Source organism: Salmo trutta, chromosome 34 (genome assembly GCF_901001165.1).
Source record: "Salmo trutta chromosome 34, fSalTru1.1, whole genome shotgun sequence".
In the NCBI taxonomy this organism is placed as follows: Eukaryota; Metazoa; Chordata; class Actinopteri; order Salmoniformes; family Salmonidae; genus Salmo; species Salmo trutta.
This window is the reverse complement of record NC_042990.1, coordinates 22,980,752-23,046,026: the sequence shown is the minus strand read 5'-3', so window position 1 is coordinate 23,046,026 and position 65,275 is coordinate 22,980,752. Positions and strand designations below refer to the sequence as shown.

The window sequence follows — 65,275 nt, the reverse complement described above, 5'->3', positions numbered from 1 at the left end:
TGACAAGGTACAGTATAGGGGATGTGGGTTTGGAAGGATACTGACAAGGTACAATATAGGGGATGTGGGTTTGGAGGGATACTGACAAGGTACAGTATAGGGGATGTGGGTTTGGAGGAAGAGGGAGACTGACAAGGTACAGTATGGGGGATGTTAGCTTGGAGGGATACTGACAAGGTGCAGTATAGGGGATGTGGGCTTGGAGGAATACTGACAAGGTACAGTATAGGGGATGTGGGTTTGGAAGGATACTGACAAGGTACAATATAAGGGATGTGGGCTTGGAGGGATACTGACAAGGTACAGTATAGGGGATGTGGGTTTGGAAGGATACTGACAAGGTACAATATAGGGGATGTGGGTTTGGAGGGATACTGACAAGGTACAGTATAGGGGATGTGGGTTTGGAGGAAGAGGGATACTGACAAGGTACAGTATAGGGGATGTGGGCTTGGAAGGATACTGACAAGGTACAGTATAGGGGATGTGGGCTTGGAGGGATACTGACAAGGTACAGTATAGGGGATGTGGGCTTGGAGGAAGAGGGAGACTGACATGGTGCAGTATGGGGGATGTGAGCTTGGAGGTAGACTGAAAAGGTGCAGTATGGGGGATGTGGGTTTGGAGGAAGAGGGAGACTGAAGACCAACTGCAGGTCTATGTCCCAAATGGCACCATATTACCAATTTAGTTTAATACCACTACTTTTAACCAAACCCCAATGGGCCTTGGTCAAAAGTAGTGCACTGGGAAATCCGGTGTCATCTGTTACGTTGACTAGTTGTCATGGATGTGTGGTGTTTTGAGAGTATTTAACAGACAGAGGGAGGAACTTGTCTGTGTACCTTACTCTGCTCTGTCAGTGAGTGATGCCCAGTGCCTTTTAGCTGCAGCTCTCTGTGCCAGCTCACTAATACCATAATAACATGTTCCCTGTAGGAACACATCATTCACTCTCTACGCCTTCTACCTCGCTCTCTACTGTAACTTCATTCCTGCTTTCTCTCCCTCTGCTCTCTAACCTCCATCCACTATTCTCCCCCCTACCTTCCTCTCTTTCTCCTCACACCTTTTGTTTATCCATTTCTACTTTCTCCCTATTTTCTCTTCTAATCTCTTGCTCTCTCCTGTGACTGAGCTTTTAAAGCATGCCTCTGCTTCAAGCTCTGGACCCTAAATGTTCCAGACAGGCACTTTAATCAAATGGTCTCTCGGGACCAAGACAATCCACCATGTTTGCTATTCTAAACACCCAAAACCTTCTCAGTTACTGTAAATACATCTGAGACAAGTGTACTTTGTCTTACGTTAGCCATTTCAATGGCATTTGAAATGGCTATATCAAAACCCTATTATCTATCTAGTGCACTTCCTTCCATTGTTTGATCCGTCACTTGTTTTCATTAGGCTGAACCGTCAACCCAGAATCAAGCAAGCGAACAGAATCTCCTCATATCACCCCTTCTCCTCTTTGCCTACCCAACCACCTTCCCCTGTTTCCACTTCCCTCCTCTCCTTTCACCGCCTCTTCTTTCCTCATCCACTCTCCTCATCCACTCTCCTCCTCTTCTCCAATCTGCTGCTGTTGCATGCTTCATCCTCTCGGACTGCAAGCCTCGGCTCGTGGATATGAATATATGTCTCGGATTATATAATTGATGCCCTTACGCAACTCACAGATTCACATGGAGTGGAGGCATTTGGGGATAGAGCTTGTGTTTCATGTTTGGATTAAGTCAAATCCCACTCAGCCTCCACCACACACACACACACACACACACACACACGTGTGGCTACAGGCTAACACAGACATTTCAAAATGCTAAATACTTTTAGTCCACACGCTTCCACTTAAATTCACCCATACAGACCTTAAACACACACACACAGATTTCCATGGATTTATGTGTCATTTGTAATGCAGCTTTAGCTCTGACTCATCTTCTGCGAAAAGACAGGATTTGTGGTTTAAACCCCCAAAATACATTTCTCTACATTTGTCTACAGAGACTATAGTGACCATATGCCCAAGAACAGAACACTTTAATATAATTGAGCTACACTGAACAGAAATCTAAACGCCACATGTAAAGTGTTGGTCCCATGTTCCATGAGCTGAAATAAAAGATCCCAGACATGTTCCATCTGCACAAAAAGCTGATTTCTCTCAATTTTTTTTGCACAGATTTGTTTACATCCCTGTTTGTGAGCATTTTCCTTTGCCAAGTTAATCAATCCACCTGACCGGTGTGGCATATCAAGAAGCTGATTAAACAGCATGATCATTACATAGGTGCACCTTGTGCTATGGATAATAAAAGGCCCTTCTGAAATGTACATTGGCATTGCGTTGTGTGACAAACACAATGGCAGAAGTGTTTCAAGTCTTTAGGGAGTGTCCAATTGGCCAGCTGACTGCAGGACTATCCATCAGAGCTGTTGCCAGAGAATTGAATTTTCATTTGTCTAACAAGCCACCTCCGTCATTTTAGAGAATTTGGCAGTACATCCAATTGGCCTCAACCGCAAACCACGTGTATGGCGTTGTGTGGGCGAGTGGTTTGCTGATGTCAACGTTGTGAACAGAGTCCCCCCATGGTGGCGGTGGGGTTATTTTATGGGCAGGCATAAGCTACGGACAATGAACACAATTGCATCTTATCGATGGCAATTTCAATGCACAGAGAGAGTGATGAGACCCTGAGGCTCATCCACAACCATCACCTCATGTTTCAGCATGGTAATGCACAGCCCCATGTTGCAAGCATCTGTACACAATTCCTGGAAGCTGAAAATGTCCTAGTTCCTCCATGGCATGCATAATCACCAGATATGTCACCTATTGAGCATGTTTGGGATGTTCTGGATCGATGTACACGTTCCCGCCAATATCCAGCAACTTCACACAGCCATTGAAGAGGAGTGGGACAACATTCCACGTGCCACAATAAACAGCATGATCAACACTATACGAAGGAGATGTCATGCTGCATGAGGCAAATGGTCACACCAGATACTGACTGGATTTCTGATCCACTCCCCTGCCTTTTTTAAATATATCTGTGACCCAACAGATGCATATCTGTATCCCCAGTCATGTGAAATCCATAGATTCGGGCCTAATGAATTCCTTTCAATTGACTGATTTTCTTATATGAACTGTAACTCAGTAAAGTCTTTGAAATTGTTGCATTTATATTTTAGTTCAGTATAAATGTTCTAGAATGTCATTGGGAAAGTCACAGACCATTGTTAACAATATCTGGTTCCTGTTGCTGACTAGTCTCCAAGGTGATGGGGTTTATTTCCTGTAGAGATTCAGCTAGCAGGGTCCACAGGGTTTACCTCCTTACTCTTCTCTCTACTGTCGTTTTCCCTCTATCTAATAGTCGTTCTTCAGAAATCACGGTCAGAGAGAAAAGAAGCTGTCAAGGAAAATGTGTTCTGCATTCATGGTAGAACATGACAAAGACAAACACAAACTGCCAAGGTAGCTCTGAAGGTTCAAGGCCTTGCTGTGGATATCCTCTGCTTTTTGCTCAGGGACAATTTGAAGCTGAGGAGGGGCGAGAAAAGGATGGAGGGAAGGGGCGAGGGAGAATAAGATGGGGTTAGAGATTATGGTGGTGAGAGAGGGATGAATACTGGGAGCGAGAGAGGCGGTGAGGGAGAGAGATGAAGGATGGAGATAGAAAAGGGGGTTGAAGAGGGAGGGGGTGAGTGGCTGGTGCAAGGCTTTATTTAGCTCATGCCTGCAGGTGTTGCCTAGTAACAGAGACAAAACAGAATGGAGGAAGAGAGACGGAGTGTGCATATCACCTTTTTCTCTTTCACTGTATTTCCTCCCTCACTCCGTCTCTCTCTGTTTCTGCTGTTTCTTCCCCCCTTGCCTTTCCCTATGTGTCACTCAGGTAAACACACAGCGATGACTCTGTGGCACTGCTGTTTTTCATTCGCAGTGAGAGCAGGCTGCAATTATCTGGACAGGAGGAAGAGAGGATGAGGAGAAGAGTATAGAAGAATGGGAATGAATTCCTCTGTTTTAAAATAACAGCCCCAGTTGGTTGCCATGGTTTTAGCGCTGTCTCGTTGCATGCCGTTTATTTGCAGTTGTAGCAGTGTGCTGCCATCTTGCCTCTAGCTAACAGCTGTTAGATTGAAAGCAAGGTCATATCAAGGTAGAAGAAGGTTAGAGGTCCAGAAATGATCATCCAGGCCTATGTGTTTGTGCGTGCATTCTGGACACTGACCCGATTACCTGCAGGCCTGTTTAAAAATGCAGGAGTTAACACAGAGAGAGACAGACACAGAGACCAACACAGACACAGAGAGAGAGCGAAGCAAGAGAGCAGAGAGAGACCTGGATTGCAGTTGAGATTAGACTAAAAGTACATAGTGCAAGTGATCAATGCCGTTCGAGTTTCTGCAGCGATTATTACAGCAATTGTAAATCTCCACAGACCCGCAATGACCTAAGCAGGCTATCTTGAACATGCACGCATTATATAAGAAAAAATGTATAGTGACAGTAACCTACAAAATGTTGACATGGATGTGTTACTCATTTTAAGGTTGAACATTACATTAGTTTGTAAGATAGCCTTAACTTTAGGCTATTTACTGTATTTCAAAAGTAATATTGAATTGTGTTTGGTTGACAACGCAACCAAATATCAACATTTAAAGGAAATGTAAATACTGCTTGGATAGTTCCATCTGAGCCATTAGCTTATTCCCATTCTTTAAATTTTATTTTTGGTTGAGTTTGTTAGCAGTTGATGTTACTCTTCAATAACACAGACCAAGGCAAATCAGAGGGAGAAAAATAGGTTTATTCAAAGAGGACAAATCATAGATGTTGGGAGGTAGATGTTCATTCTCCCCTGTCCTCAGTGATTCTCTCCACAGAACAAAGAGACAGGATGTAGTTTATAACCCAACCCTAGCCTGTGGTTGTTCCTCCCATGTCTCTGACCCATTGATCATTAATTCCCTATTACCGAAAAACACTTTCCATTGATTGTTAATTCCCTCTTGACCTTTAGTACACTAATGACTTTTAGTCCTCTTGACCTTTAGTCCTCTAGTCCTCTGCGTTGTGTATTTATCTTCTAAATATTCTTACACTCCTCCCTAGACCATTTAAAAATAAATATACTTAAAATGTATTTTTAGAAAACATGAAATAATACAGTATAAAAAGACATTAGCAGTAAGCATAAATCATTCACATTAAACACCTTGCATTTCTATCAAACACAAAGGGCGTATTTTACTTGCTGTTACAATAAGAAATAGATTTCAAAGAAAGTTACAGAAAATAAGTATTAACCGGTGTAATGATGATGTCCCTTATGATTCCTACCTCATCCTGTATTAGGAGGAAACTCACCAAAAATTATTGTCTGCAAGACAATAATATTCAATTGTCCTATTGGTATCAGTCCCACATAGACAACTATTAGAGATTATGTTCTGACAGTCTGCCGGTAGTGAGGAATTCTTCTTCCGTTCCACTGGTTGATAAGGACGTCTCTAATGAACACTTTACCGGTGATCTTGTATCGTTTCAGGTACAGTCCTTCGGTCAAGGCATATTGCTTCACTTTCAGACGATAGCTTATCATAACCTGTAACGAAGGAAACAAAAAAGTGAAAGTAACATGTCCTGGTTTCAAGAGAATTTGATATTTCACATAGATTTCCACAAGTAAGCATGTCCCAATTTTCAGGAAGACGTTGGACATTTCACCTAGATATCCCTAATATGACGACTGCGGTGTACAACATAGAAGCTTATCAGGTTCTGATCATCTTACCATGCTTCTTCACCTGAGATTGGCCCCCGATTGCTAATCAATCAGTTCTTTATTCTCCAGGATCCGCTTTGTCATCGAAATGGACAACCTTGTGACATGTATCCATCGTGATTTTCCCTGGACTTTTACTGCTGACCTCGTTATGAGCAAAACTTGATAAGGACCTTCCCACTTGGTCCTAATGTCTCTGTTATATATATTTTTTTTACCATCACCCACTGTCCTGGTACTATGTCCTGTCCCCCCTCAGGAGTTATTTCCCACGCCTTTTTTACTTGTCTGTCTGCTTCCCCTAACGCATTAGAGAGTTGTATGCAATAGTTAAGCATTGTGTCACTCAAAAAGTGAACGTCTGCTTTTCTCAAATCTAACATGCCTGGTAGTGGCATTGGTCGACCTGTGACGACCTGAAAAGGACTAAACCCTGTGGTTTTGTTATGTGTTGCCCGTATAATACATAATACCTTAGGCAATGCATCCGTCCATGCTATCCCTTCTTTAATGCATCTTTGAAATTCTCTCTTTCAAAACTTGTTTTGTGCTTTCTACCTGCCCACTCGATCGAGGATGGTAAGGGCAGTGTAGTTGCCAGTCTACGTCCTGACACACTTTTTCTGTGAAATGAGTGCCTTTGGTTGAAATCTAATTGTTCCTGAAATCCCCATCGGGAAATTATTTCTCAAATCAGTATTTTAGCTGTGTGTTGTGCGGTTCCTTTCTTAGTAGTGTAGGCTTCAACCCATCGCGAGAAACGATCAACAACGATCAGCAAATCTTCCTGTCTCTTACATTTGGGCAGCGTGATGTAATCAAGCTGTAGATGTCTGAAGGGTCCTGGTGGGGCAGGCGCTCGTCGTGTCTGTACTTTCACTCGTCCCTTGGTGTTGTTTTCCATACAAATGTTGCAATTCGCCACAACAGCCTCAGCCTCTTTCTGCACACCAGGATTCCACCATTTCCCCACAAAACGATAAACTATCTTGTCCACACCAATGTGTCCCAAAGAGTGGATCTGTGTCACCAAGTAGGGTAAGAGTGCATTTGGCGCTACACATCTCAGGTTGTATTTCCACACACCTTCTTGATTGAGTTTGCATCCTGCAGCCATTCATTCCCACACTTCATCTTTTGGTGCACTGCTTTGCATGTCTCTAATGTGTTGCAATGTATCCAAGGTGTATTTCCTAATCAGCTTAGGTGACAGAGGCAGCCGCCTTGGCAGCTCTGTCAGCCAGATCATTACCTTCACTCTCCTCTGTAAAGATTTTTCCATGTGCTTTCATTTTCAAAATCGCAACTTGTCCAGGTAACTGGAGAGTGTTCAGTAGAGCCATGACCTCTGGTCCATTCTTCACAGGAGCTCCCAGTGATGTATCCTCTGTTTTTCCATATTTTTTCCAAAATAATGGGTAACGCCGAAAGCATACCTTGAGTCTGTGTAGATATTAGCTGTTTTTCCTTCAGCCTGTTTACATGCTTCTGTCAAAGCCACCAATTCCGCCACCTGTGCTGATATTCCTGCCGGTAACGTGCCTGTCACTATCACATTGTCCATTGTAGTAACTGCCCAGCCTGCCTTCCTCACACCCCCCTCCACAATGCTTAAACCGTCTGTGTATAAGATAAACTCAGGGTTTTCCAATGGATGACTCTTAGTAAACCCATCAGTGAGCTGATCCAAAACCAACCCACAACAGTTGTTCAAGTAATGTGGTATCTGGAGGAAGCATCAGAGTAGCTGGATTACATGGTGTGCCACGTTGTATGATGATGTTAGCAGCCTCCAACATCATTGACCATTTGTTCCAACGAGCAGCTGTGACCTGTGCAGCTCGATTCATTGTCAAAAGAATATGAACAGCATGTGGACACTTGATGGTAAGATGTTGGTCGAGAACAAGCGATGCCACCATCAACACAGCGACGTAAGTAGCCTGCATACCTCTGAGACAGGGTCCCCATCCCAACGTCATATCATCCAGTTTCTTCGAATAGTAGCCTACAGGTTTCTGACAATCACCATGGTCTTGTGTCAGTACTGAGGACATGTAGCCATCTTTTTCAGCCACAAAGATGGTGAACGGTTGGTTGCCCTGAGTCCGGAATGCCCAAAGCCGGCACTGATGACAGAGCTAGTTTGAGCTTGCCAAAAACCTCTTTCTGTTCTTCCGTGAAGGCTACAGAGTCTTTTGAATCAGGGTTTCCCTTGAGGAGGTCGTTAAGGGGTTGTGCAATTTCGGTGAAGGAGTCCACCCAGCATCTGTTGTAGTTGCACAACAGGGGGGGACCAAGTTAAACTAACAACAAATGAATATATCTTAATCAGTTAAATATAAATCATAAAGGTACGTACCTAATATTTCATCATATACATTCATATTCAATATATTACACAAACGTACATGGAGCTCTGTATGTTCTGTCTTTTATACAAATATGTCCAAATCAGCTCTGACACATGCAATCACAGGTTTTCTTAGGGCTAGCTTTATGGCCTTTGCCATGCAAGTGGTCTAACAGTGATTTTAGATCCTTAGCATGTGTTTCCTCATCTTCTGATGCCAACAATATATCATCAACATATTGTATGACAACAGATGACATCGGAGGAAGATCTTGGAGATGTCTCTGCAATGCCTGATGGTAAATGGAAGGACTATTATGAAGGCCCATCGTATTCCTAGTCCACTGATACTGTTGACCATCCACAGAAAAAACAAGCCATGGATGGACCTCTGGATGTAAGGGTACCGACCAGAACCCATTAGCCATATCAATGACTGAGAACACAGAGTGAGCAGGTGACAATGAGGAGAAAATGGTTGAAGTGTCAGCCACCAGTGGAGTGAGCTTGGAGATGGCTTCATTTGCATTGCTGTAGTCCAGTGTCACTCGCCAGTCACCACTTGATTTTTTTCACTGGCCCTACTATTCGAGGCAGAATGTGTCTTTTCAACTGTACCCATGTCCCATAGATCTTTAATCACTACTTTAGTAGCGGCCATAGCTTCCTTGCTAATGGGATATTGTTTTGTGCAAGGTAGAGCAACATCTGTCAAGCACACTGGTTCCATATCCAAAGTTCCACACTCATTTTTCTTCGTAGTCCAAATAGGATGGTTCTGAACTGTAGATCCCTGCAGTTGTCTAATTTTCCACATCAACTTCCCTTCAGATATGTTCAGTGTAGAGTCAAGTTGCATTATAACATCAGGGCCTAAAATAGGTTGTTCAAAGGAGCCTATCCACACCCCTGCATCAATCTTCATTGGACCAATAGAAACTGATAATGGTTTGGTCTGTTTCATATCTGTTTCCCCTCCCCCACTCCTGTTGCTCTCATCTTCTTGCCCGTGTACTGAGGACGTATATGTTTTGCATACGATATGGGCAATGCAGTGACTTCAGCACCCGTATCTACTAAAAAATATACTGCAACGTTAAACATCATGTTCACATATATTCCATCCGATTTCATATGTACACCAGCTGAGATGTGAAAGAGGGAGTCTATTAGTTTACCTCCACGGCATCCAGCAAACTCTGCTGCTGAGCCGGAGAGAGCTTCTTACATTTCTGCATCAGCCTTATGTTGTTGGGGCTGTTGTCCTGCTTCCATTTTCACTTAGACGGAACCTACTTCTCCTGGCCATTCCTCATAAGGACACGTTTTCTTTTACAACAGTCTCGTTGCCAGTGACCAGAAATCCCTCAATAATGACATACACCAGGTTTCTCTGCTGCTGAACGAATAATGTTGTTGGTTTCACTTGGAACCTGCACAACTCTGATAACAGCTGGTTTATTATGTTGATTGATGTCTCTGTCCAGTCGTGACATTCTGTCAACGATGTCACCGTAGTTTTGTCTCTCCCAGTCATTATTTGTGGAAACAAAAGTTTTCCGCAAACCATCATGTGTGGATTGCATCAGCTGATGGGTGATTACACTCAATTCCTCCAAAAATGGGGCATCTTCATCTTCCATGTCGGGTAACACACTGTGTCTAACCACCTCTGCTCTAAATCTTTCTTTAAATTCAACAAACGGTTCTTTTGGTTTTTGGACACATTTGGTTCTCTCCGCAAATGGTGGTTGCATTGGTCAGACCCTTAAGGTAAACATGTGTGGCTCTCCATCCATCGGCCACATCTTGCTCTTCACCACCCACAGCTCTATAAACCTTTTCTTCAAGTACACCATGTTCACGGCTGTTCAAAACAAAGGCTAGTAACTGTAACCCATCATAAGGATGTAGATTGTAGAGTTTCTTATAGCGCTTCAAATGGTCCCGTGTCTTCATACCCATGTCTCGTGGATGCTTCAACATTTTTGACCATTCATCCAACTGTTTTGGAGATGTTTATTTATGTGTGATTACTGTCACTGGAGGTTTGTCTTTACTTCATTTTACCTCCTGTGTTCTGGTTGGCCTAAGTTCGTCACTGCTGTCAGAATATGTTGACTCAAAGCCAGGTATTGCTCACCAGATGCTTGAAACCTGAGACTGGCCAATGAAAAGATTAAGATGGGCAAAAGAACACAGACACTGGACAGAGGAACTCTGCCTAGAAGGCCAGCATCCCGGAGTCGCCTTTTCACTGTTGACGTTGAGACTGGTGTTTTACGGGTACGATTTAATGAAGCTGCCAGTTGAGGACTTGTGAGGCATCTGTTTCTCAAACTAGACACTCTAATGTACTTGTCTTCTTGCTCAGTTGCTGCACCAGGGCCTCCCTCTCCTCTTTCTATTCTGGTTAGAGCCAGTTTGCTCTGTTCTGTGAAGGGAGTAGTACACAGTGTTGTACGAGATCTTCAGTTTCTTGGCAATTTCACACATGGAATATCCTTCATTTCTCAGAACAACAATAGACTGATGAGTTTCAGAAGAAAGTTCTTTGTTTCTGGCCATTTTGAGCCTGTAATCAAACCCACAAATGCTGATGCTCCAGATACTCAACTAGTCTAAAGAAGGCCAGTTTTATTGCTTCTTTAATCAGGACAACAGTTTTCAGCTGTGCTAACATAATTGCAAAAGGGTTTTCTAATGATCAATTTGCCTTTTAAAATGACAAACTTGGATTAGCTAACACAACGTGCCATTGGAACACAGGAGTGATAGTTGCTGATAATGGGCCTCTGTACGTCTATGTAGATATTCCATAAAAAATCTGCCGTTTCCAGCTACAATAGTCATTTACAACATTAACAAAGTCTACACTGAATTTCTGATCAAGTTGATGTTATTTTAATGGACAACAAAATGTGCTTTTGTTTAAAAAACAGGGCATTTATAAGTGACCCCAAACTTTTGAACGGTAGTGTATACAAACTCAGCAAAAAAAGAAACGTCCCTTTTTCAGGACCCTGTCTTTCAAAGATAATTCGTAAAAATCCAAATAACTTCACAGCTCTTCATTGTAAAGGGTATAAACACTGTTTCTCATGCTTGTTTAAGAACCATAAAAATTAATGAACATGCACCTGTGTAATGGTCGTTAAGACACTAACAGCTTACAGACAGTAGGCAATTAAGGTCACAGTTGTGAAACTTGGGACACTAAAGAGGCCTTTCTACTGACTCTGAAAAACACCAAAAGAAAGATAACCATTGTCCCTGCTCATCTGCATGAACGTGCCTTAGGCATTCTGCAAGGAGGCATGAGGACTGCAGATGTGGCCAGGGCAATAAATTGCAATGTCCGTACTGTGAGATGCCTAAGACAGCGCTACAGGGAGACAGGATGGACAGCTGATCGTCCTCGCAGTGGCAGACCACGTGTAACAACACCTGCACAGGATCGTTACATCTGAACATCACACCTGCAGGACAGGTACAGGATGGCAACAACAACTGCCCGAGTTACACCAGGAACGCACAATCTCTCCATCAGTGCTCAGACTGTCCGCAATAGGCTGAGAGAGGCTGGACTGAGGGCTTGTAGGCCTGTTGTAAGGCAGGTCCTCATCAGACATCACCGGCAACAATGTCGCCTATGGGCACAAACCCACCGTCGCTGGACCAGACAGGACTGGCAAAAAGTGCTCTTCACTGACGAGTCACGGTTTTGTCTCACCCGGAGTGATGGTCGGAATCGCGTTTCTCGTCGATGGAATGAGTGTTACACCGAGGCCTGTACTCTGGAGCGGGATCGATTTGGAGGTGGAGGGTCCAATGATGCTGTGCCACTGACTTAGTCTGGCTTTAATTCCAGTTTGTATAAAAATATATAATTGATGTTGGATTCATGTCATTTCACCCATAAACCAAAGTTAAAGGACTAAATTAAACTTTAAATGCGCTTCAAATAAAGGTTGCTTTGGTCTCCCAAGTGGTGCAGCGGTCTAAGGCACTGCATCGCAGTGTTTGAGGCGTCACTACAGACCCGGGTTTGATCCCAGGCTGTGTCACAACCGGCCGTGACTGGGAGTCCCATAGGGTGGTGCACAATTGGCCCAGCGTCGTCCGGGTTAGTGGAGGTTTTGGCCGGGGGGGGGGGGGGGGCTTTACTTGGCTCATCGCGCTTTAGTGACTCCTTGTGGTGGGCCGGGCACCTGCAGGCTGACTTCGGTCGTTAGTTGAACAGTGTTTCCTCCGACACATTGGTGCGGCTGGCTTCCGGGTTAAGCAGACGGGTGTTAAGAAGCGTAGTTTGGCAGGTCATGTTTCGGAGGATGCATGACTCTCCAGAGCTTTTTGGGGCGTTGCAGCAATGAGACAAGATCGCAATTGGATATTACAAGAAAAGGGGTATAAAATAAAGGTTGATTTGACCCTATTCTTTAACTTTGCAATATTGATGATATGAGTGATAAAGTATGGCCAAGTTTGATTTGCTCTGTTAAACCTAGACTTAGGAATAACTTTGATTGCCACTTAACTTAATTGATTAACTGTTGCTATCTCAACTATTCTCATGGTAGCACATTGGTAATAATCAGTGACAAATATCATACCTAAGCAGGGCTGGGCTTGGTTAAAACCCTGGATGGGAGACCAGGGTAGCTGTAGATCAGTGGTCACCAACCTTTGAGTCGAGATTACTTTATGAGTCAAATTACAAGCCGAGATCTACCATTGATGTTTTTTTTTAACATGATTTAAAAAATGTATGCCTATGCAACATTAACCTATTAAAAACAGTACTGTAGTAATGAGGTTTGTGCAGTAAGTTATAGGCCCAAAACACCACAGCATATTGGCTGAATTGCCCTGCCAATGCATTCTTGTTTATCTCAGATCATTTAAAAAAAAGTATATTTCAACAATTGAAGTAGGCTATATGATCACACCGGTAATAGACCAGTTGTTCTATTACTTGTGAGGCACAGCTGAGGTAACAAATAAAAATTGGCTTTTATTTTAGGGGGCTGATTGAGCCTGCATCTGATGGTCAGTCTCAGTGGAGGGAAAGGGCAGCAGACCGGGTGCGCTCCTCATCATCCCTTTCCTCCGCTGACTCTGACAAAGTCCTACTTAAGTAGTTTTTGGGGGAATCTGTACTTTTACTTCACTACATTCCTAAAGAAAATAATGTACTTTTTACTCCATACGTTTTCCCTGACACCCAAAAGTACTCATTACATTTTGAATGCTAATAGGGCAGGAAAATGTGGTTTAAATCACATACTTATCAAGAGAACATCCCTGGTCATCCCTCCTGCCTCTGATCTGGCGGACTCACTAAACACATGCTACGTTTGTAAATGATGTCTGAGTGCGCCCCTGGTTATCTGTAAATAAAATAAACGCAAATGTGGCTGTCTGCTTTGCTTAAGACAAAGAATTTGAAATGATTTACACTTGTACTTTTGATACTTAAGTATATTTTAGCGATTACATTTACTTTTGACACTTAAGTATATTTAAAACCCAATACTTTTAGACTTTTACTCAAGTAGTATTTTACTGGTTTACTTTCACTTTTACGCAAGTATGACTATTGGGTACTTTACACCACTGCGCCTATGTCCAGAGAAAGTGAAATATTCCTTGATATTAAAAAGACCCAAGCCGCTAATAATAAGCCTATCGATACATTTTCCTAATCAGTCATTGCAGCTGCAGTGCTGGTTGTAGCACAAGTGCATTTTATAACTTATGTAAGTGTTGAATAGAAAGTGTTGACAGTGCCGAGTAAACTTAAGAGCTCAAAAACAGCAGCTCTGTTGTATTTGTTGACAGTCTAGTCATAGATTTTATACTTTTTAAACTGTCTCAACTTTGCAGTAGCTTTGTTTTACGTCTGCTACATTACTGTAGACAGTAATCTGAGCCATCCGATTGGCCAGTGGTAGGCCTATAGTGCACTTGATTTGCTCCCCCAGGAGCACTGTGTGCCGGGTAGGCGCGCAGTGCAGCTGAATCTGGTGCACCTACCCCCAACATTACAAGATGAAGGAAAAAAAAAATTGGAACGCAAGGCTAATCTCTTGTTTTTTTACAGAAATGTTTGGCATCGACTAGGAATGCGATTACCATGACAATCTTGTGGTTGAAATATCACCTTCAAAACAGTTGATAACTTTTTTCAAATGCAATGTATTTTTCACAGATTCCACATCACAATATTGATTCAACCAGTTTTTGCACAGCGGGACTCTGGGTCTGCCCTCAATGTGTCCCGTTAAGATGATCTGTTTGAGCCGCTCACATGCAATTTAGGAGTCCCACCTCAGGCAAACAGGGTATTATAAATCAAGCCATTCTTCAGGGATAGAGAGTCTAGAGAGAAGATCACCTTGAGGATCCCCAGTGCAGTCTGCATACACACATATGCAATGGAACACCCCCCCAATCCACACACACACACACACACTACGATCCATGCATCTGAGAGCGTTCAGAAAAGTGTCTAAAAATATATTTTTTCCCACATGCACTGTGCCATATAAAATATTTATAGTGACTCCCAGTCCTTTAGCTCTGGCATTGATGCAGCAAGACTCAGAGGGGGTGCATGTGTGTGTGCATGAGTCAAGTTCAGGTTCTAGATCCCAGGCCACCACACAGACAAGGTTTAAGGAAGTTTGTTTACTTCAAAATAATAATTTTGGTTACACCATTGCACACAAATACTGAGTCCCAAAGATAATGTACATGCTTCTACTCATGGTGGTGCTTCTACTCAAACACTCATCCAGTATTTGCCCGTCGGTAGTCGGTTGCCAGTCGTTCCTCATCGTCCATTTTCAAGTGTCTATGGGGGGGGGGGGGGATGGTAAAACATGCATGAGCAGGGAGACATTCTGAACAGAAGGAGAGTGTGGTCGACTCTGGTAGGAGAGTGTGGTCGACTCAGGTCCCCATCTGGCTGCAAGGTCATTGGTGGCTGGGGTGACGGCGGCAGCAGCAGTTTGGCACTAGTCTTACACCTACAGCAGCAGTCCGGAAATGAGTTAGAAGCTCTATTATAACCAAGCAGGTTCTTGTTAGGTCAATGAGGCCCAGGTTGGCAGACCGAGGCCAATTCCCGTCTCAAAGGAGAACAGCTGTTCTGTTTGAAAAGAAGCAAACAAACACTTGTTCTCAGTTGAGGCTGACGTTTATCTAAACGAGTAGCATCTCACATACAACAGAAATAGAACAACTAAATCACCTAACGACTTCCGATAACAGATAACAGACTGTGCAATCGATAATGCCAATCATGGATGCTATACTAATCAATCAGTGATAAACACAACAGAACACCAGCCAAAGGGGAGGTGTCTACATTAAATCAAATAAGAAAACTAGTAAGAGCAACACAGCAAACCAAGGTAAATCATGCAAAGTGAAATGGCAGACGTTTTGGAAATGAAAAGTCACTGCAAACTCGAAATACATATTAAATACACACAAAGAAGGCGTGTCTATAATTAGGGAAAATCTAGGGAGGGCAGCATGTGTCAAGTGTGTACCAGATTAAAAGAAAGGAGACAAGGATACAGCAGTTTGTTTATATTTTTGATGGAAGTCATATAAAAAGTATGGCTCATTTCTTTAATGAGTCTGACGCAAATGATATAATGTTGCTCCCGGACAAGGGCCAAATCCCTGTCATTTGCATCAAGGAAAGAAGGAAATACAGGGGGCGCAGATCAGGGTGCCTTGTGAGAATTTGTTCGCGAGTGGGTAACCCGCCTCTACTATCCGTTCTATTAGCCAACATGCAATCACTGGAGAATAAACTGGATGAGCTCGGGTTCGAGACTATCCTACCAACAAGACATTAAAAACTGTAATATCTTATGTTTCACCGAGTGGTGGCTGAACGACGACACGGAAAATATACAGTTGGCTGGGTTTTCCGTGCATCGGCAGGACAGAACAGCTATATCCGGTAATCCGAGGGGTGGGGGTGAGTGTCTATTTGTCGATAACAGCTGGTGCGCGATGTCTAATAATAAGGTAGTCTCGAGGTATTGCTCGCCTGAGGTAGAGTACCTCATGATAAGCTATAGACCACATTATCTGCCAAGAGAGTTTTCAGCTATATTTTCATAGCTATCTATTTACCACCACAAACCGACGCTGGCACTAAGACCGCACTCAATGAGCTGTATAAGGCCATAAGCAAATAAGAAAATACTCATCCAGAAGTGGCGCTCCTAGTGGCCATGGACTTTCATGCGGGCGAACTTAAATCCGTTTTACTTCATTTCTACCAGCATGTCACATGTGCAACCAGAGGGAAAAAAACTCTAGACCACCTTTACTCCACATACAGAGACGCGTACAAACCTGTCCAACGCCCTCCAATTTGGAAAATCGGACAAAAATTATATCCTGATTCCTGCTTACAAGCAAAAACTAAAGCAGGTAGTACCAGTGACTCGCTCAATACGAAGTGGCAAGATGACGCGGATGCTACACTACAGGACTGTTTTGCTAGCACAGACTGGAATATGTTCTGGGATTCATCCAATAGCATTGAGGAGTATACCACCTCAGTCACCGGCATCATCAGTAAATGCATCGACAATGTCGTCCCCACAGTGACCGTACATGCATATCCCAACCAGAAACCATGCATTACAATTAACATCCACACTGAGCTGCCGCTTTCAAGTAGCGGGACACTAATCCAGAAGCTTATAAGAAATCCCGCTATAACCTCAGACGAACCATCAAACAGGCAAAGCGTCGATACAGGACTAAGATTGAATCCTACTACACCAGCTCAGTCGCTTATCGGATGTGGCAGGGCTTGCAAACTATTACGGACTACAAAGGGAAATCCAGCCGCGAGCTGCCCAATGACGCAATCCTACCAGACGGGCTAAATGCCTGTTATGCTCGCTTCGAGGCAAGCAACACTGAAGTATGCATGAGATCACCAGCTGTTCTGGACGACTAAATGATCCCGCTCTCTGTAGTTGATGTGAGCATGACCTTTAAACAGGTCAACATTCACAGGGCCGTGGGGCCAAATAGATTGCCAGGACGTGTACTGAGAGCATGCGTGGACCAACTGATGTCACTTCACTGACATTTTCAACCTCTCCCTAACCGAGCCTGCAATACCTACATGTTTCAAGCAGACCACCATAGTCCCTGTGCCCAAGAAAGCGAAGGTAACCTGCCTAAATGACTACTGCCCAGTAGCACTCACATCGGTAGCCATGAAGTGCTTCGAAAGGGTGGTCAATGCTCACATCAACACCATCATCCCGGAAACCCTAGACTCACTCCAATTCACATACTTTCTCAACAGATCCACAGATGACGCAATCTCAATCGCACTCCACACTGCCCTTTATCACCTGGACAAAAGGAACACCTACAGTGGCAAGAAAAAGTATGTTTACCCTTTGGAATTACCTGGACTTCTGCATAAATTGGTAAAAAAATGTGATCTGATCTTCATCTAAGTCACAAAAATAGACAAACACAGTCTGCTTAAACTAACAACACACAAACAATTATACGTTTTCATGTCTTTATTATACACGCCGTGTAAACTTTCACAATGCAGGGTGGGAAAAGTATGTGAACCCTTGGATTTAACAACTGGTTGAACCTTCTTTGGCAGCAATAACCTCAACCAAACGTTTTCTGTAGTTGTGGATCAGACCTGCACAACGGTCAGGAGGAATTTTGGATCATTCCTCTTTACAAAACTGCTTCAGTTCAGCAATATTCTGGTGATGTCAGGTGTGAACCGCTCTCTTGAGGTCATGCCACAGCATCTCAATCGGGTTGAGGTCAGGACTCTGACTGGGCCATTCCAGAAGGCATATTTTCTTCTGTTGAAGCCATTCTGTTGTTGATTTACTTCTGTGTTTCGGGTCGTTGTCCTGTTGCATCACCCAACTTCTGTTGAGCTTCAATTGGCGGACAGATAGCATTACATTCTCCTGCAAAATGTCTTGATAAACTTGGGAATTACTTTTTCCGTCGATGATAGCAAGTTGTCCGATGTTGGTGTGCTGTGCCTTTTTTTCCCCACACAGTGTTGTGTGTTCCTTCCAAACAACTCAACTTTACTTTCATCTGTCCACAGAATATTTTGCCAGTTGCACTGGGGAACATCCAGATGCTCTTTTGTGAACTTCAGACGTGCACAATGTTTTTTTGTGGCCAGCAGTGGCTTCTTCCGTGGTGTCCTACCATGAACACCATTCTTGTTTAGTGTTTTATTTATCGTAGACTCGTCAACAGAGATGTTAGCATGTTCCAGAGATTTCTGTAAGTCTTTAGCTGACACTAGGATTCTTCTTAAAACCTCATTGAGTATTCTGCGCTGTGCTCTTGCAGTGGTCTTTGCAGGACGGCCATTCCTAGGGAGAGTAGCAACAGTCCTGAACTTTCTCCATTTATTGACATTTTGTCTTACTGTGGACTGATGAACATCAAGGCTTTTAGAGATACATTTGTAACCCTTTCCAGCTTTATGCAAGTCAACAATTCTTAATCTTGGGTCTTCTGAGATCTCTTTTGTTCGAGGCATGGTTCACATCAGGCAATGCTTCTTGTGAATAGCAAACTCACATTTTGTGAGGGGTTTTTATAGGGCAGGGCAGCTCCAACCAACATCCTCAATCTCGTCTCAATGATTGTTGTCCAGGTTAGCTGACTCCTGACTCCAATTAGCTTTTGGAGAAGCCGTTAGCCTAGGGGTTCACATACTTTTTTCAACCTACACTGTGAATGTTTAAATTATGTATTCAATATAGACAAGAAAAATACAATTTGTGTGTTATTAGTTTAAGCAGACTGTGTTTGTCTGTTGTTGTGACTTACAGTAGATGAAGATCAGATCAAATGTGATGACCAATTTATGCAGAAATCTAGATAATTCCAAAGGGTTCACATACTTTCCACTGTATGTGAGAATACTGTTCATTGACTACAGCTCAGTGTTCAACACCACAGTGCCCACAAGGTTCCTATGGCTTTCACTAGATGTGAACAGTCTATGGAGTGGACTCCCTGTTCACCCACAACTGCGTGGCCAAGCACAACTCCAACACCATCATTAAGTTTGCTGATGACACAACGCTGGTAGGCCTGATCACCTACAACGATGAGACAGCCTATAGGGAGGAGGTTAGTGACCTGGCAGTGTGGTGCCAGAACAACAACCTCTCCCTCAACGTGAGCAAGACTAAGGAGATGATTGTGGACTACAGGAAAAGGAGGGCCAAACACGCCATTCACATCGATGGGGCTGTAGTGGAGTGGGTCAAGAGTTTCAAGTTCCTTGGTGACCACATCACCAACAAACTATCATGGTCCAAACACACCACGAAAGTTGTGAAGAGGACACCACAATGCCTTTTCCCCAGATCCTCAAAAAGTTCTACAGCTGCACCATCGAGAGCATCCTGACTGGTTGCATCACCGCCTGTCATGGCTACAGAGGGTAGCGCCTTACTGGGGCCAAGCTTTCTGCCATCCAGAACCTACAGTTGAAGTCGGAAGTTTACATACACCTTACCAAATATATTTAATCTCAGTATTTCACAATTCCTGACATTTAATCCTAGTAAGAAATCCCTGTTTTATGTCAGTTAGGATCACCACTTCATTTTAAGAATGTGAAATGTCAGAATAATAGTAGAGAGAATTATTTATTTCAGCTTTTATTTCTTTCATCACATTCCCAGTGGGTCAGAAGTTTACATACGCTCAATTATTATTTGGTAGCATAGCCTTTAAATTGTTTAACTTGGGTCAAATGTTTCGGGTAGTCTTCCACAAGCTTCCCACAATAAGTTGGGTGAATTTTGGCCCATTCCTTCTGACAGAGCTGGTGTAACTGAGTCAGATTTGTAGGCCTCCTTGCTCGCACACGCTTTTTCAGTTCTGCCCACAAATGTTTTCTAGGATTTGAGGTCAGGGCTTTGTGATGGCCACTCCAATACCTTGACTTTGTTGTCCTTAAGCCATTTTGCCACAACTTTGGAAGTATGCTTGGGGTCATTGTCCATTTGGAAGACCCATTTGCGACCAAGCTTTAACTTCCTGACTGATGTCTTGAGATGTTGCTTCAATATAGCTACAACATTTTCCTTCCTCAAGATGCCATCTATTTTGAGAAGTGCATCAGTCCCTCCTGCAGCAAAGCACCCCCACAATATGATGCTGCCACCCCTGTGCTTCACGGTTGGGATGGTGTTCTTCTGCTTGCAAGCCTCCCCCTTTTTCCTCCACATAACGATGGTCATTATGGCAAACAGTTCTATTTTTGTTTCATCAGACCAGAAGACATTTCTCCAAAAAGTACGATCTTTGTCCCCATGTGCAGTTGCAAACCGTAGTCTGGCTTTTTCATGGCTGTTTTGGAGCAGTGGCTTCTTCCTTGCTGAACGGCCTTTCCGGTTATGTCGATATAGGACTTGTTTTACTGTGGATATAGATACTTTTGTACCTGTTTCCTCCAGCATCTTCACAAGGTCCTTTGCTGTTGTTCTGGGATTGATTTGCACTTTTCGCACCAAAGTACATTCATCTCTAGGAGACAGAACACGTCTCCTTCCTGAGTGTTATGACGGCTGAATGGTCCCATGGTGTTTATACTTGTGTACTATTGTTTGTACAGATGAATGTGGTAACTTCAGGCATTTGGAAATTGCTCCCAAGGATGAACCAGACTTGTGGAGGTCTACCATTATTTTTCTGAGGTCTTGGCTGATTTCTTTTGATTTTCCCATGATGTCAAGCAAAGAGGCACTGAGTTTGAAGTTAGGCCTTAAAATACATCCACAGGTACACCTCCAATTGACTCAAATTATGTCAATTAGCCTATCAGAAGCTTTTAAAGCCATGACATCATTTTCTGGAATTTTCCAAACTGTTTAAAGGCACAGTCAACTTAGTGTACGTAAACTTCTGACCCACTGGAATTGTGATACAGTGAATTATAAGTTAAATAATCTGTCTGTGAACAATTGTTGGAAAAATGTCTTGTGTCATGCACAAAGTAGATGTCCTAACCGACTTGCCAAAACTATAGTTGTTAACAAGAAATTTGTGGAGTGGTTGAAAAACAAGTTTTAATGACTTCAACCTAAGTGTATGTAAACTTCCGACATCAACTGCCCAAAAAATTGTCAAAGACTCCAGTCACCCAAGTCATAGACTGTTTTCTCTGCTACCGCACGGCAAGCGGTACCGGAGCGCCAAGTCCAGGTCCAAAAGGCTCCTTAATAGCTTTTATCCCCAAGCCATAGGACTGCTGAACAATTAATCAAATGGCCACCGGACTGGCATCCCCCACCTTTGTTTTTACAATGCTGCTACTTGCTGTTTATTATCTATGCATAGTCACTTTACCCCTACCTACATGTACAAATTACCTCGACTAACCTGTACCCACGCACATTGACTCGGTACCCCCTGTATATAGCCTCATTATTGTTATTTTATTGTTACTTTTTCATTTTTTTACTTTCTTTTTTATTTTGTAAATATTTTCTTATCTCTATTTTCTTAAAACTACATTGTTGGTTAAAGGCTTGTAAGTAAGCATTTCACAGTAAGTTCTACACCTGTTGTATTCGGCACATTTGACAAATACAATTTAATTTTATTTTGAATGGTAAGTATGTGGCGTGATATGATTCAAATATATGTAAAGCTGTGTTGATGATGACAAGTCAAACAACAACCCATTGCGGTAGGATTTATATACAGTGCTTCATATATTATTAATTACGCACACACCACATGTTCATGTATTAAGAGGGCGATAACATTCATTATTTAACATTATGTCCACAGAAAGCAGCGGTGGTTGTGGGCCTGAATTAATAATGTATAAAATCAAGAATGAAGACTACTCAAAGACTATTTGAAGTGTTATGGATTCATCTGTATCACAGAAGATGCATACAGTGCATTCGGAAAGTATTCTGACCCCTTCCCTTTTTCCACATTTTGTTACATTACAGCCTTATTCTAAAATGGATTAAATAGTTTTTCCCCCCTCATCAATCTACACACATCCCATAATAACAAAGCAAAAACAGGTTTTTAGAAATGTTTGCAAATGTATTACAAATAGAAATGAAAATATCACATTTAGATAAGTATTCAGACCCTTTGCTCGAAATTGAGTTCAGGTGTATCGTTTCCATTGATCATCCTTGAGATGTTTCTACAACTTTACTGGAGTCTACCTGTGGTAAATACAATTGATTGGACATGATTTGGGAAAGCACACACCAGTCTATATATGGTTCCACAGTGACAGTGCATGTCAGAGCAAAAACCAAGCCATGTGGTCAAAGGAATTGTCCATAGAGCTCCGAGACAGGATTGTGTCGAGGCACAGATCTGGGGAGCTCTGACAGAACTCCAGAGTTCCTCTGTGGAGATGGGAGAACATTCCAGAAGGACAACCTTCTCTGCAGAACTCCACCAATCAGGACGTTATGGTAGAGTGGCCAGACGGAAGCTACTCCTCAGTAAAAGGCACTTGACAACCCGCTTGGAATTTGCCAAAAGGCACCTAAAGGACTCTCAGACCATGAGAAACAAGATTCTCTGGTCTAATGAAACAAAGATTGAACTCTTTGGCCTGAATGCCAAGCGTCACGTGACACGTCTGGATGAAACCTGGCACCATTCCTACAGTGAAGCATGGTGGTGGCAGCATCATGCTGTGGGGATGTTTTTCAGCAGCAGGGACTGGGAGACTAGACAGGATCAAGGGAAAGACAAACGGAATAAAGTACAGAGAGATCCGCGATGAAAACCTGCTCCAGAGCATTCAGGACCTCAGAATTTGGCCAAGGTTACCTTCCAACAGGACAATGACCCTAAGCACACAGCCAAGACAACGTAGGAGTGGCTTCGAGACAAGTCTCTGAATGTCCTTGAGTGGCCCAGCCAGAGCCCGGACTTGAACCAGATCGAAAATCTCTGGACAGACCTGAAAATATCTGTGCAGCAACGCTCCCCATCCAACCTGACAGAGCTTGAGAGGATCTGCAGAGAAGAATGGGTGAAACTCCCCAAATGCAGGTGTGCCAAGCTTGTAGCGTCATACCCAAGAAGACTCAAGGCTGTAATCACTGCCAAAGGTGCTGCAACAAAGTACTGAGTAAAGGTTATGAATACTTACTTGATATTTCAGGTTTTTATTTTTAATACATTTGCAAAAATTTCTAAAAACCTGTTTTGCTTTGTCATTCTGGGGTATTGTGTGGAGATTAATGAGGGAAAAATCGAAATAATCAATTTTAGAATAAGGCTGTAACTTGACAAAATGCGGAAAAAGTCAAGGGGTCTGAATACTTCCCGAATGCGCTGTACATGTAGATACACCAAGAGCCCGTAGTGGTGGTCAAGAAATATCTAACTGAACATTCCTAGATAACCTCTACTTAGATGGTGATGGCTATTATCACTCTCTTTGGCTTTTTTGTAGAATGGCTGTAAAATTCCATCTTCAAATGTGTAATAGAATGTGATTCTATGGGGCCTCCCGAGTGGCACAGCGGTCTAAAGCACTGCATTGAAGTGCTTGAGGTGTCACTGCAGACCCGGGTGTGATTCCAGGTTCTGTCACAATCGGCTGTGACTGGGAGTCCCATCGGGCGGAGCACAATTGGTCCAGCGTCGTCCGGTTTAGGGGAGGGTTTGGCTGGGGGGACTTTACTTGGCTCATCGCTCTCTAGTGACTCCTTGTGGCAGGTCAGGCGCCTGCAGGCTGACTTCGGTTGTCTGGTGAACAATGTTAAGAGCGCGGTTTGGCGGATCATGTTTCGGAGGATGCATGACTCAACCTTCACCTCTCCCGAGCTCGTTGGGGAGTTGCAGCAATGAGACAAGATCGTAATTCGTGAGAAAAATAATTCATTCTCATTCCTTATACCATGGCATTGTTGAATACTCATTTCTGATTGGATTGAAGGGCATTCTAGAGTGTGCATTATTTCCCTATAAAGCATTGTATATTTGCACGGTATAATTCAATGGCTATAGTTCATTTTTACAAATGTTTTGTTTGAGCTGCTTTAGAAAGCTAAACACGAATTGAAACCTGGACTGGAGTGTGGACCTCAGTTCATCTTTCAATCACCCATGTGGGTATATGCTCCTAAAAACCATTGAGGGGATGGTATGTGGGTATTTGCTCCTAAAAACCAATGAGGAGATGGGAGACGCGGGACTTGCAGCGTCAGGCGTCACATAGAACCAAGTTGTAACATGCTGACCACACCACTCACGTCGAGTTGCAAAATAAATGTACACACATATTATTCAATCATTGCACCCACACTGCTCGTGCGCGTCAATGCGGTTCTATTGGTTTTACTCGTGAATCTTGATGTGCTGCAAGTCCTGCCTCTCCCATCTCCTCATTGGTTTTTAGGAGCATATACCCACGTGGGTGATTGAAAGATGAACTGAGGTCCACACTCCAGTCCAGTTGGTTGTGGTAATGCACCTTAAAGTTGGTTGCCAACCGCCATATAAAGCCCAAAGAAGAAGAAGAAGCTTGAAGGAGGAGAAATTACTAGAAATGAACTAGGTTTACCCTGTTATCTGTGGATTAATTGTCTGAGTAGAGGACCTTGTGCATTTCAGGTAAAATAACAACCCAATGTTTATATCCCAGGACAAATGAGCTAGCAACAGAAAGCTAGCTAGCTAAATTGCCATTAAATGTTTAATGCTTTTTGACCTATCCCCAAATTAATGTAGTTGGTTCAGAGTTCGTTTTGATATTTCAACCTGCATATCTTGATCGGTCCGGTGTGGGTGGACAATATCAACATGCGCCCGATGGCGCACGTGGATGAGCTGTCTGGTCAGCATGTAAGGAAGAATTTAACATCCTTCTCCAACTATTTTATAGAAATGGGAAGGGTGAGCAGTACAGCATAAGTAGCTACCTGGCACTCCGGAGAGCACTGAACCAGTTTCTGACTAACCCACCCATCGGTCGCAGCTGGTGCCTTATGAAGGACACTGAATTTACCACCTCGAATCATGTATTTCTGGGCAAAATCAAACAGCTAATAAGGCAAGGAAAATATATCACAAACAGACACCCTCCCATCACCGATAAGGACATGGCCCAGCTCCAAAACTCCCAGGCTTTGAATCCCGCAACACCAAGGGGTCTGGCCCAGAAAGTGTGGTTAGACCTCCAGTTACATCTGGGTCAAAGAGGGTAACAGACAACTAAAGCCCAACTCATTCCTCGTAAAAACAGATGAGAATGGTCTCAGGTATGTTGTTCATAGCCTGTTTGTGTTATTTCTAAATTGCACTCATTATTAGGCTACTAGAAAACAATATTATAACAACACATTCACTCTCAGATACACCACTTTCCCATATAACAAGGCCACAAAGAATCCTCTGGACCCAAGGGGAAATTCATGTTTGAGCAGCCAGGGAACCCACTATGCCCGGTTGCATCACTGGGGAAATATCTATCGAAATACCCGGAGAATGCCCTTACACTCTCCTCTCCTTGGGTGGAGATAAAATGTATCGGGGACTTGATGTGGTACACGTCAGAGCCGATGTGCGTGAACTATCTGGCAGCACTTTTACCAAAGATCTGCAGGGCAGCGGGAACAACTACATACACAAATCACAGCATCAGGACCACGACAGTCCAGAAACTGGCCAATGTTAGTTTAGAAGCGAGGGAGATTATGTCAGTGAGTGGGCATCGGTCCATAGCTACTGGCGTCCCTCACTTATAGACAGACAATGCTGGAGCAACATCCTGGCCGAAAACTTAGAATACTGCAGCACCATCAACACCCAAAAGGCTGAAATCGAATCAAATCAAATTTTATTTGTCACATACACATGGTTAGCAGATGTTAATGCTAGAGATGAGTCAGTATGTTGGCAGCAGCCACTCAATGTTAGTGATGGCTGTTTAACAGTCTGATGGCCTTGAGATAGAAGCTGTTTTTCAGTCTCTCAGTCCCCGCTTTGATGCACCTGTACTGACCTCGACTTCTGGATGATAGCAGGGTGAACAGGCAGTGGCTCGGGTTGTTATTCAAATCAAATCAAATTTATTTATATAACCCTTCTTACATCAGCTGATATATCAAAGTGCTGTACAGAAACCCAGCCTAAAACCCCAAACAGCAAGCAATGCAGGTGTAGAAGCATGGGGGCTAGGAAAAACTCCCTAGAAAGGCCAAAACCTAGCAAGAAACCTAGAGAGGAACCAGGCTATGAGGGGTGGCCAGTCCTCTTCTGGCTGTGCCGGGTGGAGATTATAACAGAACATGGCCAAGATGTTCAAATGTTCATAAATGACCAGCATGGTCAAATAATAGTAATCACAGTGAACAGGTCAGGGTTCCATAGCCACAGGCAGAACAGTTGAAACTGGAGCAGCAGCATGGCCAGGTGGACTGGGGACAACAAGGAGTCCTCATGCCAGGTAGTCCTGAGGCATGGTCCTAGGGTTCAGGTCCCCCGAGAGAGAGAGAGGAGAGAGAGAGAGAGAGAGAGAGAGAGAGAGAGAGAGAGAGAGGAGAGAGAGAGAGAGAGAGAGAGAGAGAGAGAGGAGAGGAGAGAGAGGAGAGAGAGAGAGAGAGAGAGAGAGAGAGAGAGGAGAGAGAGAGAGAGAGAGAGAGAGAGAGAGAGAGAGAGAGAGAGAGAGAGAGAGAGAGAGAGAGAGAGAGAGAGAGAGAGAGAGAGAGAGAGAGAGAGAGGAGAGAGAGAGAGAGAGAGAGAGAGAGAGAGAGAGGAGAGAGGAGAGAGAGAGAGAGAGAGAGAGAGAGAGAGAGAGAGAGAGAGAGAGAGAGAGAGAGAGAGAGAGAGAGAGAGAGAGAGAGAGAGAGAGAGAGAGAGAGAGAGAGAGAGAGAGAGAGAGAGAGATTTCTTCAGCCTCCTGAGGTTGAAGAGGCACTGCTGCGCCTTCTTCACCATGCTGTCTGTGTGGGTGGACCATTTCAGTTTGTCCGTGATGTGTACGCCGAGGAACAAGGCAGCAAAAGTAGTAACACAGACTCCAACAGATATTTCAACCAATGCACAGTCCAGGGGAATGTACAGATAAATGTGACATACAATAAGTAGCAATATCTATGTCAGCTGTAGTGGACACAAAGAGAATGTATGGTTTCATTTATTAAAATCAGTTCAAATAAATGTCTTGGATTGTCTTTATTTTGTGTGAACAGTGTCCTGACAAGAGAGCACATTTTCTCTGCATGGCAAAATCGCTCACCATAAGCTCATTGTTATAAATGTATCAACATAAATCTAACTAGGAAATAGCTACTTGCTGTTATTCTGGCTGCACTGTTTGATGTGACTGTAAGTTAGCCGTAGTTGCATAGCTAGCAAGCAAGGAATAAGAATGTTGCCAGCCAGTATGGCAATGGAACATTTAGAATGAACAACTCGGTCGCGTCCATGGATACAGTATATCATTAATATATAGAGGAAGAAACATGATTTATTCAACAATGATGCGTATGTAGCGCCCTGTGGTGTAGATGATGGATTGGGCCTTGGGACACCTCAGTTATCCTGTACCAAAGTCTAAACAACATTTCCTATCTCTTTTTAATGCACTGGGAGTCCTAACTTAGTCACATGAGTATACATCCTATTTCTTTTTAATGCACTGGGCCGTGATCTCACTCGCAAAAGAACACAGACAATCTTTTTTTTTCATGTAAATGGTTTAACTACACTGAACAAAAATATATACGCAACATGTAAAGTGCTGGTTGCATGTTTCATGAGCTGAAATAAAAGATCACAGAAATGTTCCATACGTACAAAAATCTTATTTCGCAAAGATGTTGTGCACAAATTTGTTACATCCCTGTAAGTGACCATTTTATCCTTTGTCACGATAATCCTTCCACCTGACAGGTGTGGCATATTAAGAGGCTGAATAAACAGCATGATCATTACACAGGTGCACCTTGTGCTGGGACAATAAAAGGCCACTCTAAAATGTGCAGTTTTGTCACACCTCACAATGCCACAGATGTCTCAAGTTTTGAGGGAGCGTGCAATTGGCATGCTGATTGCAGGAATGTCCACCAGAGTTGTTGCCAGAGAATTAAATGTTCAATTCTCTACCATATGCCGCCTCCAACGTCGGAGAATTAGGAGTATTTCTGGCTGTAATAAAGCCCTTTTGTGGGGAAAATTAATTCTGATTGGCTGAACCTGGCTCCCCAATGCGTGGGTCTATGCCCTCCCAGGCCCACCCATGGCTGCGCCCCTGCCAAGTCGTGAAATCCATAGATTTCCTTACAGGCTGAGTACACCGCTCGCATCGCGTGCGCGAGCGTTGCAAAATAAATGTAAAAATCAATATTATTAAATTATTGCACCCACACTGCGCACGCGTCAACGAGCATCTGCATTGCCAAGGGCTAAAATAGAAGTCAGTTTTATTTCTGAAGCAGATCGTGCCTCAAGTCCTGCCTCTCTCATCTCCTCATTGGTTTATAGAAGCAGGTACCCACGTGCCATCTCCTCATTGGTTATACCCACATGGGTGACTGAAAGACGAAATAGGTCAGTGGCAGTAATGCACGTAATTTATGAAAGTTGCCAATCGCAATATAAAGTCAAGAGAAGAAAAATCCTGGAAGGAGGAGAGATGACTAGAAATTATTCGGTTGACTGTTTTATGTGTGGATTAATTGGTGGAGTAGAGGACCTTATGCATTTCAGGTAAAATAACAACTCCATGTTTATATCCCAGGACAAATTAGCTAGCAACAGCAAGCTAGCTAAATAGGACAAATTAGCTAGCAAGTGCAAGCTAGCTAGCTAAATTTCCATAAATGTTTAATGCTATTCGACCTGTCGCCAAATTAATATAATTGGTTCAGAGTTTGTTTTGATATTTTAACCTGCGTGTCGTGATCGCGTTTGGTGTGGGGGGACAAAATACATTTATCAACGATGGCACACACGCGCAGCCGGTTTGGGTTCCGTGTTTTATGAACTGTAACTAATCAAAATCTTTGAAATTGTTGCATGTTGTGTTTATATTTTTGTTCAGTATAAATAATAATTTACTGGTATTCAAGTATCTTTTTATCATGTATTATGTCATTCAGAATGAATTGTAAAAGTCCTAAATGGATCATGTATAGTTTATCTATGTACACTACATGACCAAAAGTATGTGGACACCTACTTGTCCTACATCTCATTCCAAAATCATGTGCATTAATATGGAGTTGGGCCCCCCTTTGCTGCTATAACAGCCTCCACTCTTCTGGGAAGGCTTTGGAACAATGCTGCGGGGACTTGCTTACATTCAGCCACAAGAGCATTAGTGAGGTCGATCACTGATTTTGGGCGATTACGCCTGGCTCTGAGTCTGCGTTCCTATTCATCCCAAAGGTTTTCGATAGAGTTGAGGTCAGGGCTCTATGCAGGCTAGTTCTTACACATCGATCTCGACAAACCATTTCTGTATGGACCTCGCTTTGTGCATGGGGGCATTGTCATGCTGAAACAGGAAAGGGCATTCCCCAAACTGTTGCTACAAAGTTGGAAGCACAGAATCGTCTAGAATGTCATTGTACAGTGCACGGAAAAGTGGTGCATGCATATGTATTCACCCCTTTGCTATACAGCACCTAAATAAGATCTGGTGCAATCAATTACCTTCAGAAGTCACATAATTAGTTAAATAAAGTCCACCTGTGTGCAATCTAAGTGTCATATGAGCTGTCACAGGAAATCAGTATATACAGTTGAAGTTGGAAGTTTACATACACTTAGGTGGGAGTCATTAAAACTCGTTTTTCAACCACTCCACAAATTTCTTGTTAACAAACTATAGTTTTGGCAAGTTGGTTAGGACATCTACTTTGTGCATGACACAAGTCATTTTTCCACCAATTGTTTACAGACAGATTATTTGACTTATAATTCATTGTGTCACAATTCCAGTGGGTCAGAAGTTTACATACACTAAGTTGACTGTGCCTTTAAACAGCTTGGAAAATTCCAGAAAATTATGTCATGGCTTTAGAAGCTTCTGATAGGCTAATTGACATCATTTGAGTCAATTGGAGGTGTACCTGTGGATGTATTTTAAGGCTTACCTTCAAACTCAGTGCCTCTTTGCTTGACATCATAGGAAAATCAAAAGAAATCAGCCAAGACCTCAGAAAAAAATGGTAGACCTCCACAAGTCTGGTTCATCCTTGGGAGCAATTTCCAAACGCCTGAAGGTACCACGTTCATCTGTACAAACAATAGTACACAAGTATAAACACCATGGGACCACGCGGCCATCATACTGCTCAGGAAGGAGATGCGTTCTGTCTCCTAGAGATGAATGTACTTTGGTACAAAAAGTGCAAATCAATCCCAGAGCAACAGCAAAGGACCTTGTGAAGATGCTGGAGGAAACAGGTACAAAAGTATCTATATCCACAATAAAATGAGTCCTATATCGACATAACCTGAAAAGCCGCTCAGGAAGAAAGAAGCCACTGCTCCAAAACCGCCATAAAAAAAGCCAGACTACGGTTTGCAACTGCACATGGGGACAAATATTGTCCTTTTTGGAGAAATGTCTTCTGGTCTGATGAAACAAAAATAGAACTGTTTGCCATAAAGACCATCGTTATGTTTGGAGGAAAAAGGGGGAGGCTTGCAAGCCGAAGAACACCATCCCAACCGTGAAGCATGGGTGTGGCAACATCATGTTGTGGGGGGGCTTTGCTGCAGGAGGAACTGGTGCACTTCACAAAATAGATGGCATCATGACGGAGGACAATTAGGTGGATATATTGAAGCAACATCTCAAGACATCAGTCAGGAAGTTAAAGCTTGGTCGCAAATGGGTCTTCCAAATGGACAATGACCCCAAGCATACTTCCAAAGTTGTGACAAAAGCTTAAGGACAACAAAGTCAAGATATTGGAGTGGCCATCACAATGCCCTGACCTCAATCGTATAGAAAATTTGTGGGCAGAACTGAAAAAGTGTGTGCGAGCAAGGAGGCCTACAACCCTGACTCAGTTACACCAGCTCTGTCAGGCGGAATGGGCCAAAATTCACCCAACTTATTGTGGGAAGCTTGTGGGAGGCTACCCGAAAATGTTTGACCCAAGTTAAACAATTTAAAGGCAATGCTTCCAACTACTAATTGAGTGTATATAAACTTCTGACCCACTGGGAATGTGATGAAAGAAATAAAAGCTGAAATAAATCACTCTCTACTATTATTCTGACATTTCCCATTCTTAAAATAAATTGGTGATCCTAACTGACCTAAAACAGGGAGTTTTTACTAGGATTAAATGTCAGGAATTGTGAAAAACTGAGTTTAAATGTATTTGGCTAAGGTGTATGTTAACTTCCAACTTCAACTGTATACACCTGTTCTGAAAGGCCCCAGAGTCTGCAACACCACTAAGCAAGTGGCACCATGAATACCAAGGAGCTCTCCAAACAGGTCAGGGACAAAGTTGTGGAGAAGTACAGATCGGGGTTGGGTTATAAAAAAATATCAGAAACTTTGAACATCCCGCGGAGCTCCATTAAATCCATTATTAAAAAATGGAAAGAATATGGCACCACAACAAACCCGCCAAGAGAGGGCCGCCCACCAAGTCACACGGACTAGGCAAGGAGGGCATCAATCAGAGAGTCAACAAAGAGACCAAAGATAACCCTGAAGGAGCTGCAAAGATCTACGGCGGAGATTGGAGTATCTGTCCATTGGACCACTTTAAGCTGTTCACTCCACAGAGCTGGGCTTTACGGAAGAGTGGCCAGAAAAAAAAGCCATTGCTTAAAGAAAAAAAATAAGCAAACACGTTTGGTGTTTGCCAAAAGCCATGTGGGAAACTCCCCAAACATATGGAAGAAGGTACTCTGGTCAGATGAGACTAAAATTGAGCTTTTTGGCCATCAAGGAAAACACTGTCTGGTGTAAACCCAACACCTTTCATCACCCAGAGAACACCCTCTCACCATCCCCACAACATCGTGCTGTGGGATGTTTTTCATCGGCAGGGACTGGGAGGGAAACTTCTTGAGGGGAAACCTGTTTCAGTCTTCCAGAGATTTGAGACTGGGACGGAGGTTCACCTTCCAGCAGGACAATGACCCTAAGCACACCGCTAAAGCAACACTCGAGTGGTTTAATGGGAAACATCTAAATGTCTTCGAATGGCCTAGTCAAAGCCCAGACCTCAATCCAACTGAGAATCTGTGGTCTGACTTAAAGATTGCTGTACACTAGCGGAACCCATCCAACTTGAAGGAGATGGAGCAGTTTTGTCTTGAAGAATGGGCATAAATCCCAGCGGCTAGATGTGCCAAGCTTATAGAGACATACCCCAAGAGACTTGCAGCTGCAATTGCTGCAAAAGGTGGCTCTACAAAGTATTGACTTTGGGAGGGTGAATAGTTATGCACGCTTATGTTTTCAGTTTTTTTGTCTTATTTCTTGCTTTTTTCACCCCAAAAAATATTTTGCATCTTCAAAGTGGTAGGCATGTTGTTTAAATCAAATGGTACAAACTCACCCAAAAATCTATTTTCATTCCAGGTTGTAAGGCAACAGAAAAGGATAAATGCCAAGGGGGGGTGAATACTTTCGCAAGCCATTGTATGCTATAGCGTTTAAGATTTCCCTTCACTGGAACTAAGGGGCCTAGCCCGAACCCTGAAAAACAGCCCAAGAACTCCTCCACCAAACTTCACAGTTGACACTATGCATTCGGGCAGGGAAACTTTTTCTGCCATCTGCCAAACCCAGATTCGTCCTTCGGACCTGCCAGATGGTGAAGCGTGATTCATCGCTTCAGAGAACGCATTTCCACTGCTCCATTGTACAATGGCGTTGACAATTTTTACACGCTACTCGCTTCATCACTCGGCGGCTTACCACTTTGCGGCTGAGCTGTTGTTGCTCCTAGACGTTTCCACTTCACGATAACGACACTTACAGTTGACCAGGACAGCTCTAGCAGGGCAGAAATTTGACTAACTGACCTGTTGGAAAGGTAGCATCCTATGACGATGCCACAATGGATGTCACTGAGATCTTCAGTAAGGCCATTCTACTGCCAATGTTTGTCTATGGCGATTGCATGGTGGTGTGCTCCATTTTATACACCTGTCAGCAACGTGTGTGGCTGAAATAGCCAAATCCACTCACTTGAAGGCATGGCCACATACTTTGTATATATAGTGTATTTTAGTTATAGTGTGATGACAGAAGTCTACATGATATGTATAGTGACATATTGAGAGAGTGAGAGGCTAATTACTTAACATAGTGTTTTTAATGTTCCTAGGAGGTTTCTAGGCTTTCTCGGTTTAACATCTCCAGATGTTCTTCACAAATTCCAGAGCTCTGAAATATTCTATTGTATTCTATTCTATTGTACTTTTTTACATTATTTTCTATTCAGATTACTTGTGATAGGTACATGTGAGATGTACCCTCCCTACTGTAAGTGATTTGGCTGTATGTGTACTTGTAAATGATCAAATTAAATCAATCAATAAATACAATCAAACGACCACTTCCTCTCTGCTGAGCCAATCCAACCTGGCACAGCTGGCTGTGAAGGACTCTGGGAAATCTCATCAGCAGTCTACGGGAAACAGTGAAGTCACTCAGCTAGTCACATGTAATATAGATAATGCTATTCTGATAGGGGATGCCTTCCACTCTCTCTCTCTCACTCCCTATATATCTCTCTGTCACTCCCTTTCTCTCAATCTGTTTCGCTATCCTTCTCTCTCTCTCTCTCTCTCTCTGTCTCTCTCGCTCTCTGTCTCTCTCTCTCTCTGTTGTTGTTGTTGTTTTCTATGGTTCTTGTGTCAAGGTAACCTTCAGGGGCTTGTTCCTTGTCTCTGACATTTTAGTGCCTTGTTGTGTGTCACAGTGTGTGTGCGTGTGTGTGTGTTTTCTTCTGTTGTGAGAGAGTCACTGCCCAAACAAAGACACAGCTCGGCGGAAACTATTAACTGCTGTGTAGAATAATATAATAATATCACAATAATATGATAATCAAGTCTTATATTTGTAAGTCGCTCTGGATAAGAGCATCTGCTAAATGACTTAAATGTAAATGTTATAGCTGATCGCTAATTTGTTTACATTGTTGTTTCCTCTTTAGTGAGCAGTGTGTTGTCATACAATACAGCTGCTCTCCTTTCCCTCTGTCTGTCTCTCTCTCTCTTTTCTCTGTCTCTCTCGTTCTTCTCTGTCTCTGTTTGTCTGTCTCTCTCTCTTTCCCCTCTGTCTCTCTGTCTGTCTTTCCACACTGTCTTTCTCTCTCTCTCTCTCTTTCCCCTCTGTCTCTCTGTATTTAATTGTGCCCATGGATCAATTAAAGGTTTGTGTGTGTGTCCTTCTGCTGCTAATGAAGGTGACTAGGTCACTGTTCACTCTCCTGAAACTATCAATTAGACCGTGAGGTGCTGAACTTGTGTAGCCCACAAATGAGTCACACACACACACACACACACACACACACACACACACACACACACACACACACACACACACACACACACACACACACACACACACACTTGAAGGCACTCTAACACCAGCAGTCCTTGAGATATAGTCATCCATTCCACATAGTCATCCATAAATGATGTGTTAGTGCAGTATGAAGCTATTACTCATCCACTCCGCCCAAACTATCTCACTGTGCTGCACCTCATCCTCCTCTCCCTCCTGTTTTCAACCTCCCTAACTGAGCACCCTATCAAACCACTGGGCCAGCTATAAACCTGAGCTACTTCAACGTTTGTGTACTGCATTTTTGGTATGACACCATCACCTAAAAAGGTATACACAAGACCCTTAGAGAACCATTGAGCAACTGCAATATTTCCTTGTATGCCTTGGAACTTTTTATTTTTATCCCTAATTACTTGTTCCTTCTTGACTTTTCTGGGTCACGGTTATTGACAGTACTTCTTTGTGTTGTGTTGGTGTGTAGACGGTTGTGAGTTGGTGCCCAGATTGGGATGGAAACTCTCTTACATGTATTTGAGAGGATGAAGTAGTATGGCAGGTAGTCTAGTGGTTAGAGCATTTGGCCAGTAACCGGAAGGCTGCTGGATTGAATCCCTGAGCTGACAATGTAAAAAATCAGTCATTCTGCCCCTGAGCAAGGCAGTTAACCCACTGTTCCCCGGGCGCTGAAAACGTGGATGTCGATGAAGGCAGCCCCCTGCACCTCTCTGATTCAGAGGGGTTGGGTTAAATGTGGAGGACACATTTCAGTTGAATACATTCAGTTGGACAACTGACTATTAATAACTGAGTGACTGTAGAAACATAGCGTGCTAGCCTAGTGGGTTAACACACACACAGAGGATGAAAGCTCATAGAAGACATTCTGTTCTGATACCACTTGAACCAGACCTGATGACTCTTCAGATACCAGAGACAAAAGATGAATTTAGCTAAGCTCTGAGACAATGGAGAAAGATCCTGTGTTTCAATATAAAACTGGAGCACAATGGAGACCAAAGTGGGTCTAAAGTGTCTAAAGTCGGTCAAGAAAATGTGTGCAGCAGTATGTAAGTTTACCTCTTAAGGAAGAACTTTTCCCTCTGAAAAACAGGTGAAAACTTGGTAAGTCAATGCTTAGTACATTTTTGGTAGAGATCCTAACATTGTACGCTGTTGGCTGTGTCTGTCACAATCTAGGAAATGAGCGGATCAAGGCGCAGCGTGAGTATAGTTCCACATATTTATTTAAGTGAAACTAACAAAAACAAAATAACAAAACTTACTAAGACCGTGAGGACGTAGTGCCCAAGCACACTAACAAACAATCAATATCCCACAAAACACAGGTGGGGAAATAGCTACCTAAATATGATCCCCAATAAGAGACAACGATAAACAGCTGCCTTTAATTGGGAACCATATTAGCACCAACATAGAAATAGATATACTAGATCACCCCCTAGTCACGCCCTGACCTACTACACCATAGAGAACCAAGGGCTCTCTATGGTCAGGGCGTGACAGTACCCACCCCCAAAGGTGCGGACTCTGGCCACAAAACCTGAAACCAAATGGGGAGGGTAGGGGGGGTGATTAGTGTCGGTGGCGGCTCCAGTGCAGGTCGTAGCCCCCGCCCCTCCCCCGGATCCGGCCAAGGCGCCGGGCTGAACGCCGTGCCTGGACATCGGCGCAAAGGAGGGCTCCGGCCATGGAGCTGGGCTGGACGCCGTGCCTGGACTGGGCACCGGCGCAAAGGAGGGCTCCGGCCATGGAGCTGGGCTGGACGCCGTGCCTGGGCTGGGCACCGGCGCAAAGGAGGGCTCCAGCCATGGAGCTGGGCTGGACGCCGTGCCTGGACTGGGCACCGGCGCAAAGGCTCCGGCCATGGAGCTGGACTGGACGCCATGCCTGGACTGGGCACCGGCGCAGCGGAAGGCTCCCGCCATGGAGCGGGACTGGACGCCGTGCCTGGACTGGGCACCAGCGCAGAGGAAGGCTCCCACCATGGAGCAGGACTGGACACCGAGCCTGGACTGGGCACTGGTGCAGAGAAAGGCTCCGGCCATGGAGCTGGACTGGACGCCGTGCCTGGACTGGGCACCGGTGCAGAGGAAGGCTCCTGCCATGGAGCGGGACTGGACACCGTGCCTGGACTCTCTGGACCGTTGACCTTCCCGGGAAGCTCCGGGCCGTTAACTTTTTAAGGTATAGGGGGCAGTATTGTCATATTCGGATGAAAAGCGTGCCCAGAGTAAACTGCCTAATACTCGGGCCCAGAGTCATATATTTGGATAGAAAACACTCTGAAGTTTCTAAAACTGTTTGAACGATGTCTGTGAGTATAACAGAACTCATATGGCAGGCAAAAACCTGAGAAAAATCCAACCAGGAAGTGGGAAATCTGAGAATTGTAGTTCTTCTTTTGAATCCCTATCGAAACTACAGTGTCTGTGGGGACACGTTGCACTTCCTTCCTAAGGCTTCTTGGTTCTCTATGGTGTAGTAGGTCAGGGCGTGACTAGGGGGTGATCTAGTATATCTATTTCTATGTTGGTGCTATTATGGTTCCCAATTAAAGGCAGCTGTTTCATCCTTCTCCTGTTACTGGGCAGAAAATAGGAGCTCAGTCAATGAGTGGACTGCCTGGGACCAGTGAGTTGTTTACTGCGCTGGCACATTTGGCGCGCCGCTCCTTCTTTTTCCTCTGTAATGAATACGCTATTGTCCGGTTGAAATATTATCTACGTTTTATGTTAAAAAGACCCTAAGGATTGATTGTAAACAACGTTTGACATGTTTCTACGAACGGTTATGGAACTATTTTACTTTTCGTGTCTGGATTTACGCTTGCGCGTTATGCCTTTGGATAGTGATCTGAACGCACGAACAAAACGGAGGTATTTGGACATAAATATGGAGTATTTCGAACAAAAATAACATTTCTTGTGGAAGTAGGAGTCCTGGGAGTGCATTCTGACGAAGATCAGCAAAGGTAAGAGAATATTTATAATACTAATTCTGAGTTTAGTTGACCCCAGAACTTGGCGGGTATCTGTATAGCTTGCTTTGATGGCTGAGCTATGTACTCAGAATATTGAAAAATGTGCTTTCTCCGTAAAGCTATTTTAAAATCTGACACAGCGGTTGCATTAAGGAGAAGTATATCTATAATTCTTTCAATAACTGTTGTAAATTTTATCAACGTTTATGATGAGTATTTTTGTAAATTGATGTGCTCATTCACCGGCTGTTTTGGTGGGAATACATTTTCTGAACATCACGCGCCACCTAGCCCATAAAAGTTCACCGTCCCTGGAAGCTCCGGTCCGTTGTCCGTCGCTGGAGGTTCCGGACTGTTGACCGTCGCAGGAGGAGGCACAGGACGTACCAGACTGGGAACACGCACTTCAGGGCGAGTGCGAGGAGGAGACACAGGACGTATCGGACTGGGGAGGCGCACTGGAGGCCAGATGCGTGGAACCGGCCCAGGTTGCACCGGACTGCTAACCGGATCCTTTAGTCGGATGTAGAGCAGAACACACTTGCACAACATCTCTCTCTCTCTCCCAGCTTCCTCATTGCCTCCCTGACGGTCTCTGGCTCTTCAGGGCGAGTGCAGGGAGCAGGCACATGATGCACCAGGCTGGGGAGGCGCACTGGAGATCTGGTGTGTGGAGCCGGCACAGATGGCACCGGACTAATGACCGGATCTTCAGTCCGCCTGCGCTGCAGCCTACTCTTCGCCAACATCATTCTCCGATATCCTTCTTCACATTGCTCCATTGACTCCCAGGTGGGCTCTGGCTCTCTCCTTGGGTTGACCGACCACTTCTCTATCGCCTGCTCCATGTGCTCTGGCTCTTCCTGCGGCTTGTGCCCTTGTGCCCCCCCAAAAAAATCTTGGGGTTGTCCTTGTGTTTTCTGTGGCCGCGAACCCTGGCGTCGTCGCTGTCCTCTATTATTACCTTCCGTCTGCCGCCAAGGAAGGGTTTCGCATCCACCCATCACTTCTTCCCATGTCCAAAACTCATTTACCTTGTGGATACGCTGCTTGGTCCTCTTTTGGTGGGATATTCTGTCACGATCTTGGAAATGAGCGGACCAAGGCGCAGCGTGAATATAGTTCCACATATTTATTTAAGTGAAACTAACAGAAACAAAATAACATAACTTACAAAGACCGTGAGGACGTAGTGCCCAAACACACTAACAAACAATCAATATCCCACAAAACACAGGTGGGGAAATAGCTACCTAAATATGATCCCCAATCAGAGGCAACGATAAACAGCTGCCTTTAATTAGAACCATATTAGCACCAACATAGAAATAGATATACTAGATCACCCCCTAGTCACGCCCTGACCTACTACACCATAGAGAACCAAGGGCTCTCTATGGTCAGGGCGTGACAGTGCCTCAGTTACGTCCACTATTCAATGTACCGTAACTACTCCAGAATAGCTCTAAGGAAAAACAAAGATCTTGGACAGTGAAGAGATAATGATTCACATGAGTTAAAACGATAGCTCTAGTTTGGTCATGATGACATGAAAAACATCAACAAAGATCTTGAATAGAGAAGAGATCAATAGATAAATGTTTGTGTATCATGTGAGTGAATGCAAACAAAACCAGGTCCATTCATCAGTTTCAATAAGCTGTAACTTTTATTGCACATTCCTGTTTGGTCTTGCAACGACCTTTCACCTTTTGAACTTTTGACCTCGGCCTGGACTAGACACTTCAGTCGGGAGTTGGGTGAAGTTGCCCCAAGAAGCTGATCTGGGGGCAGATGTGCGTATTCCATTCTAATCGTGAAGGTTAGGATTTAGGCAGGGTAAGCTGATCCTAGATCTGTGCCTAAGGGCAACTTCTACCCGAGCAGTACCGAAGTCTGGAACCAGAAAAAGAAGGATGGACATCAGTGATATCACAGAAGAGTAGGAAATACACGTGAGAGCCGAGAATTCTGATCGATCCTTCAGTTCCATTGAGTTCCATAGAGTTCTGCTCCCAGTGAGATTAGTTCCTGGAGAATGTTTACATCATTGTCTAGCCCTTCTTAATCTGGTTCTTGGAAAGTCTCCCACAAAATATACAACTGAACACCCTCCTTCTGACACAGATAAGCATCATCATTCTTAGTTAGGATTTTTTTTTCTCTTTTTCTGTGACAATACCTGCGACATGCTTCAACATCTTCATTTTGGCAAACCACAAATAAATTAAAACACAAACATTCAAAGAACATAACGTGAAAGTATTTTTTTTAGGATGTCGGAAAGGAAAATATAAATACAGAAAACGGAAATCAAGAGAACAAGAGAAGAAGCATTTTGCTGTTCGTTTTTTACCCCGTCGTCATTTTTTCCTTTGTTTTTCTTGAAAAAAGATAGCTAGCTACCAATCACTTACCACATGCAGATATAATACAACAGAATCGATTCACCCAGTTAGTGTCTGCAAACTACCGATCTAAACTATATCACAAAATGATTCTCTTTAAACCAGCAAACACCCAATTTTGAGATATTTTGTCTTATATTAATTCTTAATTTTACAGTAGTTTTCTCCTCTCATCGTAAGCACAGAGAAACGCCTACAGCCAACCCTGACTTGACTGTCCCCAACAGAAAAGGAAGAAGACCGTCCGCACTGACTTAGGCCTCATCCCATTGGCACCCTATTCCCTACATAGGGCTCTGGTCACAAGTAGTGCACTACACGGGTAATACAGTAGGGTACCATTTTAAAAGTACCCTTTCTCATGATTAGATACCAGATGGGGATGTCTTTAACTGTGTCCAAGAGACCGTCACACACACGACAACCACTCTCACACACATATCATCCCCCTGATGATGAACATAGTCTATAAGGATGTAGTGTTTGAACATTGCTTTACACACAATGTAAAACAAAAAGTGAGTTTGACTAGAACCCCCGACCCAGCAGTGCAGGATGTGTGTGTGTGTGTGAGTGAGTGAGTGAGTGAGTGAGTGAGTGAGTGAGTGAGCAGCACAGGTGTGACGTCATCACTCTCACTAGTTATTCATCTGACAGCTCTCTGGTCAAATGTCACGGCAATTAGCAACTAGCTCTTTGTGGTGCTCATTCCCAGCCACACATATACTGTACGGCATAACAAGAGGAATGTGGTGGCTACAGTGTGTGTGTGTGTGTATGTACACACACACACATGCTTTTTTTCAGCCATTCTGGATTCCAGCTGACATTTCGAGGAGCTGGTGGTAAACATCAAAGTTTGCATCCCTCTCTCTTCCTCCCTCTCTCCTTCCCTCTCTTCCTCCCCCTCTCCCTCCCTCTCTCCCTCCCTCCCCCTCCCCCTCCCTCCCTCCCTCTCTCCAGACATTAATCAGGAGCTCACTGAGACAGTCATCTCTGAGGGCACTTGTTTATTATTCCACCACTCCATCCTCGCCAGGGTTCTGCTCTGTCCTAATTTAGGAGTGTTATCATCACACACAGCCACGCTGACAGGTGTGTGTGTGCGCGCGTAACAACGCTAAATGTTGAGTGTGTATGTGATGTGCCAATGCAAAATAGCCACAGTCCTTCACACAACGACACACACACACACTCTGCAGTCTTAATGTGTGGTGTATAGTCCCATAGGGAACTGTCAGAGATGATCATTACCTCTGGTCAGGACATCACCATCACCATTAGCATTGTAACAACATCCCATGCAGTAATGTACTAATACTATTACTGGGTTACTGATAGTAAAAGGATCTGCATTGTACAGTTGTCTTCACATAGGAACACAATGAAAAGCCATGGTGAGACACATGCACGCACAAACAAATGCACACACACACACACACACACACACACACACACACACACACACACACACACACACACACACACACACACACACACACACACACAGACACACACCTTTCAGGGGCCTGATTATTAGCTTGACCATCTGGTATCTAAATCATGGATTATGAATTATAGCTCCTGGTCTTCATTAATACATGATAATATGACCAGAGAGAGAGGAGAGAGAGGATAAAGAGAGAGAGAGGAGAGAAACAGCGAGAGAGAGAGGAGAGAGAGACAGCGAGAGAGAGACAGCGAGAGAGAGGAGAGAGAGGAGAGAGAGACAGTGAGAGAGGAGAGAGGAGAGAGAGACAGTGAGAGGGAGAGACAGTGAGAGAGAGGAGAGAGAGACAGCGAGAGACAGCAAGAGACAGCAAGAGAGAGAGAGAGGGAGAGCGAGACAGCGAGAGAGAGAGACAGCGAGAGAGAGAGAGACAGCGAGAGAGAGAGACAGCGAGAGAGAGAGCGAGACAGCTAGAGAGAGAGCGAGAGAGAGAGAGAGAGCGAGAGAGAGAAAGACAGCGAGAGAGAGAGAAAGACAGCGAGAAAGACAGCGAGAGAGAGAGCGAGAGAGAGAGAGAGGAGAGAAAGAGAGGAGAGAGAGACAGAGAGAGAGTGGAGAGAGAGAGAGGAGAGAGATAGAGGAGAGAGAGATAGAGGAGAGAGAGAGAGACAGCGAGAGAGAGACAGCGAGAGAGAGAGAGAGAGAGAGAGGTAGAGAGAGAGAGAGAGCGAGAGAGACAGCGAGAGAGAGAGAGGTAGAGAGAGAGAGAGAGAGGAGAGAAAGCGCTGTGGTTGACTGTCATTCTATTAATCGTACAGTCTCTGCATATAAAGCAAGTGATTTTTTTTCTCGTTAGAAATCAATAACCGTCTACGCAACACAGTGAGGTCTAAATTTAGCCACAAAGAGAAAGCGAGAACGAGAGAGAGATGAGAATTAACGATAGATAGCGAGATGGAGAGAGAGCACAGCTCCACATACATTACAATCTTCATGTTGCATTGAACTGTGAAAAACAGCACAGTCAAAAGAAAAGAACAGAGGAGAGAAAAATGAAATAAAAATGAAGGGGTGAATGCATGAGCTGCCGTCCTGCACTGCCTGTCTGTTAAACATCAACAGCCTGGTCTGTATTTAAACGATCAGGCAGACTGGGTGGACTTCAGTTCAGTGCATTGTAGTGTCAGCTTAGAGAGAGCGATGAGGGATGAGAGGAAGGAAGGTGAGATGGGAGGGTGGGATAAAAGAGGACAGGAAGGAAGGAAAGTGAGATGGGAAGGTGGGACAAAAGAGGCGAGGAATGAAGGAAGGTGAGATGGGAGGGTGGGATAAAGGAGGACAGGAAGGAAGGTGAGATGGGAGGGTGGGATAAAAGAGGACAGGAAGGAAGGTGAGATGGGAGGGTGGGATAAAAGAGGAGAGGAAGGAAGGTGAGATGGGAGGGTGGGATAAAAGAGGAGAGGAAGGAAGGAAGGTGAGATGGGAGGGTGGGATAAAGGAGGACAGGAAGGAAGGTGAGATGGGAGGGTGGGATAAAAGAGGAGAGGAAGGAAGGTGAGATGGGAAGGTGGGACAAAAGAGGCGAGGAAGGAAGGAAGGTGAGATGGGAGGGTGGGATAAAAGAGGACAGGAAGGAAGGTGAGATGGGAGGGTGGGATAAAAGAGGACAGGAAGGAAGGTGAGATGGGAGGGTGGGATAAAAGAGGACAGGAAGGAAGGTGAGATGGGAGGGTGAGATAAAAGAGGACAGGAAGGAAGGTGAGATGGGAGGGTTGGACAAAAGAGGACAGGAAGGAAGGTGAGATGGGAGGGTGGGATAAAAGAGGAGAGGAAGGAAGGTGAGATGGGAGGGTGGGATAAAAGAGGACAGGAAGGAAGGTGAGATGGGAGGGTGGGATAAAAGAGGACAGGAAGGAAGGTGAGATGGGAGGGTGGGATAAAAGAGGACAGGAAGGAAGGTGAGATGGGAGGGTGGGATAAAAGAGGAGAGGAAGGAAGGTGAGATGGGAGGGTGGGATAAAAGAGGACAGGAAGGAAGGTGAGATGGGAGGGTGGGATAAAAGAGGAGAGGAAGGAAGGTGAGATGGGAGGGTGGGATAAAAGAGGACAGGAAGGAAGGAAGGTGAGATGGGAGGGTGGGATAAAAGAGGAGAGGAAGGAAGGTGAGATGGGAGGGTTGGATAAAAGAGGACAGGAAGGAAGGTGAGATGGGAGGGTGGGATAAAAGAGGAGAGGAAGGAAGGTGAGATGGGAGGGTGGGATAAAAGAGGAGAGGAAGGAAGGTGAGATGGGAGGGTGGGATAAAAGAGGAGAGGAAGGAAGGTGAGATGGGAGGGTGGGATAAAAGAGGACAGGAAGGAAGGTGAGATGGGAGGGTGGGATAAAAGAGGACAGGAAGGAAGGTGAGATGGGAGGGTGGAATAAAAGAGGACAGGGGATACATCTCCCTCTTCTCAGTAGTCTTTCACAGTCTTTCCACAAATCCCCACACAGTGGGTGTGGGTGTGTGGTTGGTGTGTGTGTGCGTGTGTCGGAAACCCAATCCATCAACCGCTGCGACAAACACTCCGCGGACACACACACACACACACACTTTCCTGAATAAGTCAGTTCACGCACATCCCGCAGAACCTTCTACTCAGCCGAAGGAGGGATGAACGCAGAGAGAGGAGGGAGGGTTGATGATGACGAGATTATGACGATTATCGGCAAAGTGAAGACGAAGTAGGCGAGCGTTCCTTCATTTGTTCCTTCTGAAGTCTCAGTGAGCTGATCAAAACAACAACAAGAAAAAACCCAAAGCAACCGAAAACAACTGGAGCAGTGGAGTGGTATGGTCAAGGAGGAGTTGAGTTAGCGTGGTGTGTCATGGTTAGCATGGCTAGCTAGCGTCATGGCCGGCCCATCTCCTCAGCCATCAGACACAGGGGGGGAGACCCAGCCGTACTTCTCGTGGGTCTTCACCAGACTCTTAAAGGTGGCCTCCGCCTCTTTGCGGCTAAACGCCTTCTTGGACTTCCCTGCTTTTCTGCAGATACGCCCCTATGGAGAGAGAGAAAGAGAGGGAGGGAGGGAGGGAGGGAGGGAGGGAGGGAGAGATGATTAGTAGGGAATTGACGTCCTTGATACATTGAAAACACACCCACACAGAAAGAGAGAGAGAGAGGGAGTGAGAATGAGTACAGTATCATCTGCATTCAACACCTCACTGAGTCAATTATACTGAGAAAAGAGAGACCCACAACCATCAACCATGCTTCCACAAGCTCCCTCGGTCCAACTCCCCAAGGTGACTACACAAGTCAGCTCTTTACGTAGAAAACACTTCCTTGTCACAGATATTCAACAGCCTTATGTCACCAGTACTGCATCTAAAGGAGGAATATCCTCATGAGGATGAATGGTAAAATCATTTGACAGGTGAATAATAACATACACTACATGACCAAAAATATGTGGACACCTGCTCATCGAACATCTCATTCCAAAACCATGGGCATTAATATGGAGTTGGTCCCCCCTTTGCTGCTATAACAGACTCCATTCTTCTGGGGAGGCTTTCTACTAGATGTTGGAACATTGCTGCGGGGACTTACTTCCATTCAGCCACAATAGGTCAGGCACTGATTTTAGGCGATTAGGCCTGGCTCACAGTCGGTGTTCCAATTCATCCCAAAGGTGTTCGATGGGGTTGAGGTCAGGGCTCTGTGCAGGCCAGTCAAGTTCTTCCACACCGATCTCGACGCTGATCCACACACCGATCTCAAAGGAATCCCAACTCTGATCTTTGCCAATTATTTGTCATATTTGATACAGTACATATAGTATCTTATATTTTTCCCAATGTGTAAACAGCAACAAAAAAACACATCTGATCTTTTGAGTTCTGGTTTGTACCACATTTGTATGTGGTTCCCAATGAACTCTGATCCATTATGCAACCTCAGTCTGGACGCAGATTTTTTCCACATGACTTGCTGTTACCAAAACAACCACCCAAAATGTAATGGAACAGTGACAGAAAATGGACTGAAAAAAAGATCAGCTATGAAGAACAAAAACTGAATTGGGTTCAGCCATCAGCCATTGAGGGGATGCTTTAAAAAAAAATATGAAAGCTACTATGCTGCTCGCATTGCATTGCGTCCAAGCTCAAGAATCAGCCAGCTTAAATTCTCATTGGCTGACGCGCACTTTCATTCTATCTTGTGAATTGAAATAATAAAAAATAAAGTTGATTTTGGTTGTTTTCTGTGTAGCAGGTAGAATGTCACATTGAGTGACATGGGTAGTGTAGCTGAAGTGTTAGGGTGGTGTCACGGGTGTAGTAGGAAGGAGTGGACCAAAGTGCAGCATGTGTGTCGTTCCACATTTTATTTTAACTGCGAAACTATGCAATACATATAAATAAACTGAATAACAAAACAAACCGTGACGCAGAGTTGAAACATACACAAAAACAATCTCCCACAAACCCTGGTAGAAAAAAAACCTACTTAAGTATGATCTCCAATTAGAGACAACGAGGACCAGCTGCCTCTAATTGGAGATCATCCCAAACAAAACCCAACATATAAATACAAAACTAGAACATGACAACATAGAAAAACTAAACTAGAAAACCCCCCTGTCACGCCCCGACCTACTCTACCATAGAAAATAACATATTTCTATGGCCAGGACGTGACAGGTGGCTGTGTAAACACAACGTCTTTCACTCTCTTGAATGGGGAAAGTTATGCTATTATCTAATTAAATGTGATAAAATAAACAAGCCATCCAAGGTTTTTATAAATATTTTTTTTATTTATTAATTATTTACAAATTCTGTATGGATCATGTTTTGTGAATGGGGGCGTTGTCATGCTGAAACAGGAAAGGGCCTTCCCAGACCATTATTCCTCCTCCATCAAACTTTACAGTTGGCACTATGCATTCGGGCAGGTAGCGTTCTCGTCCATCGGACTGCCAGATGGTGAAGCGTAATTCATCACTCCAGAGAATGCATTTCCACTGCTCTAGAGTCCAATGGCGGCGAGCTTTACACCACTTCAGCTGACGCTTGGTATTGCGCATGGTGATCTTAGGCTTGTGTGCGGCTGCTCGGCCATGGAAACCCATTTCATGAAGCTCCCGACGAACAGTTCTTGTGCTGACGTTGCTTCCAGCAGTTTGGAACTCAATTTCAGACACATGATTATTATGACCTATGTGCTTCAGCACTCAGTGGTCCCGTTCCGTGAGAATGTGTGGCCTACCACTTTGCGGCTGAGCCGTTGTTGCTCCTAGACATTTCCACTTCACAATAACAGCACTTACAGTTGAACGAGGCTGCTCTAGCAGGGCAGAAATTTGACAAACTGACTAGTTGGAAAGGTGGCATCCGATGGTGGTGCCACGTTGAAAGTAACTGAGTTCTTCCCTAAGACCATAAACTAATTTGAAGGGGCGTCCAAACACTTTTGTATATATAGTTTATACATGACCACGGTTTTGGTGGTGACAGCTCAGGTGCTATGGATGCTGTTGCAACATTAATGTTGAAGGAAAGAGAAAGGAGAGAAAAACCTTTTAAGATGTCACTCTCGATTGCCAGAGAGAAGGAGCTACTCTGGAGACTAGATCTTCTCAGAGCCAACAATGAAACATTTCAACATCACAAATATGAAAAGCTATAAATATAGGAGATGATATTCTTCCGATGGCTGCAAAAAGCGTCCTATAAACAATTGAGTTGGTCAAAGAAGCAATTCCATCCAAACACAATCTCCCATCTTGGTAAAAAAAACAACAACAACTGCATTTCCTACACACACAAAGGCTAATAATATACAGAATGTGGGAGATGAGGAAAGAAGTGAGTGTAGGCGTTGCATGTGACGCTAAAGCTGGGATGATCTCTTAGCAACAGTGGCTCAGTCTTCTCTAAAGAGGATTGTGTGGGTGGGAGAACAAAATGACAAAACAAAAAAGCCCTGACTTTATCTTCAAAATATTAATATTTAGCCTCCGAGCCACAATAAGGGGCATACTGAGCTAATATAAGATGCATGGCTGATTCTGCTTTTGGAGGCGTCGTGTGTTGTCTTAAATTACATAATCTAATTTATGATTCACCTCTGGAGCATAACGCTTTGAAGAGTCAACTCACACACACACACAGAGAAAGAGCGAGATAGAGAGGGGGAGGAAGAGAGAGACAGAGAAAGAGAGAGAGAGAGAGAGAGAGAGAGGGAGGGAGAGAGAGACAGAGAAAGAGAGAGAGAGAGAGGGAGGGAGGGAGAGAGCGAGAGAGAGGAAAAGAGACAGAGAAAGCGAGAGACAAAGAAAGCGAGAGAGAAAAAGCGAGAGAGAGACAGAGAGCGAGAGAGAGAGAGACAGAGAGCGAGAGAGAGAAAGAGAACACAGGCCAGAGTGGCTCCTTGCCACCACCGCAGTAAATCAGTTTCCATTGGTCACACTCAAACCACATTAAAAGGTAATGTATTAAACGAGAGGTTCGTGTGTCTGGACGGTCATTTTGCGTCAAAGGGATCTCAGTAAGGCTCTGGTCAAATGTAGTGCACGATGATGACTCTATCTGCAAATCAAATCAAATCAAAGTTCATTTGTCACGTGCACCGAATACAACAGGTGTAGACCTTACAGTGAAATGCTTACTTACAGGCTCTAACCAATAGTGCAAAAAAGGTATTAGGTGAACAATAGGTAGGTAAAGAAATAAAACAACAGTAAAAAGACAGGCTATATACAGTAGCGAGGCTATAAAAGTAGCGAGGCTAAATACAGACACCGGTTAATCAGGCTGATTGAGGTAGTATGTACATGTAGATATGGTTAAAGTCACTATGCATATATGATGAACAGAGAGTAGCAGTAGCGTAAAAGCATCTGAAATAGCACCCTATTCCTTATATTGTGCATTACCTTAGGATGCAATTTCAGAACCATTCTTTGTCTGGTCAAAAGTAGTGCACTACGTGTGGAACAGGGTGTCAATTGAGACTCTGTTTCAGATTCAGCCATTTTGTGTCAAATGGCAGGCTTGTTGTCTGGTCGGACATTTTGTGTCTCAAAGATTCTGGGGATGAGTAGGATGGGGTCATAATGCTGAGTGGTCAGGTGATTAGGAACACAGTTTCCATGTCTAAATGTGCTGGTTAATGAGACTCAGTGACTCAGGAGGATCATCAGCTCAGAAGGAGAGACCTTTCTCCTGTCTCTCAGAGGAGACATACAAAGACATTAAGGCTGTATCTCAAGAGTTAGAGTAGTAGTAGGCCTACTATAGAGAGAATCTCAAATGAATACGTCCGCTCTCCTCTCTTCATTACACATTACACATTGATTACACTATCAATCGTATTTCATATGTCACAATGATTCATCGATACGTAAGGATTAGCCACAACAGTGGACTTTTCGGTTAGCCTTCAAAATAAAAGTATGGCATAATTCTACTATTTGTGTTCATTTGCGTCACTGTCAATGACAGGCTTTTATTTTGAAGGCAAACCGCAAATTCCACTATTGTGCCTAATCCTTATTGTGGCTAGCTTCACAACACATAACCCGGTCCGGTCGAACCTCACTAGCCAGATGAAGTTAGCTGGCTGCTTATAACGTTAGCTTTGGCAACAGGGTTAAGTAGCTGGTTAGCTATTTATTTTCATGAACTGAAGTTAAATTTCAATAGGTGAACAACAAGTGGCACCCTAGCTAATACTTACTCACAAGGATTCCTAAATCATTGCTAAGAATAATGAAAATGACTGCAGTTTCTATTGGTCATTGTTTTCAGGCTGGTTGTATTGGTGCTAGCTAGGTACCAAGCTAAAGTTAGCTACCCCAGAAGTTGCGGTCAAACAAATTATGCTTTATTACCAAAGTGGTATTGTAAACACATTGTTCGTGGCTGGTGTTTGCTTGTTTGCAGACTTTTTTGTACAGCTTTGACAGTGCTACTGTATCTTTTTTGACACGCAAAGACCCAAACGGCGTTCCATTGAATGTATGTTGTGACGCTATTACTATTACTGTGTAGCAGTGACGCAATTACTGTGTAACTCCGGTAGGGCAACATCGGAAAAATAGCGCACTTGGTAGTGTTAACCGGTGCTCGACCAGTCGGCGAAAGCCATCATCACCCACATCAGAGAACGGTTGATTGTCAAGGGCAATGAATTCCATTATCTTGGCTTTAATGGATTTTGCCTTTGAGTTGTCTCGCTGAAATGTTCTTACTCTTTCAAATGACTGCTTGACTTGTTGATTGTTCGATCCACACAGCAGACATTGTGGGCTAGTTTAGGAATGCTGTGTTGCACGTATAGCGCAACATTTTACGTGGAGTCATTACATCATGTACCTTCGTTATATACGTATGCACGTCACCTTTGACATCGGTTTTGCACATCGGGCGTTAAACTAGACATCGGCCAATACCGATGTTAGCTAATATCGGCTGATTCTGATATGTTCACCAATATATCGTGTATCCCTAATTGAGATGCTCACTAAAGACACTGTGTCAGCAGTAATGGCCACCCTTTCTCAAAACCACTAAAACGAGTTGGAAAGTGAGGGAAATGTCTTGGTATTTTACCAGGCAAAATAATCCAGTGAAGACTTATGACTTCGAGACATGGAGAGAGGTTGCTAGGGTGAATGAGAAGTGTCATTACCGTGGTGATTAATACCAGAGGACAACTGGCCAGTGGCCACTGGTTTAGCACACAACCATTATTAGAGCAATTACAATACACACACACGCATGCACAGCTAAATTCATCAACCTCATCAATTATGACCAATTAAACAATTAACAAATGACATTCAAAAAATTTCCTGAATTGTCTTGCACTGATTTAATTAAACTGGATATCACAGCCATTTGAGAGCTAAGCCTTATTTCCCCTAATCAACACTGCCTGGAAGAGAGTGATGTAGAGACTGACTACCTAATTGTTTACATTACATCAATCAACAATATCACTCCACTGCCAGCACACTCCATTAACGTGTGACGATTATGTCTGTCCCCCTAGCCACTGCGCAGCGATTATTTCCTTCCCCTTGGCTGTGTGACGATTATTTCCATCCTGTCTGACCTGTGCAATGGGTATTTCCTTCCTTCCTGTGTGTGCGTGTGTGTGTGGACAAAATAGGGACTGAAATAACTCGTTCCTGCCCCAGGCATGTCCGGGCTGACTGACGTTGACGCTGAAATAACAGAGAGAGCGAGAGAGAGAGAGAGAGAGAGAGAGAGACAGAGAAAGAGGGTGAGAGACGGAGGGAGAGAGAGAGAGAGGAAGAGAAAGAAGGAGCAAGAGAGAGATGGAGAGAGAAAGATGGATAAAGAGAGAGAGATGGGGAAGAGAGAGAGAGGTGTGCTTGTGTGTGTGTGTGTGTGTGTGTGTGTGTGTGTTACATCCAGAGTGTGCTTGAGGCTGTACACTACAGTTGTCTATCATTGTTCATCTAGTTTACTTAAGCCTTCCCTCCCTTGCTTGCTCACATCCACAGGGACACACACTAGTCCGTTGTGTGAAGTGAAGTGGTTGATGGGTAATCTTGTGAATGGAGATCAATGGGCTGGGCGGCGGGCGCTCCGATCAGGGCCCCAGTGTATCTTGGTAAGAGGCTTTGCGCTTGGGATTATTGCGTAACGCCTAGCTACATGTGCCAGAGAACCGGATCAAGCTAGAGAAACATGCTATGGGACTGGAGAGCTGGGGATATTGTCAACACATCACTGAAGACTTGTTGACTGTGGAGATTCATGTGTAATATGCAAATAGTTGTGGGTTTAGTGATGTCTGACTGTGTGTAGCTTGTGCAACACACAAGTAGATACAGCACCAGTCAAAAGTTTGGACACACCTACTCATTCAAGGGTTTTTCTTTATTTTGACTTATCTACATTGTAGAATAATAGTGAAGACATCAAAACTATGAAATAACACATATGGAATCATGTAGTAACCAAAACAGCATTATCTCAACCAGCTTCACCTGGAATGCTTTTCCAACAGTCTTGAAGGAGTTCCCACATATGCTGAGCACTTGTTGGCTGCTTTTCCTTCACTCTGCGGTCCAACTCATCCCAAACCATCTCAATTGGGTTGACGTTGGAGGATTGTGGAGGCCAGGTCATCTGATACAGCACACCATCACTCTCCTTTTTGGTCAAATAGCCCTTACACAGTCTGGAGGTGTGTTGGGTCATTGTCCTGTTGAAAAACAAATGATAGTCCCACTAAGCGCAAACCAGATGGGATGGCGTATCGCAGCCAAATGCTGTGGTAGCCATGCTGGTCATCCTTACAACGCCTATGACAGCTATATTCTGTATACCACCCCTACCTTGTCACAACATAACTGATTGGCTCAAATGCATTAAGAAGGAAAGAAATTCCACAAATTTACTTTTAACAAGGCACACCTGTTAATTTAAATTCATTCCAGGTGACTTCCTCATGAAGCTGGTTGAGAGAATGCCAAGTGTGCAAAGCTCTCATCAAGGCAAGGTGGCTACTTTGAAGAATCTAAAATCTAAAATATATTTTGATTTGTTTAACACTTTTTTTGGGTTACAACGTGTAATTTCATAGCTTTGATGTCTTGACTATTATTCTACAATGCAGAAAATAGTAAAAATAAAGAAAAACCTGGAATGAGTAGGTGTGTCCAAACGTTTGACTGGTACTGAATATAAAGGTTTTCTAGACTTTTAATAATCTCTTCCTGGTAAAAGATGAAGTGTAGAAAAGCAAAACATTTGAGAGTGAATTTGGTCTTAATTCAACAAAGGTCCTCTCTGGACGTGGTTATGTTCATGGCCGTCATGACCGCTGACCTAAATAGCTGTGATAACGTGTGATAATGTGTACTCCGAGCATGCGCTGACTAACTGGAAAGTGTCTTCACTGACATTTTCAACCTCTCCTTGTCTGAATCTGTAATACCTACATGTTTCAAGCAGACCACCATAGTCCCTGTGCCCTAGAACACTAAGGTAACCTGCCTAAATGACTACCGACCCGTAGCACTCACGTCTGTAGCCATGAAATGCTTTGAAAGGCTGGTCATGGCTCACATCAACATCATTATCCCAGAAACCCCAGACCAACTCCAATTTGCATAGCGCACCAACAGATCTGTATATATCAATGATGTCGCTCTTGCTGCTGGTGATTCTCTGATCTACCTCTACACAGACGACACCATTCTGCATACATCTGGCCCTTCTTTGGACACTGTGCTAACAAACCTCCAAACAAGCTTCAATGCCATACAACACTCCTTCCGAGGCCTCCAACTGCTTTTAAATGCAAGTACAACTAAGTGTATGCTCTTCAACCGATTGCTGCCCGCACCTGCCCATCCGTCTAGCATCACTACTCTGGACGGTTCTGACTTAGAATATGTGGACAACTACAAATGCCTAGGTGTCTGGTTAGACTGTAAACTCTCCTTCCAGACTCACATTAAACATCTCCAATCCAAAATGAAATCTAGAATCAGTTTCATATTTCACAACATAGTCTCCTTCACTCATGCTGCCAAACATACTCTCGTAAAACTGACTATCCTACCGATCCTTGACTTCGGCGATGTCATTTACAAAATAGCCTCCAACACTCTACTCAGCAATCTGGATGTAGCCTATCACAGTGCCATCCATTTTGTCACCAAAGCCCCATATACTACCCACCACTGCAACCTGTATGCTGTTGTTGGCTGGCCATCACTACATATTCCTCGCCAAACCCACTGGCTCCAGGTCATCTATAAGTCTATGCTAGGTAAAGCCCCGCCTTATCTCAGCTTACTGGTCACCATAGCAACACCCACCCGTAGAACAAGCTCCAGCAGGTATATTTCACTGGTCATCCCCAAAGCCAACAATTACTTTGGCCGCCTTTCCTTCCAGTTCTCTGATGCCAATGACTGGAACGAATTGCAAAAATCACTGAAGCTGGAGTCTTATATCTCCCTCTCTAACTTTAAGCATCAGCTGTCAGAGCAGCTTACCGATCACTGTACCTGTACACAGCCAATCTGTAAATAGCACACCCAACTACCTCATCCCCATATTATTACTTATCCTCTTTTGCACTCCAGTATCTCTATTCTCTACTTGCACATCATAATCTGCACATCTATCACTCCAGTGTTAAAGCTAAAGTGTAATTATTTCGCCTCCATGGCCTATTTATTGCCTTACCTCCCTACTCTTCTACATTTGCACACACTGCACATTTTTCTATTGTGTTATTGACTGTACATTTGTTTATGAGTAACTCTGTGTTGTTGTTTTTGTCGCACTGCTTTGCTTTATCTTGGCCAGGTCGCAGTTGTAAATGAGAACTTGTTCTCAACTGGCCTACCTGGTTAAATAAAGGTGAAATAAAAAAATAAATCAAAGATCCACAGATGAAGCCATCTCTATTGCACTCCACACTGCCCTTTCACACCTGGACTAAAGGAACACCTATGTGAGAATGCTATTCATTGACTACATCTCAGCGTTCAACACCATAGTGCCCTCAAAGCTCATCACTAAGCTAAGGACCCTGGGACTAAACACCTCCCTCTGCAACTAGATCCTGGACATCCTGATGGGCTGCCCCCAGGTGGTAAGGGTAGGTAACAACACATCCGCCATGCTGATCCTCAACACGGGGGCCTCTCAGGGGTGCGTGCTCAGTCCCTGTTCACTCATGACTGCACCGCCAGGCACACCTCCAACACTATCATTAAGTTTGCTGATGACACAACAGTGGTAGGCCTGATCACCGACAACGATGAGACAGCCTATAGGAAGGAGGTCAGAGACCTGACACTTACCCAACAACCTCTCCCTCAACGTGATCAAGACAAAGAAGATGATTGTGGACTACAGGAAAAGAAGGACCGAGCACGCCCCCATTCTCATCGACGGGGCTGTAGTGGAGCAGGTTGAGAGCTTCATGTTCCTTGGCGTCCACATCACCAACAAACTAACATGGTCCAAGCACACCAAGACAGTTGTGAAGAGGGCACGACAGTCTCCCCCAGGAGACTGAAAAGATTTGGCATGGGTCCTCAGATCCTCAAAAGGTTCTACAGCTGCACCATCGAGAGCATCCTGACTGGTTGCATCAATGCCTGCTATGGCAACAGCTCGGCCTCCGACCGCAAAGGCTGATTTCAAGTTTTCATAACAAGCGGTAATCGGCATTTTTGGACGCCGATTTACAGCCGATTACATTGCAATCCACAAAGAGACTGCGTGGCAGGCTGACCACCTGTTACGCGAGTGCAGCAAGGAGCCAAGGTAAGTTGCTAGCTAGCATTAAACGTATCTTATAAAAAACAATCAATCTTAACATAATCACTAGTTAACCACATGTCACGACTGTTCAAAGGAGCGGACCAAAATGCAGCGTGTTCATAGTTCCACATATTTCTTAAACGTGAAACTGAATGCAATACACTTAAATACTAGAATATACAAAAACAACAAACCGTGACGCAGAGAGGAAAACACACTACTCAAAAGATAATAACCCACAAACAACAATGAGAAAAACCCCTACTCAAATATGATCTCTAATCAGAGGCAATGAGGATCAGCTGCCTCCAATTAGAGATCAACCCCAAACAATCCCAACATAGAAATAGAAAACATAGAACAACCCAAAACACCCCCCTGTCATGCCCTGCCCTACTCTACTATAGAAAATTACATCTTACTAGGGTCAGGACGTGACAGTACCCCCCCCCCCCCAAAGGTGCAGACTCCGAATGCAAAAAAAAAAAAAAAACACAAAACACAAAACACAAAGGGAGGGTAGGGTGGGTGACTAATGTCTATGGCGACGGCTCTGGTTCCCACCACCCGCTGATCCCCCCGCTTCTATATGTCCGGAGGAACCAGACCATGGATCATCGCCGGATGCTTCGGACCACCAACCGCCGCTGAAGACTCTGGGCTAAAGGCCGCCGCTGAAGACTCTGGGTTGCAGACCGCCGCTGAAGGCTCTGGGTTGCAGACCGCCGCTGAAGGCTCTGGGTTGCAGACCACCGCTGAAGGCTCTTGGCTGCAGACCACCGCTGAGGGCTCCGGGCTGAGGAGCGTCGCTGGAGGCTCCGGGTTAAGGAGCATCGCTGGAGGCTCCGGGCTGAGGAGCGTCGCTGGAGGCTCTGGACTAAGGATGCGCACTGGAGGTCCGATGCGTGGGACTGGCATAGGTGGCGCCAGACTGGTAACACGCACCTCAGGTCGAGTGCAGGGAGCAGGAACAGGACACCCCGGACTAGGCAGGCGCACTGGAGGCCTGATGCATGGAGCTGGCATAGGAGGCGCCAGACTAGTAACACGCACCTCAGGGCGAGTGCGGGGAGCAGGCACAGGACATACTGGGCTATGGAGGCGCACTGGAGGGATAGTGCGAGGAGCAGGAATCGGTCTCGCCGGACTGGGGAGACGCACTAAGGGCCGAGTGCTCACAGCAGGCACTGGCTGTACCAGGTTATGGATACATACTGGAGACTTGGTGCGTGGTACTGGCTTGGGTGGCTCCAGACTGGTAACACACACCTCAGGACTTGTGCAGGGAGCAGGGAGCAGGGAGCAGGGACAGGACACTCCAGACTGGGTATGCGCACTGGAGGTCTGATGCGTGGAACTGGCTTAGGTGGCGCCAGACTGGTAACACGCACCTCAAGACGAGTGCAGGGAGCAGGAACAGGACGTACTGGGCTATGTAGGCAAACTGGGGACCTGGCATGCTGAGCAGGCCTACTCCTTCCGGGTTCAATAACCATCTTCGCCCTACACCGGCGAGGAGCTTGCACTGACCGCACCGGGCTGTGAGTGCATGTGGGCGATATAGTGCGCACCACACTGTAACTCATCGCTCGCTCCTCCGCACGCCCGCTCCGCCTTGCACTTTCTGCCAGTACTTCCCTTCGAAATCTCGCGTCGAGCTCCGCGCTTGACTCCTGTACTGACTTCTGTCTGCTCCACAGCTCTCACAGGAAGTTCGATCAGGGCTCCCCCCTGATGTTGACAAACTCCCCTTACGCCCCACCCCCCCCCCAAAGAATTATGGGGCTGCCTCTCCACCTTGATTATAGGTGGATATAGCGCTTCATAGTAACGTCGCTCCCTCTTGGCTTCCTCTAGTTCCTCCTTCGGGCGACGATACTCCCCAGCCTGGCTCCAGGGTCCTTTACCGTCTAATATTTCTTCCCAAGTCCACGACTCCAAGTACTTCTCCTCACGCCGCTTGGTCCTTTTATGGTGGGTTATTCTGTCACAGCTGTTCGAAGGAGCGGACCAAAATGCAGCGTGTTCATAGTTCCACATATTTCTTAAACGTGAAACTGAATGCAATACACTTAAATACTAGAATATACAAAAACAACAAACCGTGACGCAGAGAGGAAAACACACTACTCAAAAGATAATAACACACAAACAACAATGAGAAAAACCCCTACTTAAATATGATCTCTAATCAGAGGCAATGAGGATCAGCTGCCTCCAATTAGAGATCAACCCCAAACAATCCCAACATAGAAATAGAAAACTAGAACTTAAACATAGAAATAGAAAACATAGAACAACCCAAAACACCCCCTGTCACGCCCTGCCCTACTCTACTATAGAAAATGACATCTTACTAGGGTCAGGACGTGACACCACATGGTTGATGATAACACTAGTTTAACTAGCTTGTCCAGCGTTGCACTTAATCAATGCGGTGACTGTTAATTTATCATTGAATCACAGTCTACTTCACCAAACGGGTGATGATTTAACAAAAGCACACTCGTTGCACCAATGTACCTAACCATAAACATCAAAGCCTTTCTTAAAATCAATACACGTATATTTTCTTAAACCTGCATATTTAGTGAAAAGAAATTCATGTTAGCAGGCAATATTAACTAGGGAAATTGTGTCACTCCTCTTGCGTACAGTGCAAGCAGAGTCAGGCTATATGCAGCAGTTTGGGTTGCCTGGCTCGTTGCGAACTGTGTGAAGACCATTTCTTCCTAACAAAGACCGTAATTAATTTGCCAGAATTTTACATAATTATGACATAACATTGAAGATTGTGCAATGTAACAGCAATATTTAGACTTAGGGATGCCACCCGTTAGTGTCACAGTTGACTTGGACTGGTGTAAGGTGGAATCAGATGCAGGAGACAGGTGCTGGAGTTGAGTGTCCTTTTAATAATTTGACACACAAAACAAAACCGCGAGGCACAGGGCGCTACAGACAGACTGCCTGGGAAAAACACATTCCCAATATTGCGAACAAACTATATATATATAAGCGGCACAAAAAGGCACGGGGCGCAGCCCGGTAAATCCTCTCTTCCTTAAACTGTCAGAAATAAACCCGTAATAAAACACGGACCACCGTCCTGAGTGGACAATCAACAATCCCGCACAAAAAACCCAACTGAAAACACACCTTAAATAAGTCCCCACTAATGACATACACAAAACAGGTGCGGAACAGACAGACAAAACTAAACGACAGAAACAACGATCGGTGGCAGCTAATAGGCCGGCGACGACGACCGCCGAGCGCCGCCCGACCGAGGAGGGGCGCCACTTTCGTTGGATCCTGTGATAGTTAGATAAAATACAGAACGGTTCCGTATTTCACTGAAAGAATAAAAGTTTTGTTTTCGAAATGATCGTTTCCGGATTTTACCATATTAATGACCTAAGGCTCGTATTTCTGTGTGTTTATTATATTATAATTAAGTCTATGATTTGATATTTGATAGAGCAGTGTGACTGAGCGGTGGTAGGCAGCAGCAGGCTCGTAAGCATTCATTCAAACACCACATTCCTGCGTTTGCCAGCAGCTCTTCGCAATGCTTGAAGCACAGCGCTGTTTATGACTTCATGCCTATCAACTCCTGAGATTAGGCTGGCAATACTATAATACCTATAAGAACATCCAATAGTCAAAGGTATATGAAATACAAATGGTATAGAGAGAAATAGTCCTATAATTCCTATAATAACAACAACCTAAAACTTCTTAACTGGGAATATTGAAGACTCATGTTAAAATGAACAACCAGCTTTCATATGTTCTCATGTTCTGAGCAAGGAACTTAAACGTTAGCTTTTTTACATGGCACATATTGCACTTTTACTTTCTTCTCCCACATTGTGTTTTTGCATTATTTAAACCAAATTGAACGTGTTTCATTATTTATTTGAGACTAAAATTGATTTTATTTATGTATTATATTAAGTTAAAATAAAAGTGTTCATTCAGTATCGTTTTAATTGTCATTATTTTAAATATTTATATATATATAAAAATCGGCCGATTAATCGGTGGCGGGGTTTTTTGTTCCTCCAATAATCAGTATCGGTATCGGCGTTGAAAAATCATGTTCGGTCGACCTCTACTACAGAGGGTAGTGCATACTGCCCAGTACATCACCGGGGCCAAGCTTCCTGCCATCCAGGACCTCTATACCAGGCGGTGTCAGAGGAAGGCCATAAAAATTGTCAAAGACTCCAGCCACCCTAGTCATAGACTGTTCTCTCTGCTACTGCACGGCAAGCGGTACTGGAGCACCAAGTCTAGGTCCAAGAGGCTTCTAAACAGCTTCTACACCCAAGCCATAAGACTCCTGAACAGCTAATCAAATTGCTACCCAGACTATTTGCATTGCCCCCCCCACCCTCTTCTACGCTGCTGCTACTCTCTGTTATTATCTATGCATAGTCACTTTAATAACTCTACCTACTTGTACATATTACCTCAATTACCTCGACACCGGTTCCCCCTGTATATAGCCCCGCTATTGTTATTTACTGCTGCTCTTTAATTATTTGTTATTCTTATCTCTTACTTTTTTTTGGTCTTTTCTTAAAGCTGCATTTTTGGTTAAGGGCTTGTAAGTAAGCATTTCACTGTAAGGTCTACACCTGTTGTATTCGGCGCAGACAAATGAAAATGTATTTGATTTGATAATGCTGATAATCACCCAAGGTCAAACCACTTCTAAAAACCATTCAGTGATTGAATTGGAGCGGTGCAGCTCACATGTTCTACAGCTTGAGTACCACTTATAGAATATTCACTCTAAGATATGAACTCTGGTACTGTCAAATTAAAGAACCAGCACCTTTTTAATTGGTCTTCAATCTAAAAACCTAGTCTTCTTCTGCTACCCTGGGGTCACAGCCATGGGAATCTATTGTCTTTCTACTCAGTAATTACATCATCGTCCCATTCAGGAGATGGTTGTTATTGGAGGTGATCATTTCTATCTCAAGCAGAACCACCACAGGGAACCACAGAGTAGCAGTACTGGTGGCACTAGAGGAGGAATTACTTTGTGTTAGTTTCACATTCAGGATGTGGCAAACCAATCACATGGGAAATTAGGATACACACATACAGAGATGCACAAGCAAAGACACATGCGCATGCACACGCACGCACTTGCATAATTAATCAATATTGTTTTCATTAGCAAACTGGAGGAGGAAGGCACTGGGAAGTAATTAGTGTATACTGACTGCAGAGCTGCTCCTTCTCTCTCTCTCTCTCTCTCGCTCTCTCTCTCTCTCATTCTCTCTCTCTCTTACTATCTCCCCATCAGAGTGTAATCAGAGATAAGATGGAAAGAATAACCGACTAATCCAGATGATGACAAAAGGTCTTCGCTGTCGCGAGTCAATTCTAGAACCTTGTGATGTTCTGTCTTGGCTGATACTGAAAAAAAAGAAAATGGTGTACTCTGAATACTGAATGTGTGTGTGTTGGTGTGTGTGTGTGTCTGTGTGTTTGTGTGTCTGTGTGTGTGTGTGTGTGTGTGTGTGTGTGTGTGTGTGTGTGTGTGTGTGTGTGTGTGTGTGTGTGTGTGTGTGTGCATGCGTGCGTGTGCATGTGTGCAATTTTGAAAGTAAAGATGACCCTTGAAGCTAAATAACTATCACAAGTCCCCCCGGTGACCATTTCCAGTGGCAGTCATGTTATTTGGGTCTCCCTCACAAGCCTTAAGGCCTCAACCAGTGGGATGGAGATGAGAACCACTACCTTCACAGCTGCTTCTGCTCACAATGCATCATTAGGATCTAATTGGCTCGTAATACATTATAAATGTATTAAGTGTAAATGAAATACTTGAGATGATGTGTACATCACCAATCTATATTATTGTCTTTGCTAGTCTTTGCTATGGATCCTTTTGAGTGTTTTTCCTTATATTGCCCATGCATTTACGATTGTGACCACATCTTATGTGTCAATGTACCTGAATTATTTGAAGTGATATGCACAATATCAATGCATACTATTGAAAACAGAACCACCACACATACCTTTGCTTTACATTGTCCATTAGACTAAGCATATGTTTCTTCCTCTCTAATAATTAATGCATTTAATAGACCTATAATAACACCTGCATGACCCAATGTCAACTGGAATTCAACTGAAATTCCGTTACATCATCAAAGAAAAAAGGGAAAAACTACCACTCTTAGGTCATTGGAGGGAAATCACGTGACATGCTTACATAAATTCCCCCTGTCATAACGCTATAATAACAATGACGTCACATGTGACGGGGAACCCGAACCGTCAGTCAAAGCAGCTAGATTCAAGGAATGACAAGCAATAACGTTCTAATGCATGAAATGCTCTACTTGTTCATGTGGTGCATTTCATGCATCAGCGTACTGATTGAATAGGATCAGGTCAACAAACATGATAAATTGTAGGGGAATGATCATATTTGATGACAGAGGGGGTGAGAATGTTGCAGTGTCTGATTTACATAAGTTCTGCTCAGTCCGTCTCTGTCAAAGAGGACAGGACAGGTAGAGGGGAGACAAGGTACTGACTGACTGGATGATGCTTGGTCAATGTGGTTCCAATGACTTTATAGGCTACCAGCAGTAGTTTAATTACATCTTTTAGTACATTTTTTTTACATCTATGATTTCAAATCATTCCTGTAGGCTTGAGGAAATGAAACCCCCATGCACATGTATTCTATATCTGGCCAATAATTAGATGATCTGGAGTGACCTTGTCATTCTTTGGTAGACATTTATTTCCCCCTTAATGGTGAGGATTTCTGGAGGTGATAAAAGATGATGCATTCCAATGAGGAGATAGGAGGAGGAATATACATCTCACACGGAGTAGAGAACATTCAGAGCACAGTAGCGAAATGGCGTCTGTAATGTCACAGCTAAAGATGAATCACGTCTAAGATGGGGAGATGGATTCCCGCCTCTCCCTTTCTCTCTCTCAGAGCTGGGGGAGAGATATAGGTCTCACTATATGAGATCTGTATCACAGTAAAACACCATTCTGATTCTGCTCAGTTTGGCAGATATGAGCAATGGCAAGCTGCAACTAACTCTCACAGTATCATGACAGAATTAGACGTTCGTCCAAGTTTCTCAAGCATCAAATTTCGAAATTGTTGCAAAGATCAAATTTCAAAGTGTTTAAGGTTAAATTAAGGCATTAACTCCGAAATCCTAAAGTGCGGGCTAACGTTTGGGATAGGGACAGAAATCTCAAAAACAACTTTCTATTACTGGATTCCAACTTGCAACCCTTGAAATCAGAGCAGGTGCTTTTGCCCATCGTGTCCACAACGCAGTAGAAAAACAGAAACCTACTTGAAGGTAACAGTGCTCAGACATGAATGGACGTCGAATACTGACTTGTATCATGGATGGACGTCGAATACTGACTTGTATCATGGGTGACCTAGCTGCAACTACTTCGTATTGACAGGCTTTATGCAGTATGGGTTCACTAAATTAACATTATGCATGTTGCATGAGTGTCATGTATGAACATTCAACACTAAATATTAAGCGTCAGCTGCGTCTGATGTTCCAAAACACACACGGGAAGAATGCATTAACAAAACAAATATACTCACCTGTCCTTTTACCAGACTTGCCGCAAATTGTCTCATCACGGCTTCCACTGTGTAGGCGCTGGACCATCCGCGGGGGGTTAACAACTCCATACATATCGCTCCACCGTCCAGAACGTACCCGTTTTCCAACCGGGGGGTGAGAACCCGCATGAATGGCGGAGAGAACGGGAAATTGTCGGGGAAAGAGACATTCAGCAGAATGAACTCGGTGTTTGTTTCTTTCATGTCCTGCCACAGCGCCGAGTCTTTGTCCACCTGGTGGAGCTTGACGTTCCAGTCAAATAGATTGTCGTCGACCAGCTCGACCGTTATAAAGTTGTCTCCCAACCGCCGGATCTCCTGGAGTTCCTTCATAAGTCTCCTCGTCCGGACTTGGGTGCAGTGCTGCCGGTGAGGGGCTAGTGGTGGTATTGAGGCACTGGTCGCTGATTTTCCAACCCCGATCCCACCTCCTCCTCCTCCGCCTCCCATCTGCTGTTTCTCATTGGCGTCCTTGCCCTGTTGCTTATCCTTTACGGACGGTTTGTCCTTGCTGTTGTGCTGGTCCAGCTTCTTCGCTTTGATCTCGGGGGTGCTGAGGAGGTTGTTCGTCTCGTTGGTGGTCTGACAGTGCTGCTTAGTGTTCTTCGTGTTCCCCTTGGTTCCCTTTAGCGATCCCTGGTGATGCTTGGGGTCCTCTGTGTCCCGGTCGTGAAGACGAATCAGACCGATTTTCCGCAGTAGAGTGGCCATTATGTTTTCGCCGAGCGCAGGGCGATCAAAATGCACGATTCTCCCTTAACAGCCAACCACTGATGTTAGACTGTGAAACCGTAAAAAAAACGTCAACAGTGTGCCGCAATCGCTCAGCTATACTGCAGCCTCTGGACAGACGCTTGCATGTAGCCAAGTCTTTCTTCAGTGCATCATTCCGATGAGGTCCGACTGAAAAAACACACAAGCCATGAATAAACCAATGAACTGCTGTCTAATCGATTTGCAGTCTAATAAATCTGCCACTGAATATAAAAAATAATCATATTCAATAGTAGCCTAGTGGACTGTCTGTGCTGTGACTATTGACTGCATTCCTAGTTGCAATGGCTGCTTAATATCTCTGCTATTATCCAATAGGCTACAAAGCGCACCGAATAGATAGCTGCTTTGAAATAAGCCTATACACTATTATGTATGTTAGAAACGAATATACATAACACATAGAATAGCTTCTCTATTTTAATATAGCCTGCACATCGACTTACCATGTATACGTCCGTTCGGAAAAACGTAGCCTTGGCGACGAAAAGCGAATCTGCAGCAGCACTGGCAGCAGCTATTACAGTGGAGAGGGATATCAAACGGTTACTATCCAGCAACGTTCCCGTTGATGTGACCTGGAAGAGCGAGCTAAAGCCTTTGATGTAACTGCAGCTGCCGCGACACTGTATCTACTGAGGACAAACCAACTCCACTAATCCTTGGCGAGGACTCACACAATCCTCGTTAGCTCGCTGCGCTCACTCAAATAGCAGTAGCGGAACGGAACGACCAGCCAGACGTGGGTTGGCTTTGGCCGCTCTACCTTGTTGGAATGGATAATGATGTGGACAGGAGTGAGAGCGATAGATGTGGACGGAAGAGGAGAGAGTGAAAGTGGGCTGGGCTTTTTAGCCAATGTCATCCTATCATAGCTGATACATATGGTCGTTTTCCCCACTTTCCAGGCCTATATGACTCAGGGTGGGGGTCAATTCCCTTCAGTCAGAAAGTAGGGTGATGTCAGCATTAGTGGGACATCAGGTGTTGTGGTACATTTGTGTTTGAGGGTACTGTTCTGTGTTGATTTTGCAACCCAATCACAATAAATGTTATTGGGCTGTTGGTGAATCAATTAAAATGTTATTTGGCATTGCTTCGTAAACAACAGGTATACTAACAGTAGGGTTGGGTAGGTTACTTTCTAAATGTAATCTGTTACAGTTACTAGTTACCTGTGCAAAATTGTTATCATTTACGTAACTTTTGGATTACCTAAACTCAGTAATGTAATCTGATTACATTCCGTTGCTTTTAGATCCCTTTCCCCTTAAATATGAGGCATTAGAAGAAGATAAAAAGGTATGTTACCACTTAAACGACATCTACTGCAGGATAAATCAATGTTAAAGTTCACATAGCTGGCCATATATGGATATTACATTTTGCTTTATGGGTTGATTATGTTGGCTTCTTCTAACCCATCGCTTTCAACTACATATAATAACAAGATTAAATTATATCTTTACATTAAAAACCAAAGTCTATCAGATTCCAGTCATTCCAGTAAATGTTATACCCCTTGATCTTCAAGAATAGGACTTGGAAATAACGGAAGTATAGATTAGCCAAATTGTTTTACCTGAGCATAACCCCAAAACTAAGGACTTATTAGCCAGCCTACTCTGTTGTTTATGATTTTGTTGTCATGGAGGACTGATTGGGCTCATTGATTCGAGTTGAAAAATGTATGCTGCGCTCATGGAATGGCATGCTTTGCTATTTACATGTGAAAATTAATGCTGTATGCTGCATTTGCAGTCGCCCTGCCTCTGTTTTGGTAAAAAGCTGAGAGATGGGTCTGGAAAAATGAATCCACTCTCAGATTAATAGACGGAGCTATGGATGCAAGGACTGACCATCCATGATATAAAACGTATTGTTTTAACCATGTTATACAGTGTTTGTTTATATTTATAATGTTTACAAACATTGGAG

General features: G+C 44.0%; 1 protein-coding gene across 2 annotated transcripts; it reads right to left on the bottom strand.

The window, feature by feature from the left end:
- Positions 1–4,927: 4,927 nt before the first annotated feature.
- On the bottom strand, positions 4,928–64,140 carry LOC115173828 (ubiquitin-conjugating enzyme E2Q-like protein 1). 2 transcript variants are annotated; one of them, XM_029732267.1, is made up of 3 exons: positions 63,784–64,140; positions 62,543–63,466; positions 4,928–5,630 (listed from the first exon to the last, which is right to left on the bottom strand). In XM_029732267.1, the coding sequence occupies exons 2-3, from the start codon at positions 63,272–63,274 to the stop codon at positions 5,469–5,471; spliced, it is 894 nt and encodes a 297-aa protein (XP_029588127.1). In that variant the 5' UTR covers positions 63,275–63,466; positions 63,784–64,140; the 3' UTR covers positions 4,928–5,468. The 2 variants fall into 2 exon arrangements, with proteins under 2 accessions (XP_029588127.1, XP_029588128.1); XM_029732268.1 differs by lacking the exon at positions 4,928–5,630 and adding an exon at positions 42,432–44,633.
- Between the last annotated feature and the right edge of the window lie 1,135 nt (positions 64,141–65,275).

Excerpts from the sequence above, each read along its gene's own strand:
- LOC115173828 (XM_029732267.1), bottom strand. The coding sequence starts at position 63,274 with ATGGCCACTCTACTGCGGAAAATCGGTCTGATTCGTCTTCACGACCGG. Across the intron at positions 5,631-62,542 it reads CAAGTCTGGTAAAAGGACAG|GTTATGATAAGCTATCGTCT; the intron begins GTGAGTATATTT and ends CCTTCGTTACAG.